This window comes from Bufo gargarizans, chromosome 3, assembly GCF_014858855.1.
Source record: "Bufo gargarizans isolate SCDJY-AF-19 chromosome 3, ASM1485885v1, whole genome shotgun sequence".
Taxonomy (NCBI): domain Eukaryota; kingdom Metazoa; phylum Chordata; class Amphibia; order Anura; family Bufonidae; genus Bufo; species Bufo gargarizans.
The window spans coordinates 117,780,725-117,852,813 of record NC_058082.1 but is presented as its reverse complement, the minus strand read 5'-3'; the positions used below and the strand labels follow the sequence as shown (position 1 = coordinate 117,852,813).

Sequence of the window (72,089 nt, the reverse complement as noted above, 5' to 3'; positions counted from 1 at the left end):
GCAGTCACATCATTAATAAATACAAGAGAACCAGTTCTATTGGCACCCATACATGCCCATGCCATGACACTACCACTACCATGCTTCACTGATGAGGTGGTATGCTTAGGATCATGAGCAGTTCCTTTCCTTCTCCATACTCTTCTCTTCCCATCACTCTGGTACAAGTTGATCTTGGTTTCATCTGTCCATAGGATGTTGTTCCAGAACTGTGAATGCTTTTTTAGATGTCGTTTGGCAAACTCTAATCTGGCCTTCCTGTTTTTGAGGCTCACCAATTGTTTACATCTTGTGGTGAACCCTCTGTATTCACTCTGGTGAAGTCTTCTCTTGATTGTTGATGTTGACACACATACACCTACCTCCTGGAGAGTGCTCTAGATCTGGCCAACTGTTGTGAAGGGTGTTTTCTTCACCAGGGAAATAATTATTCGGTCATTCACCACAATTGTTTTCCGTGGTCTTCTGGGTCTTTTGGTGTTGCCGAGCTCACGGGTGCGTTCCTTCTTTTTAAGAATGTTCCGAACTGTTGTTTTGGCCATGCCTTATGTTTTTGCTATCTCTCTATTCCTTAACGAATAGAATTTCCGAGTATATTGATTTTTTTCTTCAAAAACATGTTAAAGTAGCCCCCTCCTATCTTAAGGATTCAACAAGTGTGGTGGAATTAAAAAAAGAACATGGGATGTCTTAACCAACAAACATGGCTGGCGACTGTGGATGTTGCCTCTTTGTATACCTGCATTCCAAATGATTTAGGCATGAGAGGGGTGGAAGAAGCCCTTAATGGGGATTCAGAGTTAACAGAATATCAAATACAGTTCATTTTGAAATGTGTTGCTTTCTGCCTATCCCATAACTATTTCCTTTACAAAGATAGTTTCTATTTACAGCAGTCTGGCGTGGCAATGGGGGCGAAATTCGCCCCCAGCCTCGCAAATCTGTTCATGACTATGTGGGAAAGAAAGACAATTAATCCCATCTTGGAGAAAAAAACTGAAAGAGGAACCCTGACTGTATGGCGTCGTTACATCGATGACTGCCTGCTCATATGGGAGGGCAGCAAAGAGGGTTTGGAAGATTTCCTCAAAGATATCAACAAGAACAATTACAATTTAAAATTCACGAGTTGTGTGAATGCCACCTCGGTGGATTTTCTAGATCTCACCATTTATGTAGAAGCGGGTCAGATGAAAACTAAAACCTTCTTTAAACCCACCGATGTCAACACGTATATAGGGTTGGATAGTTGCCACCATGAGGTATGGTTAAAAAACGTCCCGAAAAGCCAGTTACAGCGAATATATAAAAACTGTATAGATCTGGAGAAATATAGGGAACAGAGTGAAGTCATTAAGGAGAGGTTTTTAGAAAAAGGTTATGATGGTAGGTTTTTGGAAGAGTGCAAAATAGAGATAGGCAATACGGATAAGAAGAAAAAAGAAAAAATGAACCAAAGAAAGATTTTAGATATACCTTTTTTTACACAATATAATACAAACTATGATCCAGAAAAATTGGAAAATCCTCAAACATGATCCTGTTATAGGAAAAGAAATACCAAATAAACCTATTGTTTTTAAAAAGGTACCAAAATTGTCTAACAGCCTTGTGCATAGTGGGAACTTTGCAACAAAAAAACAACAAAAAATGTTGCCAAATTCCAAATGCCAAATTCACGTGGTGCGTTTTTTGCGCACCTTGCAGGAACCGCAACCAAAAAGACAGGCAAAGAATGATGGAGACTATACAAATTAAAGGTAAAAAAGAAACCGTAAAAATAAAGGGGCAACTTACATGTAATAGTGTGGGGGTGATCTATATGCTGGAATGCCCTTGTGGCCTCCAATATATAGGAAGGACCACCCGCAGTCTGAAGACCCGTGTGCAGGAACATATCTATAATATTAAAAAAGGTCTAGTAACACATAGTGTTTCATTGCACTACAAACTATGTCACCAAAAAGAACCCAAAGGGTTAAAATGTATGGGAATTGAATTGGTAGATAAGTCGGCTGGAGGTGGAGATTATATAACTAAAATCAACAAATGAGAAGTAAATTGGATGTACTGTCTAAATACTATCCAACCAAGAGGCCTGAATGTAGAATGTGATGTTAATTCTTGTATAGTCTAGGATGAGAAATGACTATGTTTGCCTCAGGTCTGAACAAGGACTGAGATGCCGGTGCATTTTTTTGGGGGGATATGATTTTATAACCTTGTGAATTGAATGAACAGAAGAAAATGAAAGGCACTATAGACTTATGCGCAGGACGGATTTAGGAAATTATGGTTTTAGTTGGTTTTATATATAAACATGCTCATATTTTATTAGTTTTAAATGGGGAGTGAAGTTTTGTATGGGGGTGGGGCACGTTTTCTGATAAAGAACAGCAGTTTTCGGTTTTGCAATCAAGAACTCCTGAAGAAGCGTTGTAGCGAAACCCGGGTCGGGCGTCTGTGCAGGCTGATCTGAATGCTTGTTATGTTTTTAGCTTTGTGAGTATAATAAATTAATTTTTATAATCGCACACCTAAAGTGCTTCACTATCCTCCGCGTTTCTCTGGTTTATGAGGAAACAGGGATCCATGAGAAGATCAAGGAATACCAAAGAAGGTGTTTGCTGTAGCTTATGGAGATGTGGGGACACAAGTGGTGATAAATACGCACACTGTGAATGGAAACTTGTGAGTATATCTCTTCCTTGTGGTTCTAAAACACAGTGGCAGTACTTCACCATATGGAGTTTCTATTTGCACCCTGCAGGCACTTGTAGATCCGAGGAGAATTTTTTTACATCTTGTGAATCTGGTGAAAACCCAGTCTTTCCCTTTAAATCCGAGGAGAGAAGTTTACAGAAGAAAAGAGGAAGGGAAAAATAAAAATAAAAAATTATATTCTTTCGGCAGCGCAGTCTCTTTTTTTTTATATCTCTCTGATGGGTTTGTTGTGTTTTTTTCAGCCTAATGATGGCTTGCTTCACTGATAGTGACAGCTCTTTGGATCTCATCTTGAGAGTTGACAGCAACAGATTCCAAATGCAAATAGCAGACTTGAAATTAACTCTGGACCTTTTATCTGCTCATTGTAATTGGGATAATGAGGTAATAACACACACCTGGCCATGGAACAGCTGAGAAGCCAATTGTCCCATTACTTTTGGTTCCTTAACAAGTGGGAGGCACATATGCAAACTGTTGTAAATACCCTCAAATTAAAGCTGACAGTTTGCAGTTAAAGCACATCTTGTTAATTTCATTTCAAATCCATTGTGGTGGTTTATAGAGCCAAAAATGTTAGAATTGTGTCCATGTCCCAATATTTATGGACCTGACTATGTATGGCAGCCTCAGATCACTCAAGAGGACCATGGCTGCCACACAAACTACCTTGGTCCCCCGATCCCCGCTAGGGGGAGCCAGTGCATGCCCAGGAGCACTCGTTTCCTGGTTTTTGAGTTCCCACATGTTGTGATCACATTTGACCATGGCATCTGAGGGGTTAAATGTGTGAGAACGACGTTATTGTCGATTGCATACATTAGTCCCTGGTGTTTGTTTAAACTAGCAGGCACCAGACGGCTATGGCACCCTCTGTGCTCACAAGCAGGCCCCATCTTTAACCCCTTAAGGACACAGGGCGTACAGGTACGCCCTTGTGCCCTGGTACTTAAGGACACAGGGCGTACATGTACGCCCTGCGCATTTTCAATCACCGCCGCGCGGCCGGCGGCGATCGGAACCGCGTGCCTGCTCAAATCATTGAGCAGGCACTTGGGGCAAATGCGTCGGGGGGTCCGGTGACCCCCCCATGTATGCGATCGCAGAAAACCGCAGGTCAATTCAGACCTGCGGTTTTCTGCGTTTCCGGGTTATTCGGGTCTCTGAAGACCCGATAACCCGGAACAGGATGGTGATGGTGGTGTGATTTCACTCCACCAATCACCATCCAGCGATCCTGAGTGGTGATGGTGACATCACCACTCAGGATCGCTTTCTGATTGGTCTGTGGGCGGTCCGGCGGCAGATTCAAAAGAGGCAGGCGCCCCTCTCCTCCTCCTTTTGTGTTCCGGAGCCGGAGGAGAGAGGAGCTGCCTGCACGTGTCTGCTGCCACCGCTGCACCGCTGCCTGCACCCGATCTGTGCCCCCCAGGACCCGATCTCTGCCCCCAGCACCCCATCAGGTACATAGGGACAGCTAGGGAAAGTTTGGTTTAGGCAGGGAAAAAAAAAGGGAAAGGTAGTTTTTTTGAACTTTTATTGCATCACCCCAGTTAGGGTGTCTGGGGTCCACAGCACAGCTGTGTGACCCTAGACCCCCCAGGGGTGCTGCCACTTGCCCCCCCCCCCCTGCCACTTGCCCCCCCCCCCCCACCTTTTTTGGGGTGCTTTTTTTTTTTTTTTTTTTTTGAGTTCGCTGACTGTGGCCGGCACTTAGCGTCCGGCCACTGTTAGCGCATCGCACACCCCACCGCTGATCAACTTCGGACGGTTGATCAGCAGTTTTGAATTTTTTTCCCCCACATTTTTTGCCCTTTTTTTAGTTAGTTTATTTATTTTTTCTGTTAGTTTTAGGGTGAGTTCGTGAACACCCGTGCCCCCTCACACACGCACACCAAATAAAGAGTTACACACACGCACATATACACGCAGACACACACTCCCCTATGGCCCGCCGGACGTTCTCGGCCGAGGAGGCATACGCCCAGCTTGCCTCCGAGTCCGAGAGTCCCAGTGAGGATGAGGATGACCCCACATTCCTGTTGTCATCCGCATCCTCCTCATCATCTAGCGATGATGATGAGCCCCCAAGGCGGCGGAGACGCCGCCAGGCGGAGCAAGGGGACCGCCATGTTAGGGACCCTGTGGCCCACACTAGTACGAGCAGCTCTGGGGCTCGTACTGGTTTCCCGGCCCACCAGTTAAATCCACCGGAGCACCCTGCCGGTGAACTTGTCTGGTGTAGCCCAGAGCGATACGAGCCCGTGATTCCCGATTTCGTAGGCCAATCAGGAATCCAGATTTCCACAGTGGGCTACACTGAATATTACTTTTTTTGTCATTTTTTCAGTGACCCACTGGTAAATCTGATGGTGGAGCAGACGAATCTGTACGCCCAACAGTTCGTCGCTCAACACCCGGGCTCCTTTTTGGCCAGGCCCGGTGGCTGGACGCCGGTCAGTGCAGCCGAAATGAGGACATTTTGGGGCCTCGTGCTGCATATGGGCCTGGTCAAGAAACCCAGTGCCAGGCTGTACTTGAGTGGGGACGTCCTATATCAGACCCCACTTTACAGTACAGTTATGACACGCTCCCGGTTTGAGGCCATCCGGAAATGTCTGCATTATTCCGATAATGCAGCATGTCCACCCCGAGGTGATCCTGCCCATGACCGTCTGTACAAGATACGGCCGGTCATCGATCACTTTGGGGCCAAATTCATGGAGGCCTATGTACCTGGAAGGGAGGTCGTGGTTGATGAGTCTCTCATTGCGTTCAAGGGGAGACTCATTTTCCGCCAGTATGTGCCTTCCAAGCGGGCGAGGTATGGCGTGAAGCTATACAAAATTTGTGAGAGTACCTCAGGGTACACTTACAAATTTCGTGTATACGAGGGGCGAGATTCCCGGATTCAACCCCCAGAATGTCCCCCCACTCTGGGTGTTACCGGGAAACTTGTGTGGGACCTTATGCACCCACTGCTGGATAAGGGTTACCACTTGTACGTGGATAACTTTTATACCAGTATCCCCTTGTTCCAGTCCCTTGCCGCCAGATCCACGTCCGCTTGTGGGACCGTGCGGAAAAATCAACGCGGCCTCCCTGCCCACCCCCTCCAGGTACCTATCCCCAGGGGTGAGACCCGTGCCCTTACCACTGGAAACCTGTTGCTGGTCAGGTATAAGGACAAGAGGGATGTCCTTATGCTGTCCACAATTCATGGTAACGGCATCACCCCTGTCCCTGTGCGAGGTCCCGCGGCAACGGTCCTCAAGCCCGATTGTATCGTCGCCTACAATCGGTATATGAGAGGAGTTGATCTCTCGGATCAAGTCCTCAAGCCATATAACGCTATGCGCAAAACCCGGGCATGGTACAAAAAAGTTGCGGTCTACTTGGTGCAGGTTGCCATGTACAACTCTTTTGTACTATCCCGAAGCGCTGGCAGCACAGGGACATTCCTCCAGTTCTATGAGGCAGTCCTCAAGGCCCTGATCTTTTCGGACCGGGAAAGAGCAGGCCGGAGTACCTCGGGAACTGTAGGCGCCCGGATCGTCCCTGGCCAACACTTTCCAGGTGTGGTCCCCCATACTGGAAAGAAGGGACGAACCCAAAAAAAGTGCAGAGTGTGTCGCAGGAGGGGGATACGGAAGGACACGACTACTCAGTGCGACACATGCCCCGATCATCCGGGCCTCTGCATTGACGGTTGCTTCAGGGAGTATCACACTTCCATGGAGTACTAAATTTATATCCCAATTTAGCACTGACATCGGATAAAAAAAAATGGTTCTCAGACTTGAGACACCCAAAAAAACTAAAATAATTTATTAAAAGTAGACATAGGTATTGCCGCGTCGGTAATAATCTCCTCTATAAAAATGCCCCATGACCTAACCCCCCAGATTAACACGGTCCAGAAAAAAAAAAAAGGTGCAAAAAAAGTTTTTTTTTGTCACCTTACATAATAAAAAGTTTAATAGCAAGCGATCAAAAAGTCATATAGCCCCCAAATTAGTGCCAATAAAACCGTCATCTCATCCCGCAAAAAATGAGCCCCCACATAAGATAATCAGATAAAAAAAAATATAGAAAATGACTCTTAGACTTTAGAGATACAAAATTTTTTTTAGGGTATCAAAAAGGATAATATAGTCTAAAACCTAAATAATTGCAAAAAAAAAGTTGACTTATTAGGTATCGCCGCGTCCGTAAGAATCTCCTCTATAAAAATACCCCATGACCCAACCCCCCAGATTAACACAGTAAAAAAAAAAAAAAAATTGGTGCAAAATTTTTTTTTTTTGTCACCTTACATAACAAAAAGTTTAATAGCAAGCGATCAAAAAGTCATACAGCCCCCAAAATAGTGCCAATACCGTCCGCTCATCCCGCAAAAAATGAACCCCCACATAAGATAATTGGCTAAATGAAATAAAAAAAATGACACTTAGACTTTAGAGATACCCAAAAAAAAATGTATCAAAAAAGATAATATAGTCAAAAACCTAAATAATTGTAAAAAAAAGTAGACTTATTAGATATTGCCGCGTCCGTAAGAATCTCCTCTATAACAATATCCCATGACCTAACTACCCAGATTAACACGGTTAAAAAAAAAAAAAAAAACTGTGCCAAAACCGCTATTTTTGGCACTTTTCCATTTCAGTCAGTTTTTTCCGGTAACAAAACAAGGGTTAACAACCAAACAAAAGTTAAAATTTATTACCCTGATACTGCAGTTTACAGAAACGCCACATTTGTGGTCGTAAACTGCTGTATCCGTAAAAGGGAGGCCGCAAAAGGAAAGGACCGACATGGTTTCTGGAAGGCCGATTTTGATGGCCTTTTTTATTGACACCATATCCCTTTTGAAGCCCCCCTGATGCCCCCCTAGAGTAAAAACTCCCTAAAATTGACCCCATCTAAGAAACTACACCCCTCAAGGTATTCAAAAATGATTATACAAACTTTATTAACCCTTTAGGTGTTCCTCAACAGTTAATGGCAAATGGAGATGAAATATCAGAATTTCAATTTTTGGTAACCTTGCCTCACAAAAATGTAATATAGAGCAACCAAAAATTATATTTGCCCTAAAAATACTCCCCCAAAAAATGCCACCTTATCCCGTAGTTTCCAAAATGGGGTCACTTTTAGGGAGTTTCTACTCCAGGGGTGCATCAGGGGGGTTGAAACAGGACACGGTGTAAATAAACCGGTCCATAAAAATCAGCCCTCCAAAAACCAAACGGCGCACCTTTCACTATGCCCCGCTGTGTGGCCATACAGTAGTGTACGGCCACATATTGGGTGTTTCTGTAAACGGCAGAGTCAGGGTAATAAAGATACAGTCTTGTTTGGCTGTTAACCCTTGCTTTGTTAGTGGAAAACATGGGTTAAAATGGAAAATAAGGCAAAAAAAGAAATTTTCTAATTTCATCCCCATTTGCCAATAACTTGTGCAACACCTAAAGGGTTAACGACGTATGTAAAACCAGTTTTGAATACCTTGAGGGGTGTAGTTTCTTAGATGGGGTCACTTTTAGGGAGTTTCTACTCTAGGGGTGCATCAGGGGGCTTCAAATGGGACATGGTGTAAATAAACCAGTCCATAAAAATCAACCTTCCAAAAACCATACGGCGCACCTTTCACTCTACGCCCCGCTGTGTGGCCGTACAGTAGTTTACGGCCACATATTGGGTGTTTCTGTAAACTGCAGAGTCAGGGCAATAAAGATACAGTCTTGTTTGGCTGTTAACCCTTGCTTTGTTAGTGGAAAAAATGGGTAAAAATGAAATATTAGACAGAAAAATGAAATTCTCAAATTTCATCCCCATTTGCCAATAACTCTTGTGCAACACCTAAAGGGTTAACGACATATGTAAAATCCCTTTTGTATACCTTGAGGGGTGTAGTTTCTTAGATGGGGTCATTTTTGGGTGATTTCTATTATGTAAGCCTCGCAAAGCGACTTCAGACCTGAAATGGTCCCTAAAAATTTAGTTTTTGTAAATTTCAGAAAAATTTCAAGATTTGCTCCTAAACTTCTAAGCCTTATAACATCCCCAAAAAATAAAATATCATTCCCAAAATAATTCACACATCAAGTAGACATATGGGGAATGTAAAGTCATCACAATTTTTGGGGGTATTACTATGTATTACAGAAGTAGAGAAACTGAAACTTTGAAATTTGCTAATTTTTCAAAATTTTTGATAAATTTTGTATTTTTTGGTGCAAAAAAAAATATTTTTTTGACTTAATTTTACTAGTGTCATGAAGTACAATATGTGACGAAAAAACAAGTCCTGGTTGCCATAGTAGGAGCAGGGAGCGGTATACTTACAGTCCGTGCGGCTCCCGGGGCGCTCCAGAATGACGTCAGAGCGCCCCATGCGCATGGATCATGTGATCCATGCGATCACGTGATCCATGCGCTTGGGGCGCCCTGACGTCACTCTGGAGCGCCCCGGGAGCCGCACGGATGGTAAGTATGCTGCTCCCCGCTCCCCACTACACTTTACCATGGCTGCCAGGACTTTAGCGTCCTGGCAGCCATGGTAACCATTGAGAAAAAGCTAAACGTCGCATCCGGCAATGCGCCGAAACGACGTTTAGCTTAAGGCCGGATCCGGATGAATGCCTTTCAATGGGCATTCATTCCGGATCCGGCCTTGCGGCAAGTGTTCCGGATTTTTGGCCGGAGCAAAAAGCGCAGCATGCTGCGCTATTTGCTGCGGCCAAAAAACGTTCCGTACCGGAACGGAAGACATCCTGAAGGACGGACTGTCCATTCAGAATGCATTAGGATAATCCTGATCAGTATTCTTCCGGCATAGAGCCCCGACGACGGAACTCTATGCCGGAAGACAAGAACGCAAGTGTGAAAGAGCCCTAAGTATAAGTTTTTTTTCACTGCGCACAGTGACTTATTTGCCACTGTAACTGTTAACAGTAATTGTACATATATATATATATATATATTTTTTTTTTTAAAGACAGCAAAGGCTGTCCCAAATTTGTTCATATATCAGCTTAGGTATTACAGGTTAAAACCAATAAGTTATCTTTTTAGGGTTTAAGTATGATACATGGTAACTTGTAAATGTATTATACATAGTAAAACATTAAACCATATTCCATATATAACCATATTGTACTTCTCACTGGTTTATAATCGTCATCTAGAATCTCACTCATAGTCCATTCATTTCACCACGTTATGTGACCTCTGTCCCTGTGCCTCTCCCTGACCCTGTTGTGTTTCAGGGACATGCTGTGAGAACAAGCTTCCCATGTATTGTTTGGCTCTCTCTGACATACATAACATTTTGTGTCCAGCTCTGACACACTGCCAGAATCTGGCAGAGCAGTTATGTAGAGTATGTCGAATCCTCAGAATAGCTTAGGCAGGTTGGGGCCAGGGCAGATAGAAGTATAACATGGATGAAGAACTTTGACTCTACAAATATTGTAACAGAATGAAATACACTGAGAACGATACAGAACGCAGGTCACATAAAGCAGGCCATGCATCAAGTTCTCCATCTTCAAATAATGCACTGTATTTTTAGGTTCATGGCCTTGTTTGACAAAACGTCTGTTGGTACAAAATATGAGGTACGAACCTGACCTGAAACAGGATGTGTGGGTCAGGAAGAGTTGTGAATCTTATAAAACCAGCTATACACATTAGATAGCTGACAACTATCTCTCCTGAACCAGCCATAAACACAAATGTTCTGCCAAAGGCTTTTGGCAGTGATTTTTCTATTTATCGGAGATATCATCAAGCATTTTGAAAAGCAACATGCCCGATTCCTTCTCTTCTACATGGTTTGCCACTGGAAGACGTCAGAGTTCTGCTATTTGCACAAGCTGTGGCGTGCCTGAACCAGGTACTGCAAAAGCACGGCTCGGTATACTGTGTAAAGGCCTTGCCTGGCTACGGCCATGCTACAGTAAGCAGGCACAACTGATATGATAAACAGTGTTTGGAACTGTGCTGACCCCCCCATCCGCCAATCAGATATTAATGTCCTATCCAAATCTACAGTATAGAGAGAAGGGAGGGGGAGGAAGACAGCATGCTTTTACAGGGATTGCCAAAGAGCTCTGAACATGCAGGTCACAAGCAGCAAGATCAGATCTTTTATCTTGAAAATAAAAGAATACAGTAATTAGCCAACACAATGGGGCAACTTGAACATCTAAAGATAGCAGAGAGTTGCATCTACTATACAAGGGCCAAATAGTGGGAAAAACATGCTGCCTGCAGATTGCACTGCATTTTGTGGGGACAGGTCCTCTTCATTATTTCTGACATTGTTAAAGGTAACCTGTCATTACATCTATGCTACCCTCACTAAGGAAACAGCTGAAAAGCAGGGATGCTGGGACTTGGACCGCCCCACTGATGTGATAATGATGACCTATCCAGGATAACCAGGAAGAAAACTTTCAATCATAGGTGGATATTTGGGGGGGAGAGGGAGCTCAAAAGGGGTGACTCTTCTCCATTAGCCGTGACTCCAGGCCTGGGCTGTGATGATTATAAGGGCAGCATAAAGTTGATGACAGCTTCCTTTTAACCTTCCTGACATCTGCCATACACGTATGGAGGACGCAAGTTTTTAAGATGGCACCTGTTTAGAAGCTGAGCTGGCGTCATAGCTGGCAGATGCCAGCTGTTTTATACAACACACATCTGCCGGCAGCGTCTGTGATTGGAAATGGCTCCAATCATGGCATTTAACAACCTCTCAGATGCATTGGTCCATTGTGACCACTGCATCTGAGAGGTCATTTAGATTGGGAGGGATCTGTCTGATGACAGAACGCTCCCACCTCCCCCGCAATCAGATTGTGGGAGTCATTTTGTTACTATGGCAGCCAGGAGTCTTGTAAAGGATCACAAACCTGCCACAGTAATATCATATTAATCTCTGCCTAAGGCCTCATGCACATCTATTCTATGGTGCTGGCTGGTATGTAGCCTATACAGTCACTGTAAAGAATAAAGAAAATTACAATGCCTGAATTGCTGTTTTTGGTTGCTTTGTCTCCACAAAACACACCCCAAAGTGGTAAGAGGGAAAAAAATGGCCCTGCAAATGGAAAAAGGTAGGGGGATGCTCTCTGCTCCAGTTTTCTGGCGAAAAAAACAACTGTGTTTGTAACTTCTTAAACGGCAGTTACAACAAATTCCACTGCAACTGGCGTTTTTACGCCACCCTCTGCACTTTCTAAAAAGGGGGCGTGGCCAGCGGGCCTGACACATTTATCAGCAGTAAATTTCATTCTAGCACACAGACTGCCGGAGGAGGCGCCTAATTTATGATGAGACCTGCACTTTGTTATAAATTAAGCGCATCCTCCAGCACTGAAGGGGATATTAAAGACTGACATAAAACGCTACTCTTGGATGAATCTCCCCATATAATTTTGAGTGGAAGGGTGGAGGAGAAAAAAAAAAACATGAAAATTGGCTGCAGCAGGAAGCGGTTAAGCAGTTCTGTGGCATATGCTTAGTGTTACCATTCTGTGTTCATATTCAGGTCTTGAGTCCACATGGGGACAGAAAATCACAAACTACGTATGTTTCCGATTTTTTTTATTCTAAATTAAATTCACATGGTGTTATACAAAAAGAAAAAAAAAATCACAATCTAAAAATGTTTACAAAATATACAAAACTTTACAGTGATCAATACATGTTTATTATTAACAAGTTCATGTCTACAGTAACCATAAAAAAAAAACAAGTTAGAGGTAATCTAATTTCCCTACAAGGTCATTATTTTCACTGCATACAATAAGCTGGACACACAATAAATTTATGATCTTAGCGAATACTTGGTTAAAGGGGGAAAGGGACAACACAACTTATTAGGAATTGTGCAAATTAGTATCTACATGAGGTGTACTGCTAGTCATGTTTTAGGAGCATGTCATGGAACAATTACGACCTCTAGTGGCCATAACAGACATAACATTTGTGTCACATAACATTCATACCTAGCACTGCTAAAGTCTACCCCAGCTAAATGTCTTAGCCATTGGGATTTTCTTCACATTTGTCTAGTCCATTCCTGATGAGTCTGTAGAGCTTAGAATGTCATATGTAACTGCAAACATGTTTCATTGGCTTCTACACACTTTTATTATTATTTCTCAACATCAGGAGACACTCCCAGTGGGCATTTGGACCGGTATAAGGCACACACTCTTATGACATTTGTCCACGAATTAGCACTATTGCGAATCATCGATAAATTACATTACTGTACCTGAACTTCCAAGCCTTAAATGGGGTTGTCTGGGATAATTAAAATCTCGGACAAGCCCTTTAATTGCCTAGAGAAGTGATGGGCAAACTGCGGCTCTCCAGCTGTTGTAAAACTACAAATCCCATAATGTCTGTGAAGGTTCTCATTTATCCAGTTCATGGTATATCTGTAAAGAATAAATCAAGGCAACTGGACTTACTGTAGATTTCTTGAAAATGTTTCACTCGTTCTTCCAACGAGCTTTCTCAATTCTGAGTGACTGTACAAGAATTCTCTGGGAATAAATATGTAACTGAATCAACATCTAGTAATTATACCCAGCATGGGGTCAGAGGTCATTATACCCAGCACGGGGTCAAAGTTGTTGATTCCATTATCCTAATTGGAGTCAGTAGGTGATAATGACATCCCAGAAAAAGGTGTCAAGACAGCATTGTATGTGGCAGACAATAGATGTCTAACCCCCCCCCCCCCCCTCTATTCAAGCTAAAACATGGCTGTGCTATGGGATCGCCAGTCTCACCAATTGTAGCGAACCTGTATATGGAGGAAGTAGAAAGGAAAGCCCTGACCACTTTCATGGGAATTACACCGAGTCATTGGTTCAGATATGTGGATGACACTTGGGTTAAAATTCATAAACAAGAGTTACAGGCTTTCACCGACCAAATCAACTCAGTGGATCATAACATCAATTTCACGCGGGAAGATGTGCAGAACAAACTGGCGTTTCTGGACTGTCTTATAACAGTGGAAGAGGGAAGGAAGCTGGGAATAGAGGTCTATCGAAAACCAACACACACAGACCAGTACCTGCTATTTGATTCCCACCATCCTCTAGACCACAAACTGGGAGTCATCCAGACTCTACACCACCGGGCAGAGAAAATCCCCACTAGCACAGAGGCCAAGGCGAAGGAATTCAAACACCTCAGAGGGGCACTTAAAACTTGTGGGTATCCAGATTGGGCCTTTGTCAAAACAGAAGGAAGGAGAACAAAGAGCACCAAGACTACCAGTGAGGGCGAGAAGCATGACAGACGCAAGAATATGGTTATCCCATATGTAGCTGGGGTGTCTGAGAAACTCAAAAGGATTTTTAATAAACATCACATCCCTGTCTGCTTTAAACCAAGCAACACACTGAGGCAACAATTGGTTCACCCAAAAGACCCAACGCCTAAACACAAGATGGACAAAATTGTGTACGCAGTCCAGTGCAACGAGGAATGTTCAGAACTGTATATCGGCAAAACAACAACTACATCAGCGTATGGCTCAGCATAGAAGAGCCAAAACCTCTGGTCAAGATTCAGCCGTGTACTTACATCTAAAAGGAACAGGTCACACCTTTGAAGACAGTCAAGTACGTGTTTTGGATGAGGAGGCCGATTGGTACAAACGAGGTGTAAGGAGGCCATGTACGTAAAAATGGAGAAGCCAAGCTTGAATAGAGTGTGTGTGTGTGTGTGTGGGGGGGGGGGGGGGGTTTAGACATCTATTGTCTGCCACATACAATGCTGTCTTGACACCTTTTTCTGGGAGGTCATTATCACCTACTGACTCCAATTAGGATAATTGAATCAACAACTTTGACCCCATGCTGCATATAATGACCTCTGACCACATGCTGGGTATAATTACCCGAAGTTGATTCAGTTACATATTTATCCCCAGAGAATTCTTGTACAGTCACTCAGAATTGAGAAAGCTCGTTGGAAGAACGAGTGAAACGTTTTCAAGAAATCTACAGTAAGTCCAGTTGCCTTGATTTATTCTTTACAGATAAATCCCATAATGCCCTGCTGTAGGCTGATAGCTGTAGGCAGACTAGGCATACTGGGAGTTGTAGTTTTACAACAGCTGGAGAGCCGCAGTTTGCCCATCGGGTAATACTTCCCCCTTTCTCCAGCCCTTTTATCTGTGGTGCTGGTCCTCTCAACCTGCCGCTGTTTACAAACTGCAGCAAAGATGTGCCTGGATGCTGCATAAGACTGCTGAAGCCGATCACTGCTATTGGCTGCAGCAGTGACGTTCTGTACAACTGCAGATCACAGCGTCCGTTGCATGCACAGTGATATGCAGGTGTACGACATGTGACGCTGCAGCCAGTCATTGCTGGCGTTTGTGAAACCGAAAAAAAGTGTCGTTGAGAACGGTATTGGAAAAAGGGGGGACTATAACTTTAATTTTCATTTTAGGCTATTGCAGGGCTTTTCCAGGATTTTTTATTATTTCGTACAATCCCTTTAAGAGCATTCAATGACCATCATTGTTCACTCGTCAGCACAATAGAATAAAGAGCACCATAAGAAGGCATTGACAAAGTGACAGATCAGCTACACATTTTAGGGAGTTGATTCGTTTATAGGTTGAACTGACTGAAGGACTTGATTTTCCACCTACTTAAATAGCAATTTCATAAGGGTCATTAAAAAAGGGTTTTAACCAGGGAAGACAAAAGCAAGAACATTACAAACCGAGAAGAACATGTACGCTGAGGTAAATGTGCAAATAAAAAATTGACTTCTAAAAAGTGATATATGTACTGTAAATGTACTGGGGCTGCAAATCAATCAAACAGACTACTTTCACTCTAGCGTTTCGGGCGGAACAGTCATGGATCTGCAAAAACGCTTCTGTTACAATAATACAACCGCATGCATCCGCCATGAACGGATTCGGTTTTTATTATGTCTTATATAGCCATAGCGGATCAGTCTTGAACACCACTGGAAGTCAATGTGGGATGGATCCGGTTTCTATTGTGTCAGAGAAAACGGATCAGTCTTGCTCTGAACCACATTGTGGACAGAAAAACGCTGCTTGCATCGTTATTCTGCATCGTTATGCATTTTAGTGCATTCTGTTTTGTCCCCATTGACAACAAATGGGGACAAAACTGAAGCGTTTTCTTCTGCTATTGAGATCCTATGACGGATCTCAATAGCGTAATTGAAAACGCTAGTGTGAAAGTAGCCTAAATCTGCTTCAGTGTGGGTGTGACAAGGTAGAATATACCGTACATTCTACAACATTCAAACTGACCCTACCCTAGGCAAGTCTTTCTCCTGCCACCCCCAGTGATCAGCTGTTTCAAGAGGCTACTGCACTCAGGTGAGCAATTTGGCCTCTTCCTAGGCTAGAGACCTTACATTCTTTGGTCCTATGACCTAGGCACAGTCTAGTTCCATTCAAGTGAATGGGCCTGAACTGCAATACCAAAGCACAGTAGCTATACAATGTATGGCATTGAGGAGGCCACAACCAGCTGATCGACGGGGGTGTCGCAAGTCAGACCACCATCTATCAGATATTGAGTACCTATCCTCAGAGTCATGGACAACCCCTTTAATAAAGAACAGAACATTTGTGAATGTTGAAACTTATAGGACAGTCATGTACACTATAAAGATAAAGTGAGTATTGTTTTTCATTGGGTGAGGCACGGACATTAGGTTTCAGCCACACTAATCCTGCTTTTGGCTCCTGCTTGTAGCAAAAAGTGACACTAGGAAGGGAAATAATAGGATACGAATACATAAATGAAGCATAAAGGCAAGTAGACACCACAGTGTTGTCTCCTATTTCATTTTGCTTTCAATTTTAGAAAGGAAAATAAAGGCAGAATAACCAATAGGCTGGGCAATGTGGACAGAGCTCAGCATTTTGTAAAACAAAAAACAAAACAAAAACACTCTAAAAAGTTGAAAATATAAAAACTAAATATTTCGCAATTAAGTTTGTTTAGAAATTATATTGAACATAATATTAATCACAGCAGCCAATTTGCATTAACCCAAAAAATTATCTATGAAAAAGGTGTATGTGTATATATATTTTATAAAAAACCTTGTACTTGTATATGTCTAGTGTAGAAGTGCTCCCCCTGGCGGCCCTGACTGTAATAGCAGCCCATCATGACTTTCAGAACAGATCTAAAATGGCCATGGTCTTAGTTTTTTTGCAGGACACAACATGGTAGTATGGTGTCCTTCAAACAAAAACTGAACACATGACAAACAACAGAAAGCAGGTGGAACTTTAATGAGGGCTCATTTTGCCTCATTAAAAGTTAATGGATCCGCAGAGGGATAAATCTGAATACTGTTATCAGGCATTCAAATAACTGAACAGTCAGCGCAAACAAACTGTTAATCCAGCCTTAAATCTGAGGCACAGTGGTGAGGGGGCGAGGGCGTCTCCACCGGAAGGAGCTGCTCAAATTAACAGTTAAATTATGGCAAACCTCGTGCTATAAAGTTCTCATTTAACAAGAGGGTATGGCCTAGCAGGAACGTGCTCAGTAAGTCAACCAATGGGTGGTGTAAGGTCAGACAAAATCCTCCCAACAATTTATCATTCAGCATGAGCCACGTACAGGATTAGTACATCTGCTCCATTACCTAAATATCAACTGCACATCGGACTCCCTTCAGGGTGGTCTATCCTACCAACAAACAGCGAGAGAAAGCTGCCACTATGTACATGCTGATAGGAGGAAAGGTGGCGACGATTGTGGATGCGCTAGACCACCCCCCGGACTGAGTGGCACTGAGAAGATAGTCTGTCATTGAAGATTCACAAGTATTGGATATGCTTCAAAATTTGCAAAGAATGACTTGTGATCAGCGATTCACTTTGCCCTCAGACAGGACTGCTTTGAAGGGGGTATTGCACTTATAACAACTTATTCTCCATCTATAGGATAGGGGACAATTATTATATTAGTGGGGGGTTTCGACTGTGAGAATAAGGACCCCGAGCACTGTACTTAGCTATCCTTTGTTGTCCCAAACAGAATGAATGGAGCAGCACATGAATGCTTGACCGGCCAATCCATTCAGTTTGGGGAACAAGGACCCCATTCTTGTGAAGGTCCCTGCAGCCAGACCCTAACTGGTCAAATTATCCCTTGTCCTGTGGATAAGGGATAACTTATTTTAAGTGGAGTACCGCTTTAACCTTTATGGTTTATCAGACAAAGGGGCAGGCCTCTGGACTAGTCCACCCCACTTACTCTTCCAGAGTCAGAGGTCGGGACAGTCCTTATATAAAAGAGACGAGTAGCCTAACTCCTGTAATACAACTTCCAGCGTACCTTAAATGCACGAGCCACTCAATGTATCAAAAATATAAAAAGAAGGGGGTTTTACTTGATTAATAAGAGCTTTACTACTATGATTTAGAGGACGATCACTTCACTCTGGAAACAAAGTCCATTCCATTTTGTGTCTCATTAAGCAGATTTGTATCTGTGGGTCTGCCGATAACTACATAAAATGTAACCCACTATAATTAGCATCTAAGGTTCCCTTAAAAATAAGGCTTCATTTGAATCCTACTGAATAATAATAATAATAAAAAAATAAAAAAACATTCCCTCATATTCCTTTTTCTTTCAATGTGACATGAAGGTTGTTTCTGCTTCCACTGGGAGACACTTGTACTTTTGTTAGAGGAAAATGCCTTTCAATAGAACCCACAGACATTCTGCATCACCTTCTCTTAGAACTTTAAAAATTGTGGAATTCCCGTTATTCCCCCTGGAAATGTATAAATTGTTGTTACCATCTGTCGTGCCAATGGAGTGTGTCTACACAATCGAAAGTGTCCCGTCAGTGCCCAAAGTATCAGACTGTGTAGGGACACTCCGTATTGACTTGGGCAGGACTAACACCAAGCTGGCCGCTTACTCATATATTTCCATGAGGAAAGACAAAAGAATGGCACAGTGCAGAACTGTAAGAAAAGCAGGACAGCTCCACTTTAGATAAGTGATGGGACACAGTCCATAATTTCATGTGCATGAATGGAGATTTTATCTAATAATGGCCACTTAAACACAACTGAACAAACATGAGCCAGGTACCCAATGCACCAAAACATGTGTTGCTTACCACTTTAAAGGGGTCGTCTCACTTCAGCAAATCATGTAGAGAAAGTTAATACAAGGCACTAATATATTGTGATTGTCCATATTGCCTCCTTTGCTGGCTTGATGCATTTTTTCATCACATTATACACTGCTCATATCCAGGGGTTACGACGAGGGATGAGCGAATAGACTTTGCGTAAAACTTCGTTTGAATACTGTACGGAGTGAGCGCTCTGTACAGTATTAGAATGTATTGGCTCCTATGAGCTGAAGTTATTACTTTGCGAAGTCTCGCAAGACTTTGGGTAATAACTTCATAAATTGATTTCTACTGTAAAAAAAAAAAACATTTCCTGAACTCTGGTTCAGATCCAAATATATGGATCGATATATCTAACTCTGTCACATATATGTTTAGAATGCCCATATAAAGGGGTTACAGTTATACAAAGTATTCAATTATGTGATAACTGTTTGCAACAATGTCATGATATTGTAATATATCTTTAATCTGATCCAGTGCAGTAATGACAAGAATTCCTGCACATAATGATTTGTTGATAGTGGTTGTCATGGTAATGTGACCTCACCACGTTCCCTGCGTCAGGTACGGCGCACTATTTAAATTTCTAGTTTACATAGATGTATTAGGCTTGACAAAGGCTCATAGAGCCGAAACACGTGTCGCTTATCTGCTTATTTGTTCTCTGCTTTGACCGTTTGATGCTTGAATAAAGCAGTTTTCTTCAACCATACCCGAGTGCCGGTCCTCTCTGTGAATTCAGTGGGCTGTCTCTCCCTGACTCGAGCACCGGGACCTCTAGAAAGACGAGGAGTGCCGTCCGTACTTTACTACATTGGTTCAGATCCAAGGTACCACTTGGAACCGAACCTGAGTTCAGGAAATGTTTTTTACAGTAGAAATTAAGTGATTACCTGAAGTCTCTTGAGACTTCGCAAAGTAATAACTTCAGCTCATAGGAGCCAATACATTCTAATACTGTACAGAGCGCTCACTCCGCACAGTATTCAAACTAATTTTATGCAAATCAACTACGACTGTTTCATCCGAAGGCTATTCGCTCAACCCTAGTTACGACCATCCAGCAATACATCAGCGGGGTTGTTCTTCAACATTATAGGAAAAAGTGCCAGCCTCTCTGGTGGCCGGGACCGTAGGAGTGCACATAGGCACACATGCGCAGCATCTCTAGCCCCTCCTATCTGCGCTGCAATGGTGTTCATAACCCCTGTAAATGAGCAGTGTATAATGTGCTGGAAAAATGAATCCAGCCAGCAAAGGAGGCAATATGGACAATCACAATACATTAGGCCTCATGCACACGACCGTTGTGTGCATCCGCGTCCATTCCGTCTTTTTTCACAGTTTAGCGGAGGTCCCATTCATTTCTATGGAGCTGTGAAAAAAAAACTGATAGTCCTCAGTTTTTTCTCCACGTCCGTGATCCGCGATTCCAGTCCGTACAAAAAAATATAACCTGTCCTATTCTTGTCAGTGGAAAACGGAGGACGGACCCATTCAAGTCAATGGGTCTGTCAAAAAAAACTGATGCACAACTGGTATGTCATCCGTGTCCGCATCCGTTTTTTTCTACAAGACCTTGGTGCAATAAAATTACACTTTTCATTAACCTTCCTTTTTTTTCCCTGTCAGACAAAGAAAAAAAAAAAAAGGAAGACACAAGGAAACACAACTGAAGCAAAATCGGACACGGACCACTGAAGCCAAATCACTGACAGTGAAAAAACACTGTCGTGTGCATGAGGCCTTAGTAAGAGCCTTGTATTAACTTTCTCTACATGATAAATGCCATGTGCTGAAGTGACACAACCCGTTTAATTTCTGTTTGTTTCTTTTAAGGTCTATGATTGTTATTTCTAATTGACTCCTGGACTGGTTTAACTAGTACCTAATATCTGAGCTAGAGCTGGCACAAGACAAAACATGACAATGCATGGCTACAGAAAAGGGTCTGAGTCAAATAAGAGAATATATATAACTACAGAAAACATGGATCAAACACTGTACAAAGGTTCCTCAGTTTACATTTAGTAAGAAGGCTGCTAAAAACTCTTAGCGGAAACATTACTAATGTGGATATGAAAAAATACATAAAAATAGACATAGCAAGGCAACAAAATAAGCCACGCGTAATACAACTGCATGAGCGATCGTCTCTCCATCCATCTGCTGCATTGCATATGTCCTATATGTGCAAGGATCAGCAACCTCCGGCACTCCAGCTAAAACTACAACTCCCAGAATCCTTCTTTCACATCTATAGCAGTTACAAGAACAGACAAGTGTGCATGCTGGGAGTTGTAGTTTCACAACAGCTGGAGTGCCGAAGCTGCTGATCCCTGCTGTAGTGTGATAAACTGGATACATAATGCATGTTAGTGTAATGGCTGGGCATATGTTGCGGACCGCAAAACATGGGCACGGGCCATGTGCACTCCACACGGCTTGAATGAGTCCACGATCCGCAAGATGCAGCAAAAGATAGGACATGTGAAGGCGTGTTTCTGGGTCTGAGACGCAAAAGATAGGATATGTGCTATCTTTTGCCGCATCTTGCAAAGTCTGTGGGTCCACAATGCAATATGGAGTGCACACAAGCGGTGCCTGTGTCTTACGGATACACAGTCGTGTTATTGTGGCCTAAGGGTACGTTCACAAAGCCGATTTTGATGCTGTCAAAATCTTGTGTGTACTCAGTGGCAGAAGCTGCTGTGGTTCCTATCGGGGCTAATCATTCTGAATGCCGCTGAGTGCACATACGCCGCGACTTCAAGCAGTGTCCGCCCAGGCACCGCTCTACAAAAGGGTTATGTCCCTTCTTGGCAAGGTTGTGGCATTAAACCGCATTAAAAACATGGGAAGCAGACCCCACGCGGCTGCTACAGGAACTGTGGCCAAAATTCAGGCGGCATAAACCTCTGTGTGAACGTCCCCTTAGGGTAACCTGTAAAAATCTGACATTAAATAAGACATAAGAACATCAAACGTTAAATAATTAATAGCCAATAGGCAATTCACAGTTCTTGTTCGACACAGTACAATAAAAGCGTTATCCAATACCTAAAAAAAGCGGTCACGTGCCTTTCCTGACACAACACTTACAATTTTGAGACCATGCCCTGCCACTCGTACATTTTTAAGGGAGAGGAACCAGGCCGCCAAGGCACCTAAGCATTCTTAAAGGCCTGGCTTATCCATCAGCTTTGTAATCAGATATTTTTGTTACACTACTAAATGTGACTTTACAGACTGTACATTATGCGAGTCAGATCATCTGTATCAGTCTAATAACGGGCTGGGCAATTAGAATTGATCAGAACAAAAATCAGGTGGGCACACACACGAGGCGGCTTTGTATTCTACTGCACCAGAAACATGTGTGTTCAACTCTGCTGAGCGTGCATGGTTATTTCACAGAGGAGAGGAAAATAAAGCGATGGCGCTGGCTAATGGGTAGAAAAGATGAAGCATGATGAAATCCAACATGATCCCTCTTTCCCACAACACCTGTCATCCATGAAGGCCCCCACCCAAAAAATAATAATAATCATATGGCTGGGATAAGAGTTTACGACCTCAGCACAAAAATATGTCTCACAGTGTATCAGTAATTGAAACTGTCCTATAACTATAATATACACACAATGTAATAGCAGTAGGTGGAGGAGGATGCGGTGTGGCCTGTGTTAGGTAGCAATCGACAATAAGTGCTTGCCAAGTAGCCCTATCATTCTAATTACAGGGAACCTGTCACTGTGAAAATGCAGTGTAATCTGCAGGCAGCAGGTTATAGAGCAGGAGGAGCTGAGCAGACTGATATTTAGATTTATGGAAAAATGTTCAGTAGAACTTGTAATTTATACATTTAAACTCCTGCTCAGTCTGGGCTGTGAAGTCCAGGAGGCGGTCCTATCAGTGATTGACAGCTATCTCTGCATACACAGTCATAGAGGGAAGGCTGTCAATCACTGATAGGACCGCCTCCTGGACTTCACAGCCCAGAATGAGCAGGAGTTTAAATGTATAAATTACAAGTTCTACTGAACGTTTTTCCATAAATCTAAATATCAACCTGTTCAGCTCCTCCTGCTCTATAACATGATGCTTTCAGCTCAAATACCATGTTAAACGTGACAGTTTACCTTTAAGGTCACTTTCAGCAGTATTTATAAGCCAAGACCATAAGTGGGCCCAAAATAGAAGAGGCACACGTCTCTCCATTATACTTGTTCTCTGTAGGTTCCACTCCAGGTTTGGGCCTACAAATGCTGATGAAAAATACTGACCAAACACAGACCATGTGAAAATGGCAAAGTCATATTCAACAGGCAAAACACAAAGCTGAAGAATGAGTGGCAAATCAGTAGCATAATTATTAGCTGAAAATGCTGTAAATACAGTGCAGACATCTCCTATTCACCAATGTATTTTTACCTCTTTCCCACTGAAAATGCAGCCTCAAAAATGCTTGAAAGAAGTAATATGCCACATCTGAAGAGTTCTTAAAACAGCGGCATAAAAGTACACGCTCATGGCTTGTAGGGGGAGATTTCCTATTGAAATCAATGGGAAGTGGCTAAAATTTTGAACACGTTTTATGCGGCATAGGATGCACAACTTTTTTGGGCCGTGTGAACATAGCTTAACACTTCGCATCACACCAAATAAAAACTATGGAAATAGTGTGGTTTTTAGTTGTACCAAATAGGGAGGGCATTTAAAATAAAATAAAAAAACATGGAACAGAAAAAGCTCTCAAACATGAAGAAAAAGGCCTCATGAACACGACAGGGTCTACATTTTGGTCAACAAATCACAAAATATAGCTACCTTTCGCGGGCATTTCTGCATTTCTTTCACTCCCATCAATAGGAATGACTATTCTTGTCTTGGATGGCCACACGAATTAGCAAAAAACACGGATGTGTGTATAGCTCCGTAGAAATTAATGGTCAGTGTACTAGCTGCAGATAGGGCATGGATGAAAAAAACTGTCGTGTGCATTAAGCCCAAGTATACAAAAAAAATTATAGAAAAATAAAATGGAAAAACCCTTCAAGCTCCACTGCATACAAGGCTGCTGTATGTAGGCTAAAAAGGGGACATACCCATAATTTCACCCAGGCAGCCCCCCTGATGTTAGCATCAGAGCATTTCATGCTCAGATGCTCCCCTTGCCCTGCTCTGGGCAAGGGCTCTTTTATTTACAATAACGCACTGCTGGGCGGAGGCTTCTTCCCAGAGTGTGTTCAGCGACGTCACCGGCTCTGATGGGCGAGCTTTAGCGCTGCCCTAGCCGTTTAACAGGCTAGGGCAGCGCTAATGCCCTCCCATAAGTGCCGGTGACGTCACCGGCTCACTGATGGGTGGAAACCTCTGTCTGAAAGCCCTAAGGAGAGCCAAGTTTGTCACCGGAACTCCAGAAAATGCCTTTGCCCTGCGCGATTCAGCACAGGGCAAAGGAGAGCATCGGAGCATGAACTGCTCCGATGTTCTTGTCAGGGAGCTGCCTGGGTGAAAATGGGGATATGTCCGGATTCAGCTCTGAACCCGGACAACCCCTTTAACAATGGGAGATATTTACTAAGCTAAAGGCACCAGAATCTTGGCTTTATTTGAACAAAAAAGGTGACATGCTTTGCACCACATTGTGTTTTAGGGGCTTTTGCACCTCATCGAGGTGACCTAGTAGGAAAGGGGCGTGGTGTGAGAATCTAAAGATAGACAAGTATATCATCCTGCATGAGCCACAGCGACATTTCTGGTCCATATATCTCCCCCTACATTCATACTGTTTGCTCTGCTCATGTACACGGGATGGTTATGGTAATGAATACTATCCAGGCTTTTTCTATACTATAAAAGGTAAATGAAAAGATGGACTCTCATTGTATTGGGCTGCACTTTTTAAAAAAAATTTATTATTATTATCAAACCCACAACTGGATTCAAATGGACTGGGAAATATAAAGGATCCACGTTCGGCTTAGGCTAAAAAAACTGAACATGTACTTTGAGGTCTCTTTGACATGAGCGTATTTCTGATCCATATAAGGAGAGTATTTTGTGTACTGAAAACCACTGCTAATGTTAAAGAGAGTTATCCCGTAATTAATATCAATGACCTATTCTCAGGATCGATCCAGTCGGTACTCCGTTACTACTTTATGCTAAGGCATCCCAATTCCACTTGTATATTGAAAGACCTGCACTCGCTTCATGCAATTTAACACTGTATTGTGGTATCAGCATAAAGACTTGACGCGTTTCGGCTCAGACACGAGCCTTCTTCAGACATGCATCAAATTTATGTTTGAAGAAGGCTCGTGCCTGAGCTGAAACACATCACGTATTTAGGGCTCATGCACAAGACGGTATGTATTTTGCGGTCCACCAAAAAACGGATGACATCCATGTTGCATCAATTTTTTAGCGTTCCATTGTAACAAAGCCTGACCTAGTCTGCAAAACAGGCAAGAATAGGAGATGTTTGTCACGAGGGTGTCAAGAACCACGCCTGACTCCGTTATACCCGGGGTCAGGAAGTCGCAGCGGGTGGCTGCGCGCTCTATGTAGTAAGATAGGGCTGTTTCCTTATGGTAGCTTTCTGGGTTTGCTTTGCAACCCTTTTTGGCTCACTCAGGGATCCGTAGCTCCTTCTCCTCAGCTGTTCCTTGTCCAGCACTCCCAACCTCCTTATATTCCCCTCTCACACTTCTCTGGTTGCCAGATATAGAGCTTCCTGCCTGGACTTCTATACTGACCCACTGGAGCTGTGTTGCTGCGTTCACTGGTTGTTGTTCCAGAACGTTACCCTCCGGATCCCTGTTGGGCCTTTGTGGTCTGCTCGCCCACCTGGGATTATGTTTGTCTGTATTGTCTATCCTCTCCTTGGTGTTTTCCTTTAGTGTTAGTGGTGCGGACTAGTGTTCCCACCGCCCCGTTCACTACCTAGGGCTCATCTTAGGGAAAGCCAGGGTTTAGGCACGTGATCGGCATACGGGTGAGGAACCCGTCTAGGGACGTCAGGGCAGTCAGGTGCCAGCCGCAAGGTGAGTCAGGGGTCACCACCTTTCCCTCTCCCTTGGGCAGGGCCTTCCCTTTCCCCTCCCTTTGCGTGACGCCGGTCATTACAATGTTCTATATTTTCTTGGAACGAACATGCAGATATGGAATGCATACAGAGTTATTTCCGTTTTTTGCGGCCCCAGCTGCTAGAAGTTCAAATTGAAGTGAATGGGGCTGAGCTGCAATACCAAGCACAGCTGTTGTACAATGTAAGGCACTGTGCTTGGAGAACTACCGAGAGGAGGGGGCACTCACCAGAGCTCCGGGGAGGGCGGCAGCTCCCTAAAACAGCTGAGGATAGGTCATAATTATCCATTTCTCGATAACCCCTTTAATGAATAGGGCTATCCATACTGGCGTATAATTTCTGTCAGTATTTGAAATCCGCAACATGTCCTAGTTTTGTGCGTATCTTCCAAACATAGTGATTAAAAATGCAAGAAAGAAGGAATATGGATGTAAATCCTGAAAGAATACAGATGACAATCTGGAATACAGACTGGTTATATTCTATCCAGAGGCGGAATACGGACGGATTTCGGTATCATTGGTACGTCTGACTAGAGTCACATTTTAGGAGATTTCCACAGATTTCTACTACCTAAACTTCAATGCATAGCACTGGTAGCAGAAGGTCCTTCCTAACAAAACATGGTTTAGACCGTTGTACTTTACAGTAGATTTTATTTCACTACAAACCTTTACACACAACCCTACCAAAGTGTAAAAAATATATATCAGCCTAAAAAGATGTTAAACCAAAGAAACATCTAACATTCACAACTATGTAATTAACACTGGAAAGCAATGGGGATGGATCCAAACTGGGATGGTTGACATTGCGACAAAATCATATCCACCGTGGAAAATCTCTCCACAAATTTAAGACGCACACGGCTGTACATATTTGTGAATATTACATTTTGGAGCTTGGGTATTGTGCTTTTGAGGTCTACAAGGTCTGAGGTATTTGTTTTTAGAAGAAATGTACCTTACAAGTAGATCTGAGGACTTTACAATGCTTCCATGTATTTTGAACATTAAAAACACTAGTGCAGAACTATAGGCAAATCCTATTGCCCAGAAAGAAGAGCGACTTAAAGAAAAAGCCCAGTCATCAAGTTATTTCACACGAATAAGCCCCGTGTGGAACAGAAACAGCACACTTGTGATGGTGGGGCGTGGAAACATAGTTAAAATGTACAAATCCCATTTTTATTTTTGTCAGATCACACGGGGCATCAGTTCCAATTTCTTTTCTTCCTGGAGAGGAACTTGGATGTCACATGACTGTGTACCGACAGGACCCACTGTTGGGTGGGCTTATTAATATTTGCTTGCCATTTCTTGGGCCGTTCACACCAGATGCTTTATTTTTTCAGTATATACAAAGAAATTCTCCTGTGTATATGCTAAAGGTGTGCGTTTGGCAAGAGTGTCCCTTTACAACACATTTGGGCAATATCTGATTGCATATCTCTTTTGAAATAAGTTTATATTGCTTTTTTTATGGTAGACACGTGCCAAGGGAGATAAGTCAGACACGCACAGTAACATATAAAATATACAGCACGCAACTGTGGAAGGGTCCAGAACAGAAGAAAACACTGTGTGATAGCCAATTTCTCATTGCTGACTGGAGTTTTCCTTTAAGGGGGCATTGGCACGACCGTATGTATTTAGCAGTCTGCAAAACGCGGATATGCAAAATACAGAAGACGTCCGAGTTGCAATCTTTTACGGATCCGTTGACTTCAATGTGTCCGTGAACTGCATTTTACAGGCAAGTATAGGACACGTTCTATCCTTCACGGACATACGGATGAGGAAATTACATAAATGTCTTCTATGTCTGTTCCGCAAAAGACAGAACATGACCTATTGTTGACTGCAAATGCGGCTCACTGAAAAAAAAAAAAAGAAAAAAAAAAAAAAGTGCAACATGGACATCATCTGTATTTTGTGGATCTGCATTTAGTGGACTGGAAAATACATACGGTGGTGTGACTGCAACCTAAATAACATAGAAACCTATAACATAACATAAAAGAGAACTTTCCAAACTTTTTCCTTCATTGCCCAAAACAGCTTAATCAGAAAGTCCAGCTTACTCAACGTAGGTAAAACGCTAGCTGGACAGAAAAACATAACAGCAATTCTGAATGTTGTAGTACACGTAGCCGTCTTTAAAGGGGTTAGCCATTTTTGACACTGCTATCTTGGTCTATTATACGAGGTAATACATGAGCAGCACTGTAGATACATAATGCAAATTGCTAATTTCTAGTTTTCTACTACCCCACATTCCTCCGCTGCCAGCGCTTCTAGCTGTGCTGAATGTGTTGGGACTGCTGTGCACCGGAGTCCTCTCCATTATGTTAGTGAAGCACAGTCCAGACTGTGCTTTTCAGTGCAGCTTTGAGAGCTGGCTGTGGGGGAAGAAAGACCAGTGGGAAAACAAAAGAATGGCAATTTGAGCTTCGTATCTGCGGTACTACTCATATATTAGTCCAGACTCATGGTGACAGGTTCCTTTAAACATTAAAATGGGCAACTTACTAATAAATTATTTCCAGAAGTTTTGTTCTCTTTTCCCCATCTCATTACCCCACAACCAGAGCAGCACTCCCACCATATTATGGCGGCAGACGAAGCGACATATGATGTGAGACGACACTCCACAATCCACTACACATGTGCTTAGTTTCCTGACTGTTCATGATGTCTAATTAACCTACAAAAAAACCTCTCTGTCAGACTAGACAGCTATAATTTCCACCTGTACGGTATCCAAAATAGACTAAAACAAACAAGTGGAAATAATGTATCAAAATATCAATTTATTATAAAATATATAGTATGGGGAAAAGACAGGATGGTATACAGTGTACAGAAAAGCAAAGGGCCATACAACACCATAACATACACCTATCTGCCTATGTATCGATAAGACACAGGATGGTGTAGAAATTGAAAGGAGAGGGACTCAAGCTCAGGGACAACCAATACTGCATAGCATAAAGAATGATTACCACAATGGGGTTATATGCTATTAATGCAGAAAATTCATACCTTGGTGTCCATGGGCTATCCCTCACATCCCAAAATTCATATAAAGCACGACTAATAAATATAAAAGGAAAATCCTTAAATCTCATCGTGGTGGGTCCTGGATATCCCAGTGGTAAACCTGGGATATCCAGGACCCACTATGGATGTATGTAGAAGTGTCAAAGGGATGCCATGCTATGCTAAACACAGGACGTACCTGAAGACATGGTGACTGGAAGGATGTCAGACCCTAAGTGCGAGACCTCGACGCGCGTTTCACCTCAGCGGCTTCGTCTGAAATCCTTCCAGTCACCATGTCTTCAGGTACGTCCTGTGTTTAGCATAGCATGGCATCCCTTTGGCACTTCTACATACATCCATAGTGGGTCCTGGATAGCCTAGGTTTACCACTTACTTTTTTTCTGGATACCGATGAGATTTAAGGATTTTCCTTTTATATTTATTAGTCGTGCTTTATATGAATTTTGGGAGATGAGGGATAGCCCATGGACACCAAGGTATGAATTTTCTGCATTAATAGCATATAACCCCATTGTGGTAATCATTCTTTATGCTATGCAGTATTGGTTGTCCCTGAGCTTGAGTCCCTCTCCTTTCAATTTCTACACCATCCTGTGTCTTATCGATACATAGGCAGATAGGTGTATGTTATGGTGTTGTATGGCCCTTTGCTTTTCTGTACACTGTATACCATCCTGTCTTTTCCTCATACTATATATTTTATAATAAATTGATATTTTGATATTTCCACTTGTTTGTTTTAGTCTGTTCATGATGTCTGCAAGGCAAACTAGCGCAAGCAGAGTAGAGTTCATTTGAGGTTGCAGATGGACTTTAATGGTGACAAGTGTCTCCATCTGCGGCAACATTACTGACCAAGCAGTGCGCTTAGGAGAGGGGAGAGTTCTGAACTAGGTGGTGTGGTTAGATAGAAAAGTGCTGTCGAGAGGGTGGTGATAGGCGTGAACCAGTGGCTACACAGCAAAAATTTGTAAGGTACCTATTTTAATGTTTAACACACCATGGGAAATAGCATACCTAAATTAGCCATCCCCTTTAAGTCAATTTAAATGTCCCATCGTAACTGAATGGTATCCATATGTCATCACCTAAAGGAAAACTTATTTGCCCAAATTTGGGTACGTTACCCATATTAATAAATAGTTTACGCTGGGCTAAACACAGAATAAATGACAATATACACACTGCTCTCCACACAAACCCTTTAGTGTGGCTGTATAAATCTCGTTCCATTCAGCCTGCACAATTTCATTGACTTCATCTATTTGTCTATTGAGACCAAGTATGAAATTCTAAGTCCAAAATGAAACTGAACAATTTACTGTTGGAGCTCTGTGGTGGAAAGGATAAATAAAAAAATAAAAAAAAAATGCACAGAAAAACAGTTTTTAGTAGCAAACAGTTTAACAAAGACAGCGTAACAATGAGGTGGAACCGGGTTAAAATGCGCTGGCAGCCCTATGCCATGCTCCTCATCAGAGCACATCAGCTTTCGGCGCTCTTGTCTGTTTCTTTGGAGTGAATAGTATACATAAATGTTTGGTCAATGGTAAAGTCTGAAGGCAGGTTGCCACGATGCACTGCAATGTGCTCACCCATGAGGTTCAAGGTGGAGCTGTAGTGTCCACACACAGTACAACGGTACATTAGAGCCCCTGCATGTGTCTTCAAGTGGCACTTGATGGTAGAACGGCCTCGGAAGAACTTGTGACACACTTTGCACTGATACGGCTTTTCCCCGGTATGAATGCGCCGGTGGTAATTAAATTCACTGGTATGAGAGAAGCACTTGCCACAAACCTTACATGTATATTTGCTATGGGCTGGTTGTCCAGAAACTGAATGGTCTTCTGCTGAAAAATCCTCTGGAACTTTTCTCTTTGAAACTGAAGCTTGCAGTTGAGAAAATTCTGCAAACCCAGGGCGATCTGCTGAAATACTACCACAACGATGCTGATTCAAGTGCTGTCGGTAAGTTATTTCAGACTTAAAACCTTGAGAACATAGATGACAGCGAAATAATGCTTCATCCAAACTCTGGTGGACTGTCATATGCTTCTCCAGTAAGTGTCGATCAAGGAAGCTACTGGCACATACAGAACAAGAGAAAACAGATACAGACATGTGAGATAAGACATGCCACATAAGACCACAGAGTGTTAGGTGTCGCTGCTCACACAGTCCACAGGACAGGTTCTTGGTGTTAAGGTGCTCCAAAGCATGAGAACGTACAGAATGGAAATCACGTAACATGGTCCTATGACATGCACCGCATGGCAGCTCAGTACCCATCGCCCCCACAAATGTATTTACCTCCCCTGGGAGAGGTTGACCTGGATGAACTATTATATTATGTTCTGACGTAACCCCTTCTTGTCCTCTGTGAAGGGTGAGTTGCCACTGGCTGAAAAATTTGTCTTCACACATATCACAAGAGAAAAGAAATATGCCGATGTGTGATAAAACATGAGTGATCATAGCACCCCGGTCATGGAAGCGGGCCTGGCAGACCTTGCAACTACCATTGCGTAGCTCTATATGTTCCCGAGCATGTTGGCGGATATGCTGAAGGTTAGGTTCTAGCACCTTCTTGCACACTTGGCATGGCATGGCTTTGCCACTTCGACTTTCCCCCTGGCCAAATAATAGCAGCTCATCTTCACTACCGTCGCTCAGCTCAATTATTTCTCCAGATGGCCCGGAGTCTTCATCACCTGCTTCATCAAACTGTAACTCTTCCTCTTCTAGTTCATCAAGGTGAAGGTCTCCCATTGCGTCAAATCCACCAGCAGGTTCCTTAGAATTTCCACTAACAGATGAATCTCCCGGAAAATAACTAGCTTTGTTAAAATCACCGTTGTGTTGCGTTTTGTAAGAAGGGCAAGTACTTGTTGGAACAAATCCTGTGTTCACTGAGCAGTGAGAGGACTGGAACCTTGCAGAGGTGCTTTGTTCTTCAGTTTTTGCAGGCAGTGGAAAATGTGCTGCTTGATTCAGACTAGCCTCTTGGTCTTCTCCTTTAAACGTAGAATTTCCATCTCCTGGTGTGCTAAAATTTTTGTCTATAGGAGGGTGGTTGTTATCCAGTCCATTGCCTCTAGATTCTACTGGATTGGGTTCAGCTGATGTGCTGGAGCGTCCCTCGCTAGAGGAAACAGAGCACTGATATTTCTGACCCGAGGAACCCTCAAGATCAGGAAATGTTGCATGACAGGCATTTATTAAGTCCTCCATGCCAAGCTTCTCAGCGACTTCATAGATAACGCCCACATTAATAAGGTCAGTAAATAGCTCAGACGTGTAGATAAAGTTTAGCACTTTCTCAAAATTGGCTGGTGTGATAAAGTCCACCACATAAGTTCGAGCAATATCTAACTCGGTGCTGGAGAACAATTTTTGGAAATACACTGCTGCAGAGCCAATCACAGCTTTATGAGCCGCAAAAGACCGGTTTCCGACAACAATAGTAACATCACAAAGTGTCCCCGACAACCGAGATTTATTCAGCTCACGTAGCAGGTTGCTGGGGTGGTCGCTGCTGTTTAATTTGATTCGCATACCCATCTTTATATGGTAGAGTCAAGATGTATGCCGTGTGCAAAGTATTCACACCGGGCCCTTCAAGCTGATAACGTCGTCCACATACGGAGAGGCACCTCATCCCCCTTGTAGTAAGCAGTGAGAACGTACCTAGAAAACACAAATGAAGTGTCAGAACTTACACATAATACTAAAGTGACCTTTTTTAGCTTTTTGTCCAAATGGATTGCAGCACGTCACATGTTTACATCTGTTTACAGACTAAGTTAACTGGTACCTTAAACTGGTATGCAAATAGATGTATACAGCATTGCTGGGACCCTGCTAGGAAGGCTGGTCATCGTCGTGGCCTGCTATTGGCGGCACCAACCCCCAACCCATCGGGATGTTTTGATCTGAGCGAGAAACGCGGGTGCCGTGGAGCAGGAAAGTATAATGTACAGGTCCTTCTAAAAAAATTAGCATATAGTGATAAAGTTCATTATTTTCTGTAATGTACTGATAAACATTAGACTTTCATATATTTTAGATTCATTACACACAACTGAAGTAGTTCAAGCCTTTTATTGTTTTAATATTGATGATTTTGGCATACAGCTCATGAAAACCCAAAATTCCTATCTCAAAAAATTAGCATATCATGAAAAGGTTCTCTAAACGAGCTATTAACCTAATCATCTGAATCAACTAATTAACTCTAAACACCTGCAAAAGATTCCTGAGGCTTTTAAAAACTCCCAGCCTGGTTCATTACTCAAAACCGCAATCATGGGTAAGACTGCCGACCTGACTGCTGTCCATAAGGCCATCATTGACACCCTCAAGCAAGAGGGTAAGACACACAAAGAAATTTCTAATGTTTATCAGTACATTACAGAAAATAATGAACTTTATCACAATATGCTAATTTTTTTAGAAGGACCTGTATACGAGTGGCTTGGGAAGGGGGGGGAATCTGTTAGACTTCGGATAACACCTTCGTGACCTCCACTATATACGGACGACGTCTTTAAACATGGAGTCCATTCGCACGTGCAGCGGGCGCCATAGCTGCCAGGTTTCTGCTGTATCGGCTCCTGCTACTGTAACAGTATCCCCCCAGCTGAGATCTGGGAACCTGTTACGCTATACTAATAACCCAAAGTTTTAAGCAGGCTTCGACAGCTATTAGTGAGATACAAGGGGATGCTGAGAAGTTCCTGGCTTTGCCCCCTTCCAGTAGGAATTGAAAAATTAATTTTGTACCATATGAAAGCTTGATATCTTGTTATGTAACTGTGCAAATATCAGATGTTTACAATTGTTATAACTATTTTTTATTTCAGGTAGAACCCGAGATGGCAGAAGCACAAGGAAGTGTCAGTCACGCCTGTGGAGTTACAGGCTGTCATGAAGTTTTTGTTTCTCCAGGGAAAGTCTGCAAAGGACATTCACACTGAGATGTCACAAACACTAGGGGTTTCTCATTTCAAGACTGGGCATTTCACCATTGAAGATGAATCCCGCAGTGGACGCCCCTGAACCTTAACAGACTCGGCAACAAGCGATGCTGTCCTTAACTTAATTCTGAGGACCGGCGAATATCCACCAAAAAGATAGCCCAGATACTGCACATCTCCCGTAAGCGTGTTGGATTCATTACTACTAATATCCTAGACATGGGCAAGCTTTTAGCAAAGTGGGTGCCGAAACATTTAAACAGTGAACAGAAGGAGGTACGAGTTGAGGAATCCAGAGCTGGGTCTTTTGAGGTTGTGTTTTTCAATTCCTACTGGAAGGGGGCAAAGCAAGGAACTTCTCAACATCCCCTCGTATTCCAATACAGACCACTAGGTGACAGTACTGTATTGTTATATTCAAAATTAAGTGTTCAATGATGGATATATAGCCATCAATGCACACAATGGGCAATTTAATGGATGCCAGTTATAGTCACACTGGGTGATTTAAATCAATTAAAAAAATATAAAATACACAAATATAAAAGTTTAAAAGGGCTTCTGTCACTCCACTAAACTCTTTTTTTTTTGGTCTCCCTACAACCCTTATGCTGCGATTTCTCAATATATATGGCTATTACACTGTTTGGTTCAGTAGTTCTATATAAAAACCTGACTTTTATATTATGCAAATTACCGTATTTTTCGCCGTATAAGACGCACTTCCCCCCCCCCAAAAGTGGGGGGGGGGAATAGCAGTGCGTCTTATACGGCGAATGCTGCTGATTTTGCGAGTTTTCAATGATACACCCGCCGCGATGCCGCGCGGCGGGTGTATCAGCTGTGAGGGAGGAGGGGCTAGGGGCCGGCGTCTGCTTTTATAATGACAGCGGGGCCCGTGCAGTGACTATTCTACTACACGGGCCCCGCTCACTGTATAATCGTATCTCTAATAGTAAATTGTTATGCATATAATCGGATAATGAGCGCTGTGTATTACTTACAACTACAAGCGCTCACCGCTTGGTAGGTAGCAGAGAGGAGGCAGGCCGGGAGGACGGGCGGTGGCAGTGTGAGTCATACGTCACGCGCCTGCGCCGCCCACTTTATGAATGAAGCAAGCGGCGTGGGCGCATGACATATGACTCACGCTGCCAGCGCCTGTCCTCCCGGCCTGCCTCCTCCCTCCTCTCTGCTACCTACCGAGCGGCGAGCGCTTGTAGTTGTAAGTAATACACAGCGCTCATTATGCGATTATGTACATAACAATTAACTATTAGAGATACAATTATACAGTGAGCGGGGCCCGTGTAGTAGAATACAGTCACTGCACGGGCCCCGCTGTCATTATAAAACCAGATGCCGGCCCCCAGCACTGTATTGAGGGTCATTCAATACAGGGACACTTATGGAGGGGATCTGTGGATGACACATAGCATAAGATGCTATATATGTGTCATCCACAGATCCCCCCCCCCCATAACTGTCATACACAGATCCTCATAACAGTGCCATCCAGAGAGCCCAATAAGAGCCACCCACAGATTCCCCATAACTGTCACCCACAGATTCCCCATAACTGTCACCCACAGATTCCCCATAACTGTCACCCACAGATTCCCCATAACTGTCACCCACAGATTCCCCATAACTGTCACCCACAGATTCCCCATAACTGTCACCCACAGATTCCCCATAACAGTGCCATCCACAGATCCCCCATAACAGTGCCATTCACAGACCACAATTAGTTAAAAACCCACCAAAAGCACACCTTTTGGTTCAAAATATTTTTTATTTATTTTCCTCCTCAAAAACCTAGGTGCGTCTTATGGGCCGGTGCATCTTATACGGCTACCTCTCTAGCAGCAGGTAGGGCGGCTACCTGCTGCTAGCAGCCGCATCCTCCATTAATAATGACGCCCCCTCCTCATGTTGATTGACAGGGCCAGCGAACGCGCTCGTCCTCTGGCTGGCCCTGTCTGCGTTTTAAATCTCGCGCCGGTCTTCAGTTGGTGCAGGCGCCCTCAGGGGAGGACGCTCGCTCGGTCGCTCCACCCTCAGTGCGCCTGCGCCGATGAAGTCACATGTACACCCGGCGCAGGCGCACTGAGGATGGAGCGGCCGAGCGAGCGTCCTCCTCTGAGTGCGCCTGCGCCAACTGAAGACCGGCGCGAGATTTAAAACACAGACAGGGCCAGTCAGAGGACGAGCGCGTCCGCTGGCCCCGTCAATCAACATGAGGAGGGGGCGTCATTATGAATGGAGGATGCGGCTGCTAGCAGCAGGTAGCCGCCCTACCTGCTGCTAGAGAGGTAATTTGCATAATATAAAAGTCAGTTTTTTTATAGAACTACTGAACCAAACAGTGTAAGCTATATATATTGAGAAATCGCAGCATAAGGATTGTAGGGAGACCAAAAAATAAATAAATATGAGTTTAGTGGAGTGACAGAAGCCCTTTAAATCACCCTTCAACAAAATATTAATAAAAAAAAATAACCAATACAATACACATCATGGGTATTGCCGTGTGCGAAAACACCCGTACTATTAAAATATAACAATATTAATCCCATATGGTGAATGTCGTAACGGGAAAAAAGTTAAAACGGCCAATTCATCATTTTTTTTTTGTCACTTCAACAACCCAAACGGTTTTATAAAAAAAGTGACACTTTTCAAAATGGAATCACAAAAAATACAGAGCGCCTCACTAAAAAGCCCTCACACAGCTCTGTACGCATAACTACAAAAACGTTATAGGGGGTCAGAATACTGTGATTAAAAAAACATTTTTTCAAGGTTTTTATTTTTTTAAGTAATAAATGTATTATAATTGTGGTATCTTTGGAATCATACTGATCTGGAGAATGAAGGCAATAGGTCAGTTTTACTGCATAGTGAACAGAAAAAAAAAAAAAAAAAAAATGGCAGAATTGCATTTTTTTTTCCAATTCAACCCCATTTTGAATTTTGTCCTGCTTCCCACTACCCTGGAAATGGTGCCATTAGAAATTACAACTTGTCCTGCAAAAAAACAAGCCCTCATACAGCTATGTGAATGGAAAAAAAGGTCATCAATATTAAAATCCCAGAAAATCCCTTTAACCCCTTTAGGACACAGCCATATTTCACCTTAAGGACTAGGCAATTTTTTGCAAATCTGACCAGTGTCACTTAATGTGGTGATAACTTTAAAACGCTTTGACTTATCCAGGCCATTCTGTGACACTTTTTTTTTCACATATTGTACTTCATGACACTGGTAAAATGGAGTAAAAAAAATAATTTTTATTTATAAAAAAAAATACCAAATTTGCCAAAAATTTGGAAAAATTAGCAAATTTTCAAGTTTCAATTTCTCTACTTCTATAATACATAGTAATATCTACAAAAATAGTTATTACTTTACATTCACCATATGTCTACTTCATGTTTGGATCATTTTGGAAATTACATTTTATTTTTTGGGGATGTTACAAGGCTTAGAAGTTTAGAAGCAAATCTTGAAATTTTTCTGATATTTTCAAAAAACAACTTTTCAAGGACCAGTTTAGATATGAAGTCACTTTTTGAGGCTCAAGGTATTCAAAACTGATTTTTACAAAATGTGTTAACCCTTTAGGTGTTCCACAAGAATTAATGGAAAAAAGAGATATAATTTCAAAATTTCACTTTTTGGGCAGATTTTCCATTTTAATAATTTGTTTTCCAGTTACAGCGCAAGGGTTAACAGCCAAACCAAATTCAATATTTATGGCTCTGATTCTGTAGTTTACAGAAACACCCCATATGTGGTCATAAACCGCTGTACGGGCACACGGCAGGGCGCAGAAGAAAAGGAATGCCATACAGTTTTTGGAAGGCAGATTTTGCTGGACTGGTTTTTTGACACAATGTCCTATTTGAAGCCCCCCTGATACACCCCTAGAGTAGAAACTCCCAAAGAGTGACCCCATTTTAGAAACTACAGGATAGGGTGGCAGTTTTGTTGGTACAATTTTAGGGTACATATGATTTTTGGTTGCTCTATATTACACTTTTTATGAGGCAAGGTAACATGAAATAGCTGTTTTGGCACAGTTTTTATTTTTTGTTATTTACAACATTCATCTGACAGGTTAGATCATGTGGTAATTTTTATAGACCAGGTTGTCACGGACGCGGTGATACCCAATATGTATATATATTTTTAACTTTTTTAATGTAAGTTTTAAACAATGATTTAATTTTTGAAACAAAAAAAAATATCATGTTTTAGTGTTTCCATAGTCTGAGAGCCATAGTTTTTTCAGTTTTTGGGTAGGGTATGATTTTTGTGGGGTGAGATGACGGTTTGATTGGCACTATTTTGGGGTACGTATGACTTTTTGATCGCTTGCTATTACACTTTCTGTGGTGTAAGGTGACAAAAAGTTGTTTATTTAGCACAGTTTTTATTTTTTACGGTGTTAATCTGAGGGGTTAGGTCATGGGATATTTTTATAGAGGTGGTCGATACAGACGCGGTGATACCTAATATGTATACATTTTTTTTTATTTATGCAAGTTTTACACAATAACTGCTTTTTTAAAACAAAAAAAAAAATGATGTTTTAGTGTCTCCATTTTCTGAGCCATAGTATTTTTATTTTTTGGGCGATTGTCTCAGGTAGAGGCTCCTTTTTTGGTGGGCATACGCCTTTTTGATCTCTTGCTGTTGTACTTTTTGTGATGTAAAGTGACAAAAAAATGGTTTATTTAGCACAGTTTTTATTTTTTACGGTGTTCATCTGAGGGGTTAGGTCATGTGATATGTTTATAGAGCCAGTTGATACGGATGCGGCGATATCTAATATGTCTCTTTTCCCCCCTATTTTTTACCAATTTTTTTTTTTTTACTTTATTTGGGGAAAATTACGTTTTTGGGTCCACAACCTATCCGCAAAAAAACAAAACGGAACGGACACGGGAACAAAACAACGTTCATGTGCACGTAGCCATATACAGTAAAATATGCCGATGAGCAGCATTCTTCACACAGAGGCCTCCATGTTGCTGGATGCATCTGAATGAGATAGTACAGTTGCCTCTGTCGGTATAATAGGAGTCTATGTACATACGGTATACGTACACTGCAGACACAGAGTGGAAGGGGCCTAATGGAAACCTTCACACGGGTGTAAAAACATCTATGGCCTCTTTAAGACGAGCGATATGGAGTCTGCTCAGTGAAAACTGGAAGCTGAATCAGTTTTGTCTGCACATGGACCAGTCCTGCATAAAGCCTCATTCACACGTGAGTGTTTCACGGATGTGTGCTGTACCTGTTCTCCACAGACAGCACACGTCCCCATTCATTTTAATGCGTGTATTCACACATCAGTGTTTTAGCACGGTCCGTGGGTCAGTGTTTTTAGCACAGATGTAGAGTTGTTGCGATACCAAATTTTTGATTCGGTTTCGATACCATGAAAAAGTATACTCGATACCATTCGGAAAAAAAAATAAACCAAAAAAGCCACGTGCATTCCGCATTTTTAAAAATGGCGAATCGCGCAGTTTTTATTTATTTTTTTCTGTTCCGGCGTTCACCACCTAGATTTTTTTTAATATTTTAATAGTTTGGACTTTTCTGACATGGCGATATGTAATATTTATATATTTTATATATGTGAAATTGGGAAAAGGGGGTGATTTATACTTCATATTTTGGTGTTTTTTTTTTTTTTTTTTTTTACACTTTTTATTTAATAACTATTTCCCCCCTTAGGCTACTTTCACACTAGCGTTCGGGTGTCCGCTTGTGAGCTCCGTTTGAAGGGGCTCACAAGCGGCCCTGAACGCATCCGTCCAGCCCTAATGCATTCTGAGTGGATGCGGATCCGCTCAGAATGCATCAGTCTGGCAGCGTTCAGCCTCCGCTCAGCAGGCGGACACCTGAACGCTGCTTGCAGCAAGCGGATCCGTCCAGACTTACAATGGAAGTCAATAGGGACGGATCCGTTTGACGATGACACAATATGGCTCAATCTTCAAACGGATCCGTCCCCCATTGACTTTCAATGTAAAAGTCTGGACGGATCCGTTCAGGCTACTTTCACAGTTAGAATTTTTTTTACAATATAATGCAGACGGATCCGTTCTGAACGGATCCACCGTCTGCATTATATGAGCGGATCCGTCTCAGACGGATCCGCTCTGAACACAAGTGTGAAAGTAGCCTTAGGGGCTAGAACCTGGGATCTTTCATCCCTTGTCCTATTCAGCTCTATCAGGGTGAATAGGACTTCACACTGTCCCTGCTTCTCTGTGCCTTGTGCACACAGCATCAGGGATGTTACCATGGCAACCAGGGCTTCTGTAGCGTCCTGGCTGCCATGGTAACTGATCGGAGCCCCAGGCTTACACAGCTGGGGCTCCGATCAGAAGCTGCCACTGCACCACCAATGAGGGGGAGGGGAGAGGTCCCTGTGGCCACTGCCACCAATGATTTTAATACTGGGGGGGTTGAGAGGGGCTGGCGCACTGTGCCACCAATGATTTTAATGGGATGGGGGGTTAAGGGGGGGGCACACTGCACCACCAATGATAAATTACCCCTTTATACAGGAGGCTGGTACTGGCAGATCAGCAGTTAACCCCTCAGGTGCGGCACCTAAGGGGTTAACTGCCTCTGATCGCAGCTCCCTGTCAGGGGCAGGGTGCTGGCAATGCGATTCTGCTGCCGGCACCCGCCTCCTGTATTGTGTTAAAGACTGACTTTCACTATCAGGCCACACAGAGCGGCGCCCAGCGATGTCTCAGCACTCACCATTAGTCCTGGGCGCCGCTCCGTTCGCCTGCAGTGCTCCATTACTGTCTCCTCTCCTGCTCCACATGCTGCTGATTACTATCGGAGCGATGGGAGGAGACATCAGCTTCACTAGTGGGCGTTCCTTCTCCCTGCGCTGCGATTGGACAGCGCTACAGCCAGGAAGAAGGAACGCCCACTAGTGAAGCTGATGTCTCCTCCCATCGCTCCGATAGTAATCAGCAGCATGTGGAGCAGGAGAGGAGACAGTAATGGGGCACTGCGGGCGAACGGAGCGGCGCCCAGGACTAATGGTGAGTGCTGAGACATCGCTGGGCGCCGCTCTGTGTGGGAAATGGGAATAGTCCTATCATTGGTGGCTCAGTGCGCCCGCCCCTCCTCCGCATTGGTGGCGCAGTGCGCCCACCCCTCCACCCCCCCCCCCTCTCCTCATTGGTGGCAGCAGCACTGGGGGAGGGAGGACAGCTTCCTTCTCCCTGTGCTGCTGAGAGAACATGAGCGCGCCAATAGCAGTGCGCTCATGTTCAGAGATACAAGACTGCGCAGAAGCGCAGCCCAGTATCGAAAAAACAGAAATCCCGGTATCGGATCGATACCGGGACAAAAGTATCGATTGGGTATCGAAGTTTCGATACCCGCAACAACCCTACACAGATGCATGCTCTATTTTTCCATCACATCCATTATAGTCTATAGGTCTGTGAAAACCACGGATGCCATCCGTGTTTCACGGATCATTAAGAAGAGATGCTTTGAAAATTATTTTTCAGCTGTTCAGTGTCAGTGAAACACGGATGCAATACGGACCTGACACGGATCCTTCAAGGATGTATCACTGACCACCTGCTCACGGATTTGAGCACGGACACGCACGTGTGAATGAGGCTTACAGATGACGATAGAAGATGCTCCTGATGGTCAGTGGAATACAATGTTCATGTGCATTGAAATGAATGCGTCAGGGTAAGTCCACATCTGCTGCAGGCATTCAGGATTCCATTCATTATAATGGGGTCCATTGGGTTTCTGGCATGAATGCTGGCATTCTGCTGGACAAAAAAATGGCCCCATTCATGTGAGATTGCAGTAAAACTGCATGGAAATGTGGCTAGATCTCTGCTGGACATCATTATACTTAAAGGGAACCTGTCATCAACTGTATGCTGACCTCACTGAGGGCAGCATAAATTAGTGACAAATGCTGATGTCAGCGGTGTCACTGATGAGCTAAAAGTATATGGTTGCCGAGAACCAGCATCATAATCATTGCAGCCCAGGCCTGGAAAAGAGTCAAATCTGAGAAGAGTCATGTTTATTCATAATCTCCTGCTCTCTCACCAGGGTGGATTTGATTTAAATCAAGATTTAAAAACCACGATTCAAATCACTAGTCAGTAAGGCTTAATTTAAAGAGGACCTTTCATTACAATAAAAAATCTAAACTAAGTATACAGACATGGAGATCGGCGCCCAGGGATCTCCCTGCACTTACTATTATCCCTGGGCTCCGCTTCGTTCTCCCGGTATAGGCTCCGGTATCTTCAGATTTTCGGCTCAACTGGGAGGAGCCTGCCGGCGTCTCCTTCTCCCAGGCTGTAGCGCTGGCCAATCGCAGCACTCAGCTCATAGCCTGAGAGAGAGAAGGAGACGCCGGCAGGCTCCTCCCAGTTGAGCTGAAGATACTGGAGCCTGCCGGCGTCTCCTTCTCTCTCTCAGGCTATGAGCTGAGTGCTGCGATTGGCCAGCGCTACAGCCTGGGAGAAGGAGACGCCGGCAGGCTCCTCCCAGTTGAGCCGAAAATCTGAAGATACCGGAGCCTATACCGGGAGAACGAAGCGGAGCCCAGGGATAATCGTAAGTGCAGGGAGAACCCTGGGCACCGCTCTCCATGTCTATATGCTTAGTTTAGATTTTTTATTGTAATGAAAGATCCTCTTTAAATCATAGTTTTCTACATAAAGACTAATTCTTGCTGGCATAACTTATAATATGCAAGTAGATGAAGATTTTTTGAACAACAACTTTTCATATTATTTTGATTACGTTGATTCTGCATTCATAGGTTTGTAGAAGTTGGGATTAAGGTCTTTTTCTCAACTCTGGTCAACATTATAACAAGAGGCATGTGATCTCTGCCGAGTCAAATTCAGCTTTGAGAACTGCAAAAGTAAACCAAGCATCTGTGATAATATCTTGTAGGCAGAGAAACTGCCCAATAATCTTACAAAAACCTCTGGAAGAGCATGACATTGTGAATAGATTAATGGAATTTATTTACCAAAAAAATTACACATATAGAAACCTAGAATGTGTCGGCAGATAAGAACCATTTGGCCCATCTAGTCTGCCCAATATATCTGAATCCTATGAATAGCCCCTGGCCCTATCTTATATGAAGGATAGCCTTATGCCTATCCCATGCATGCTTAAACTCCTTCACTGTATTTGCAGCTACCACTTCTGCAGGAAGGCTATTCCATGCATCCACTACTCTCTCAGTAAAGTAATACTTCCTGATATTACTTTTAAACCTTTGCCCCTCTAATTTAAAACTATGTCCTCTTGTAGCAGTTTTTCTTCTTTTAAATATTCTCTCCTCTTTTACCTTGTTGATTCCCTTTATGTATTTAACAGTTTCTATCATATCCCCTCTGTCTCGTCTTTCTTCCAAGCTATACATGTTCAGGTACTTTAATCTTTCCCGGTAAGTTTTATCCTGCAATCCATGTACTAGTTTAGTAGCTCTTCTCTGAACTCTCTCCAAAGTATCAATATCCTTCTGGAGATATGGCAGCGCTCCAGATGGCGACTAAAATGGTCGCCAATGCGCCTTAAAATTTGCAGATGGCGACAAGACTCTTTAGCCTTGTCGCCATTTGCGACCGGGCTGCCGCGCTGTAGCTGGATATTGCGGCATGGCATGGGCATAGGTGACGCGCTGTCATCTCAGACTCCTAGAGAAACAGACAGGAATGGAGCTGAGGTGAGTCTCCACAGCGCTATAACAGGAAGAGGCAGAGCCCACGTGTCACGACAATTTAGCGGTGGCCTCGCTTTTTGGCAGTGTCGGGAGCAGCTTTCAGACGGGGTGTGTGAGGTGGACGATCTTAGCGGGAAACTCTGTTGTTCTGGCGGCTGCTGTGTGAGCGGCGCTGGTGTTCGGGAAGCAGGGCAGAGTCAAGATGAGCGCAGCCGGCGGGGAGGAGCTAAGAAGATGGAGTGGATGGTGCAGAATAAAAACAGGATCAGTGGTGCCTCCTGTGCCCGGCGGGTGAGGGGGCGCTGCCTGCTGCGGGCTCACTGAGGACGACTTACCCGCGGCCAGCGGGAGTCACCTGAGGACAGAGCAGGCTGACTGCAGGAGCTCTGCTCTGGGCCCTCAGGTCCTTCTTCTCGGGTGGTATCAGAAGTGCCCCCTGATGCAGCAGAATACAGGCTGCTGTGTATGGAGGGCTGTTTCTGAGGCATCAGGGTGACCAGCCTCACATAGGGCACTTTCACACTAGCGTTTCTCTTTTCCGGCATAGAGTTCCGTCCTAGGGGCTCTATACCAGAAAAGAACTGATCAGTTTTATCCTACTGCATTCTGAATGGAGAGAAATCCGTTTAGGATGCATCAGGATGTCTTCAGTTCAGTCTTTTTGACTGATCAGGCAAAAGATAAAACAGCAGCATGCTACGGTTTTATCGCCGGCCCAAAAAACTGAAGACATGCCTGAATGCCGGATCCAGCATTTTTTCCCATAAGAATGTATTAGTGTCGGATCCGGCATTAAAAATACCGCAATGCCGGAGCAGACCTGTAAAAAAAGATACAAGACGGATCCGTCTGTCCGCATGACAAGCGGAGAGACGGATCCGTCCATGCAATGCATTTGTGAGACTGATCCGTATCCGGATGCGTCTCACAAATGCTTTCAGTCAGCGGCAGATTGGCGGATCCGGCGGGCAGTTCCGACGACGGAACTGCCCGCCGGATCACACTGCCGCAAGTGTGAAAGTAGCCTAATACTCTAATTATTTCCTTTCTGATCAGGTTCTGACAGTAGGGATCTGTTCACACTGGCGTGTTCATCGGTTTGTCAGGATCTCCAGTATCTGTTATACCGTAATTATATGTATTTTAAATTTGGCGACTACATTTTTCAGGTTAGGAGCCAATGGCTCCTTGATATTTTTTTAGTCTGGAGCCCTGTATGGTCTCCAGTACTGAGCACAATACTCCAAATGAGGTCTCACTAGTGCTCTGTAGAGCGGCATGAGCACCTTCCTCTTTCTACTGGTAATTCCTCTCCCTATACGCCCAAGCATTCTGCTAGCATTTCCTGCTGCTCTATGACATTGTCTGCCTACCTTTAAGTCTTCTGAAATAATGACCCCTAAATCCCTTTCCTCAGATACTGAGGTTAGGACTGTATCACTGATTTTATATTCTGCTCTTGGGTTTTTACGCCCCAAGTGCATTATCTTGCACTTATCAACATTACATTTTAGTTGCCAGATTTTTGACCATTCCTCTAGTTTTCCTAAATCTATATATTTTCCTCAAAAAGCATTTTATATAAGAAAAAAATCTGTTTAAAAAAAAAAAAATCTTTGATTTGTATCCACCCTGACTTTCACCCATCTGCTGATGATTGGCAGTTCTCTCCTAGACAGAAACGGAGAAAACTAGGTAGAAGACTGTCAGCCATCAGCAGGTGGGCAGGAGAGCAGAAATTCATGAATAACCATGACTCTTCTCAGGTGGATGTGACTCTTTTCCAGGCCCAGTCTGCAATGATTGTGATGTTGGTTCTCGGCAACCACTTACTTTTAACTTATAAATGACAGACCGCTGAAATCAACTCACCTGTCTCTACATTATTCTGTCATTAGTATGGGCAGCATAAAGTTGATGACAGGTTCCCTTTAATGGGGCCGGCAGCATTGTGTTTGCATCAGGCAAGGCCGGATCGGGAGAATTCTGGTAGGGCGTTCTCTGCCGAGACAACCTGCCAGAATCTGCCACAGAAGTGAAAGCAGCCTTAGGGCTCACGCACATGACTGGCTGTACAGATACTGGCCATGTGCAGTCCGCATTTTGCAGAACAGAATGGTCGGCCCATAACAGAACTGTCCATGAAACAGACAAGAATAGGACATGTTCTATATTTTTGTGGGGCAGTGGAACGGAGCAACGCATCTTTTGAGGTCCCATTGAAGTGAATGGGTCCATAACCAATCCGCAAAATATGTGAAGCCCTTACACTGCTGTTTTCCCACATGAAAATCAGCGCGTAAACTGCAATGTGTGCAGGAAGCCCTAGGTTATGTGTACACATTGTGTATTTGTACATTTTAAAAAATGCACATAAATACACACAAGCCTGAGGAGATCCAACAACCTGTTCCAGCATAAATTACGGCTGTCAGACAGGCAAAAAACGTCACATGCAGCAGTATTTGTCTGGCTGAAATCCGGCAGTTAGAAAGTGGCCAGATATCTGCCAGATCCCATTATAGTCAATGGGGATCTGGCGGTTCCCAGCATTATCTGGCTATCCACTGGTGTCAACGTAGCCTTAACAACCCCATTAAATTCTAGGGGGAAGACCAACCACTCTGAATAAGGCCTCTTTCACACAGGCATTCCGGATTTGCTCGGGATTAGGGCTGCAGCTAACGATTATTTGAATAATCGATTAGTTGTCGGAAATTTCATCGATTAATCGGGAAAAAACACCCCCAAAAAAGGGGTTTATACGATTTTACTTGAAAAATTATGTTCAAGGGCCATATTAAAACAAATTTAGGAGTTACATCATTATTAAAATTTAGCATTACAATGTAAAAAAGACAAGTTATGGAGGATCTGTACATGACACACTTGGGGGGCATCTGTGGATGGCACCGTTAGGGGGGGGGGGGGGCAGGGCTCCAGATGGCGACCAAAATGGTCGCCAATGCGACTTGGAATTTACAAATGGCGACAAGACTTTTTAGTCTTGTCGCCATTTGCGACTAGACCCTCCGCGGTAGCTCTGCAGTAGAACAGCGACGGGCACAGGAGCTGATAGTTCTCTGCCCCGCCGCCGATGTTCTTCTCAGTCTCAGTCAGTGAGTCACAGCACACAATAGCAGAGCCGCTGGCAGCAGGGAGGGGCTCAGGAGGAGTGTAATCTGATCCTAGAGTGGAAGCTGCTTCTGCCAGCCCCTCCCCTCCCCTCCCACCAACCAATCAGAGCTGAGGCAAGGCGAGCACTAGCAGCTCTGAGTCACTGACAAGTACAGGGAGAAAGAATCGAATGAGTCACAGGTGAAAAGAACTAAAGATCCGACTTAGTTAGTGACTCATTCGATTCTTTCTTGGACTCCCTGTACAGTGTGCCCCCCCCCCCCCCCCCAACACCCCAGTATAAGAAACATTGGTGGCACAGTGTGCCCCCCCCCCCCAATATAAGAAACATTGGTGGCACAGTGTGCCCCCCCCAACACCCCAGTATAAGAAACATTGGTGGCACAGTGTGCCCCCCCCCAACACCCCAGTATAAGAAACATTGGTGGCACAGTGTGCCCCCCCCCCAACACCCCAGTATAAGAAACATTGGTGGCACAGTGTGCCCCCCCCCCCCCAACACCCCAGTATAACAAACATTGGTGGCACAGTGTGCCCCCCCAAAACCCCAGTATAAGAAACATTGGTGGCACAGTGTGCCCCCCCCCACAGTATAAGAAACATTGGTGGCGCAGTGGGAAGTGCCAATGAGGGTTAAAAAATAATTTAAAAAAATTAACTCACCTCCTCCAGTTGATCGTGTAGCTGCCGATCTCCTGTTCTTTCTTCAGGACCTGTGGTGATGTCACTGAGCTCATCACATGGTCCATTACCATGGTGATGAATCATGTGATGTATCATGTGATGAGCACAGTGATGTCACCACAGGTCCTTTGACAGGTCCTGAAGAAAGAACAGGAGACGATCAATTGGAGGAGGTGAGTTAATATATATATTTTTTTAACCCTCATTGGCACTGCCCACTGCGCCACCAATGTTCATTATATTGAGGGGGGGGGCGCACTGCGCCACCAATGTTTATTATATTGAGGGGTAGGGTTGTTGCGGGTATCGAAATTTCGATACCCAATCGATACTTTTGTCCCGGTATCGATACGATACCGGGATTTCCGTTTTTTCGATACTGGGCTGCGCTTCTGCGCAGTCTAGTATCTCTGAACATGAGCGCGCTGCTATCGGCGCGCTCATGTTCTCTCTCAGCAGCACGGGGAGAAGGAAGCTGTCCTCCCTCCCCCCTGTTCTGCTGCCGCTGCCACCAATGAGCAGAGAGGGGCGGAGGAGGGGCGGCAATGAGAAGAGAGGGGCGGAGGAGGGGCGGCAATGAGAAGAGAGGGGCGGAGGAGGGGCAGGCGCACTGCGCCACCAATGATAGGATTATTTCCACACAGAGCGGCGCCCAGCGATGTCCCAGCACTCACCATTAGTCCTGGGCGCCGCTCCGTTCGCCTGCAGTGCCCCATTACTGTCTCCTCTCCTGCTCCACATGCTGCTGATTACTATCGGAGCGATGGGAGGAGACATCAGCTTCACTAGTGGGCGTTCCTTCTCCCTGTGCTGCGATTGGACAGCGCTACAGCCAGGAAGAAGGAACGCCCACTAGTGAATCTGATGTCTCCTCCCATCGCTCCGATAGTAATCAGCAGCATGTGGAGCAGGAGAGGAGACAGTAATGGGGCACTGCGGGCAAACGGAGCGGCGCCCAGGACTAATGGTGAGCGCCGAGACATCGCTGGGCGCCGCTCTGTGTGGCCTGATAGTGAAAGTCTGGACTCATATACAGTAGTCAGTCTTTAATACATACAGGAGGCGGGTGCCGGCAGCAGAATCGCATTGCCGGCACCCTGCCCCTGACAGGGAGCTGCGATCAGCGGCAGTTAACTGCCGCTGATCTGCCAGTACCCGCCTCCTGTATAATGGGGTAATTATCATTGGTGGTGCAGTGTGCCCCCCCCTCAAGCCCCCCCATCCCATTAAAATCCATTGGTGGCACAGTGCGCCGGCCCCTCTCAACCCCCCAGTATTAAAATCATTGGTGGCAGTGGCCACAGGGACCTCTCCCCTCCCCCTCATTGGTGGTGCAGTGGCAGCTTCTGATCGGAGCCCCAGCTGTGTAAGCCTGGGGCTCCGATCGGTTACCATGGCAGCCAGGACGCTACAGAAGCCCTGGTTGCCATGGTAACATCGGTAACATCCCTGATGCTGTGTGCACAAAGCACAGAGCAGCAGGGACAGTGTGGAGTCCTATTCACCCTGATAGAGATCTATCAGGCTGAATAGGAAAAGGGATGAAAGATCCCAGGTTCTAGCCCCTAAGGGGGGAAATAGTTATTAAATAAAAAGTGTAAAAAAAAAAAAACTAAAAAAAAAAAAACACTAAAATATGAAGTATAAATCACCCCCTTTTCCCAATTTCACATATAAAATATATAAATAATAAACATATTACATTGCCACGTCAGAAAAGTCCAAACTATTAAAATATATTAAAAAAATCTAGGTGGTGAATGCCGGAACAGAAAAAAATAAAATAAAAACTGCGCGATTCGCCATTTTTAAAAATGAGGAATGCACGTGGCTTTTTTTGTTTATTTTTTTCGCGTGGTATCGAATGGTATCGAGTATCGCAATACTTTTTCATGGTATCAAAACCGAATCAAAAATTTGGTATCGCAACAACTCTATTGAGGGGGGCACACTGCACCACCAATGTTTATTATACTGGGGTGTTGGGGGGGGGGGTGCACACTGCGCCACCAATGTTTATTATATTGAGGGGGGGCACACTGCGCCCCCCAATGTTTATTATACTGGGGTGTTGGGGGGGTGCGCACTGCGCCACCAATGTTTATTATATTGAGGGGGGCACACTGCGCCACCAATGTTTATTATACTGGGGTGTTGGGGGGGGGGTGCGCACTGCGCCACCAATGTTTCTTATATTGGGGGGGGCGCACTGCGCCACCAATGTTTATCAAACTGGGGTGTTGGGGGGGCGCACTACGCCACCAATGTTTATTATATTGACCTTCTACTATGCATTCTGTATTAAAGAATGCTATTATTTTCCCTTAGAACCATGTTATAAGGGAAAATAATACAGTGAATAGACTTTCATCCTAGCAACCATGCGTGAAAATCGCACCGCATCCGCACTTGCTTGTGATTTTCACGCAGCCCCATTACCTTCTATGGGGCCTGCGTTGCGTGAAAAACGCACAACATAGAGCATGCTGCGATTTTCACGAAACGCACAAGTGATGTGTGAAAATCACCGCTCATGTGCACAGCCCCATAGAAGTGAATGGATCCGGATTTAGTGCGGGTGCATTCCGGTATTTTGAATGCCAGCACTAATACATTCCTATGGGAAAAAATGCTAGATCCGGCATTCAGACAAATCTTCAGGTTTTTTTCGCCGGAGATATAACCGTAGCATGCTGCAGTTTTCTCTTTTACCTGATCAGTCAAAATGACTGAACTGAAGACATCCTGATGCAAACTGAACGGATTACTCTCCATTCAGAATGCATGGGGATATGCCTGATCAGTTCTTTTCCGATATTGAGCCCCTAGGACGGAACTCTATGCCGGAAAAGAAAAACACTAGTGTGAAAGTACCCTAAAATATTAAGTTTAAATCCCCCCTTTCCCAATTTTTTTTGCGCGGTATTGAGTATCGCAATACTTTATGGTGACGAAAGCGAATCAAAATTTTGGTATCAAAACAACCCTATGCCGATCTGATCGGATACCAAAATTTTGATTCGGTTTCGATTTGGCGACTAAAAATTTGATTTGGCTCCTAAATTTTTCAGTTCAGGAGCCAATGGCTACCAGGTATTTTTTTTTGTCTGGAGCACTGGGGGGGAATCTGTGGATGGCACCGTTAGGGGGAGGGGGGGGGGGGGATCTGTGGATGGCACTATATAGCATCGTATGCCATGTGTGCCATCCACAGATCCCCCTCCCCATAACGGTGCCATCCACAGATCCCTCTCCCCATAACGGTGCCATCCACAGATCCCCCTCCCCATAACAGTGCCATCCACAGATCCCCCTCCCCATAACAGTGCCATCCACAGATCCCCTCCATAAGAATATTATCGATAACTTTGATTAATCGTTGCAACCCTACTTGGGATGCGTCATGTGTGCATTGCAGGAAAACAGCGCGAGTAGGCACGCAATTGCTGTCAGTTTTGGCTGAGATTGCGTTCCGATAATCAGTTTTTTCCGCGCGAGTGCAAATCATTTTGCACACGCGTGAAGAAAAAATAAATACCGAATGTGGTACCCAGACTTCTTCACTGAAGTTTGGGTTTGGTGTTCTATTCATTTCATTATGTTCCCTTATAACATGGTTATAAGGGAAAATAATAGCATTCTTAATACAGAATGCTTACTAAAATGTGCCTTGAGGGGTTAAAAAAGAAAAAAAAAAAGTTAACTCACCTCATCCTCTTGTTCGCGCAGCCAGCATAGTCTTCTTTCAGGACCTGCAAAAGGACCTTTGATGATGTAATCGCGCTCACCACGTTATCAAAAGGTCCTTTGGCAGGCCCTGAAAGAAGAAGAAAGAAGATGATGCCGGCTGCGCGAACAGGATGAGGCGAGTTAATTATATATATATTTTTTTAACTCTTAAGGACAAAGGGCATACAGGTACGCCCTGAAGTCCTGGTACCTGTGTATTTCCAATCACCGCCGCGCGGTGATCGGAACAAGGTGCCTGTCAAAACATTGAGCAGGCACCTTAGTACAATGCCCAGGGGGGGTTCTGTGACCCCTCCCCCCCTGTCGGCAATCAGAAAATCGCAGGTCAATTCAGACCTGGGGTTTGCTGTGTTTCCGGGTTATTCGGGTCTCTGGTGACCCGATAACCCGGAATAGGACAGTGATCGGTGGTGTGATAATACACCACCAATCACCATCCTGCGATTCTGATTGGCCGGCTGGGCAGGTGGCCGGGTAAAGCGGCAATTTTGAATTGCTGGAGCTCATCTACCTGCTCCGCTGCACTGTAAGTTTTTATGTGCCATCAGGCACAAATCAGTGTATTTGGGAGAGGTAGGGATAGTAAGGAAAAAAAAATATAAAAGTTTTTTTATTGCGGTCTAGCACCCGGGATCAGGTGTCTGGGGTCCACAGCACACAGCTGTGTGACATTAGACCCCCCCAGGGGTGCTGCAGCTTGCCCCTCCACAACATACATTTTTTTGGGGGGCGCAAGCATTTTTTTGCATGCACCGACTGTGGCCTGCACTCTTAGCGTCCGGACAATGTTAGCGCACCGCCCACCCCACCACTGATCAGCTCCGTACAGCCGATCAGTGCGTGCTATTTATTTATTTTTTACACTTTTTGGGATTTTCAAATATACAGTACAGACCAAAAGTTTGGACACACCTTCTCATTAAAAGAGTTTTCTTTATTTTCATGACTATGAAAATTGTAGATTCACACTGAAGGAATCAAAACTATGAATTAACACATGTGGAATTGTATACATAACAAAAAAGTGTGAAAAAACTGAAAATATGTCATATTCTAGGTTCTTCAAAGTAGCCACCTTTTGCTTTGATTACTGCTTTGCACACTCTTGGCATTCTCTTGATGAGCTTTAAGAGGTAGTCACCTGAAATGGTGTTTACTTCAGAGGTGTGCCCTGTCAGGTTTAATAAGTGGGATTTCTTGCCTTATAAATGGGTTTGGGACCATCAGTTGCGTTGTGGAGAAGTCAGGTGGATACACAGCTGATATTCCTACTGAATAGACTGTTAGAATTTGTAATATGGCATGAAAAAAGCAGTTAAGTAAGGAAAAACGAGTGGCCATCATTACTTTAAGAAATGAAGGTCAGTCAGTCCGAAAAATTGGGAAAATTTTGAAAGTGTCCCCAAGTGCAGTCACAAAAACCATCAAGCGCTACAAAGAAACTGGCTCACATGCGGACCGCCCCAGGAAAGGAAGACCAAGAGTCACCTCTGCTGTGGAGGATAAGTTCATCCGAGTCACCAGTCTCAGAAATCGCAGGTTAACAGCAGCTCAGATTAGAGACCAGGTCAATGCCACACAGAGTTCTAGCAGCAGACACATCTCTAGAACAACTGTAAAGAGGAGACTGTGTGAATCAGGCCTTCATGGTAGAATATCTGCTAGGAAACCACTGCTAAGGACAGGCAACAAGCAGAAGAGACTTGTTTGGGCTAAAGAACACAAGGGAATGGACATTAGACACAGTGGAAATCTGTGCTTTGGTCTGACGAGTCCAAATTTGACATCTTTGGTTCCAACCACCGTGTCTTTGTGCGACGCAGAAAAGGTGAACGGATGGACTCTACATGCCTGGTTCCCACCGTGAAGCATGGGAGGAGGAGGATTGATGGTCTGGGGGTGCTTTGCTAGTGACACTGTTGGGGATTTATTCAAAATGGAAGGCATACTGAACCAGCATGGCTACCACAGCATCTTGCAGCGGCATGCTATTCCATCCGGTTTGCGTTTAGTTGGACCATCATTTATTTTTCAACAGGACAATTACCCCAAACACCTCCAGGCTGTGTAAGGGCTATTTGACCATGAAGGAGAGTGATGGGGTGCTGCACCAGATGACCTGGCCTCCACAGTCACCGGACCTGAACCCAATCGAGATGGTTGGGGGTGAGCTGGACTGCAGAGTGAAGGCAAAAGGGCCAACAAGTGCTAAGCATCTCTGGGAACTCCTTCAAGACTGTTGGAAGACCATTTCTGGTGACTACCTCTTGAAGCTCATCAAGAGAATGCCAAGAGTGTGCAAAGCAGTAATCAAAGCAAAAAGGTGGCTACTTTGAAGAACCTAGAATATGACATTTTCAGTTGTTTCACACTTGTTATGTATATAATTCCACATGTGTTAATTCATAGTTTTGATGCCTTCAGTGTGAATCTACAATTTCCATAGTCATGAAAATAAAGAAAACTCTTTGAATGAGAAGGTGTGTCCAAACTTTTGGTCTGTACTGTATATATATATATATTTTTTCTGTTAGGCGTAGGGCAAAGTGCGCGAACACCCGTCCCCCACACACACTGAATAAAGTTTTCCACGCGCACACACTCCCCTATGGCCCGCCGGACGTTCTCGGCCGAGGAGGCATACGCCCTGCTTGCCTCCGAATCCGAGAGTCCCAGTGAGGACGAGGATGACCCCACTTTCCTATCGACATCCGCGTCCTCTTCATCATCTAGCGATGATAATGAGCCCCCAAGGAGGCGGAGACGCCGCCAGGTGGAGCAAGGGGGCCCGCCATGCCAGGGACCCTATGGCCCACACTAGTACGAGCAGCTCTGGGGCTCGTACTAGTTTTCCAGCCCAAAAGATAAGTCCACCTGAGCCCCCTACCAGTGAACTTGTTTGGTGTACCCCAGAGCATTTTGAGCCCGCGATTCCTGATTTTGTTGGCCAACCAGGAATCCAGATTCCCAAAGTGGGCTTTACTGAATATGACTATTTTAGTTTTTTTTTCAGTGACCACTTTGTGAATCTGATGGTGGAGCAAACAAACCTGTACGCCCAACAGTTCATTGCTCAACAACCGGGCTCCTTTTTGGCTACGGGCCGGTGGCTGGACTGGGGTCAGTGCAGCCGAGATGAGGCCGTTTTGGGGCCTCGTGCTGCACATGGGCCTAGTAAAAAAAAAAAAACGGTGTCAGGCATTACTGGAGTGGGGACGTCCTCTACCAGACCCCACTTTATAGTACGGCCATGACACGTACCCGTTTTGAGGCCATCTGGAAATGCCTGCATTATGCAGGTAATGCAGCATGTCCCCCCCCCACTTCCCGAGGTGATCCTGCCTATGACCGCCTGTACAAAATCAGGCCGGATATCGATCACTTCGGGGCCAAATTTCTGGAGGACTATGTACCTGGAAGGGAGGTCGCGGTTGATAAGTCTCTTATTGCTTTCAAGGGGAGACTCATTTTCCGCCAGTATGTTCCCTCTAAGCGGGCGAGGTATGGCGTGAAGCTGTACAAACTTTGTGAGAGTACCCCAGGGTACACTTACAAGTTTCGTGTGTACGAGGGGCAAGATTCCTGTATTGAACCCCCAGAATGTCCCCCCACTCTGGGTGTTAGCGGGAAACTTGTGTGGGATCTTATGCACCCACTGCTAGATAAAGGTTACCACCTGTACGTGGATAACTTTTATACTAGTATCCCCTTGTTCCAGTCCCTCGCCGCCAGATCCATGTCCGCTTGTGGGACCGTGCAGAAAAATCAACGCGGCCTCCCTGCACACCCCCTCCAAGTACCTATCCCCAGGGGTGAGACCCGTGCCCTTACCACTGGAAATCTGTTGCTGGTCAGATATAAGGACAAGAGCGATGTCCTTGTACTGTCCACAATTTACGGTATCGGCATCACCCCTGTCCCTGTGCGAGGTACCGCGGCAACGGTCCTCAAGCCCGATTGTATCGTCGACTACAATCGGTATATGGGAGTGGATGATCTCAAAACCCCAGAGCGCTGGCAACACAGGGAAATTCCTTCAGTTCTATGAGGCAGTCCTCAAGGCACTGATCTTTTCAAATGGGACATGGTGTAAATAAACCAGTCCAGCAAAATCTGCCTTCCAAAAACCACACGGCGCACCTTTCCCTCTACGCCCTACCGTGTGCCCGTACAGTAGTTTACGGCCACATATGGGCTGTTTCTGCAAACTACAGAATCAGGGCAATAAATATTGAGGTTTTTTTGGGCTGTTAACCCTTGCTTTGTTACTGGAAAAAAATAGATTAAAATGTAAAATTTGCCCAAAAAAACATAAAAAAAATAATTTGAAATTCTGAAATTTTATCTCCTTTTGCCATTAACTCTTGTGGAACACCTAAGGGGTTAACGACATATGCAAAATCAGTTTTGAATACCTTGAGGGGTGTAGTTTCTAGAATGGGGTCATTTTGGGGTGGTTTCTATTATGTAAGCCTCACAAAGTAACTTCAGACCTGAACTGGTCCTTGAAAAGTAGGTCTTTGAAAATTTCAAGATTTGCTTCTAAACTTTTAAGCCTTGTTACGTCCCCAAAAAATAAAATGTCATTCCCAAAATGATCCAAACATGAATTAGACATATGGGGAATGTAAAGTAATAACTATTTTTGTAGGTATTGCTAATTTTTCTAATTTTTGGGTAAATTATGTATTTTTTTTTATAAATAAAAATGCATTTTTTTTACTCCATTTTACCAGTGTAATAAAGTACAATATGTGACGAAAAAACAATCTCAGAATGGCCTGGATAAGTCAAAGTGTTTTAAAGTTATCACCACATAAAGTGACACTGGTCAGATTTGCAAAAAATGGCCCAGTCCTTAAGGAGTTAACCCCTCCAGGCCTATTTTACTATGCATTCTGTATTAAGAATGCTATTATTATCCTTTTTAACCATGTCATAAGGGAAAATAATACAGTGAATTGACTTTTATCGATTTACTAACATCATCTTCAAGCAACCAATGCGTGAAAATCGCACTGCACCCGCACTTGCTTGCGATTTTCACGCAGACCCATTCACTTCTATGGGGCCTGCGTCGTGAAAAATGCAGAATATAGAACATAAGTGATGCGTGAAAATCACCGCTCATGTACACAGCCCCACTGAAGTGAATGGGTCCGGATTCAGTGCGGGTGCAATGCGTTCACCTCACGCATTGCCCCGCGCGGAATTCTCACCCGTGTGAAAGGGGCCTAACAGGCTGAACAGTTCACATGCTGCGGATTTAAAAATCCGCACAGCAGGCAATTTCCGTGCATAACAAGTAAAGAGAGTGTACATGAGAACTGACAGTCGCAGACACTTTGCTGGTACTGTAGTACACCGCTGTATTTGTTCTGCCCAGAAAAACCGCATGGAATCCGCAACGTGTGCAGGCGGCCTTAAAGGCGTCGTCTCACTTCAGCAAATGGCATTTATCATGTAGAGAAAGTTAATACAAGGCACTTACTAATGTATCGTGATTGTCCATAATGGCGCCTTTTTTTCATGGTTACGACCACCCTGCAGTCCATCAGAGGTGGTCGTGCTTGCACTCTATAGGAAAGAGCGGCATCCTCTCTGGTAGCTGGGACTGTGGGATTGCACATAGGCCGGCGCTTTTTCCTGTAGTGTGCAAGCACGACCGCCGCAGCTGCTGGATTGCAGGGTGGTCGTAACCATGGAAACGAGCCGTGTATAATGTGATGGAAAAACGAATCCGGCCAGCAAAGGAGGCAAAACTTTCTCTACGTGATCAATGCCATTTGCTGAGGTCAGACAACAGCTTTACTTCACGGCTATTGTAAATTGCTGAGGATTGTCTGGAAGGCCGGCAGCGCTTGCGCTCGGCGCGGCCGTACCCCTTTGGCTTTGTTCAGACAGCAGTCGTTTTTATTAGGTTATATTTTTGACAGCTTTCAGGGACTGGACCCGGCAGTCACGTCTCACAGCAACAAATCCCAGCAAATAAACTTTTTAAGTGGCTTACAAAAAAAAAGTCACCATTAAGTTCTGGGCAGAGCAGCCGAAAGTGGGCACCCCTACCCTTCAGTCAGGAACACCTACACAGTCCACCTGAGAGGAGGGGAGGTAAGTGGCCTTGTATTAGATACCACTCACTGTCCCCACACAAGTTACCATCCCCTATCAGTAGAACTACAAGCCCCAGCAGTCCCCCTACAGATGCTGGGGGTCGTAGTTCACACCTCAGGCCCATACAGCTCTGGGGCTGCTCTATTCTCAGATGTAAACAGAAGCCCGGGCAGGGTGCCCTTCTCTCTGTGGCAGCAGCGGTCCCTGGCACACTACAGGGTCACGTGTTTCCCATGGAGCGGGCACAAGCTGTACACGAATAACCGGGGAATCTTACCGAAGACTCCTCGGTGCCTCACCGGCCGGATAACACAAAGGCGGCTCGGTAGATCCGGCCTCCGTAGACGCAGACGAGAGCACCGTGGTTCACAACAAGAGCGACATCAGCCCGATGTCTATGGGGCGTGTGTCAGCCCAGCGCCATCTTGTGTTTGGAGGCTGTAGTACAGGTCTCGGAGTGTTCGGCTAGCCTGTAAATGGTGTCCATAGTGAGAGCTGTTACACGAGGCTTTATGCACTAACTGTATAGAAACTAGACATCAGACCAGTTTTGCTGGGGTACAGGCGGCGCAGCCGTGTACCTACCTGCACTACTTCTCCTCATGTTGGCTTGTTGCAGCACATCCGCACCTTTTTTTACAGCAATGCTGGGTCTCTGAAAGGTGGTAATCATGCTGGAAACCATTATAGTCAGTGTGTATGCTGTGTTCTAACAAAAATCCTTACTTCGTGAAAATACCTTACCCCTTGTGACTTCCGGGGGTGTGCGCCTCAGCGCAAGCGCACTACCACGGCACAGGTAAGGTAAAATTACAGGGAGCGCTGACTCATGGACACCGCGCCCTCAGGGGTAAGGAGACCAGAGGTTCTTTTCTCCTTATCCTCACACTGCGCACGTGCGAATTGTGAGACCTCCTTACCCTCACAATGAGCCAGCCAGCAATGCATCTGAAGCGTGCTTTGTGCGCATTGTGAGAGTAAGGCCTCACGCACACGACCATTGTTGTGTTCCGTTCCGCACAATGGGGTTCCGTGATCCGTTTCTGTTTTTGTTTCCGTGTGTCTTTCTTTATTTTTGGAGGACCACCAGACATAAAGGAAGGTAAAAAAAAGTCTAAGACAGGTTTGCCATGCAAGTCATAGGAATTAAAGGGCTTCTGTCAGCCCACTAAACCGTTTTTTTTTTTGGGGTTAATAATAATCCCTACACTGCAAGCTCCCTGTACATATGCTAAATATTCATTTTTGTTCAGTAGATTTTGTTAAAAATCAAGTTTTATAATATGTAAATTACTTTGCTACCAGCAAGTAGGGCGGCTACTTGCTGGTAGCAGCCGCATCCTCCTCTCATCATGACGCCCCCTCCGCCGTTTGATTGACAGGGCCAGGGAACGGGATCGTTCTCTGCTGGCCCTGTTTGAATTCAAAATATCGCGCCTGCGCCGTACCTGTCTTTAATCGGCGCAGGCGCACTGAGAGGCGGCCGCTCCATCCTCAATGCGCCTGCTCCAGGTGTAGATGTGACGTCATCGGCGCAGGCGCATTGAGGATGGAACGGCCGACAGAGCGGCCGCCTCTCAGTGCGCCTGCGCTGATGACGTCACATCTACACCCGGCGCAGGCGCATTGAGGATGGAGCGGCCGCCTCTCAGTGCGCCTGCACCGATTAAAGACAGCTACGGCGCAGGCGCGATATTTTGAATTCAAACAGGGCCAGCAGAGAACGAACCCGTTCCCTGGCCCTGTCAATCAAATGGCGGAGGGGGCGTCATGATGAGAGGAGGATGCGGCTGCTACCAGCAAGTAGCCGCCCTACTTGCTGGTAGCAAGGTAATTTACATATTATAAAACTTGATTTTTAACAAAATCTACTGAACAAAAATGAATATTTAGCATATGTACAGGGAGCTTGCAGTGTAGGGATTATTATTAACCCAAAAAAAAAAAAAAAAGTTTAGTGGGCTGACAGAAGCCCTTTAAAAAAATTAATATTAAAAGTATTATTGCAGGAACCTCATCTAACATTGAATAAGCAAATACAGACTAAGGCCTCATGCACACAAACCATGGAAGCCGCCCACGTGCCTTCCGCAATTTGCGGAACAGAACAGGCAGCCCATTGTAGAAATGCCTATTCTTGTCCTCCTCCTACTCCATCATCCGTCTCCTCCTCGGCTGATTCCTCCTTTTCCACTGCTACCGCGACTTCCACTGCACCTCCCAAGCTCCCCAGAACCTATTCGACGTGCCAGGTGAGACGTTGTCATGCTGTGCTGCGGCTGTTGTGCCTGGAAGCCATGAGCCACACCGGTCCTGCACTGCTTTCAGCTCTGTGGTCACAGGCAGATCAGTGGCTAACCTCGCTCAATTTGACAGTTGGTAAAGTGGTGTGCGACAACGGTGCCAATCTGCTGAGCGCGCTGAAACAGGGCAAAATGACACACGTGCCGTGCATGGCACACACCCTGAACTTAGTCATGCAGCTATTCGTTGCCAAATACCGTGGGGTCCAGGACGTCTTGCGGCAGGCTAGGAAAATCTCTGGCCCTTTTAGAAGATCTTACACTCTCATGGCTCGCCTTGCTGACGTTCAGTGGCTACACCACCTGCCTGTCAGACGTCTGGAACTCCACCTTGTATATGCTTGATAGGCTGCTCCATCAGCAACATGCCGTTAACTACTACCTGTACGAACTCTGCAGCAGGACAGGTTCTGTGGAGCTTGGTTTCTTTTCACCGCGTCAGTGGCTGCTCATGCGCGACACATGCAGACTTCTGCGGCCATTTGATGAGATCACCAAACTGGTCAGTCGCAGCCAGGGTGCCATCAGTGACATTGTACCTTACCCCTTCTTTATGGAGCGTGCATTGCATTGTGTCATTGATCAAGCCTTCGAGGAGCAGGAGCTGGAAGATGAGGAAGTCGCAATGCTGAATGAATTCCCAGGGGGGTCTACTCTATCTGAGACAAGTCAGCAGGAGTCAGAAGAGGATGGTGGCTGGGGGAGGAGGAGGAGGAGCAAGAAGAGCAGGCTTTAAACTTTTCAAGGATCCCTGGTGTTGTCCGTGGCTGGGGGGAGGAGACCGAGAACAACATTCTCCTGGGCGATGAGCGGGAGCCAGGGTGCTCCACCGCTTCCAATTTAGTGCAAATGGAGGCCTTCATGCTCCAGTATTTGAAGAGGGACCCCCGTATAAAAAACTTAAAGGGCAAGGACCAGTACTGGGTGGCAACGTACTTAGACCCCCGGTACAAACACAAAATGGCAGACATGTTACCAGCATCACTGAGGGCTGTCAGAATGCAGCATTTTCATGCCTTGCTGCGAAAGATGCTGCATTCTGCTGTTGCAGGCGCTGGCAGAGAAATTTCCACCTACAGCGAAACAGGTGCGGGTGGTTTGAAGATGTGTTGGTCACTTCGGATATGAGATCATTCTTGCAAACAACCCATCGAGAGTCGCCCCCCGGATCCGGCCTCAGGGAACGCCTAGACCAACAGGTGTCTGACTACATCGGGTTAACGGCCGATGTGGACGCTCTGAGACATGAGGAACCCCTGGACTACTGGGTGTGCAGGCTTGTCCTGTGGCCAGAGCTGGCACAATTTGCTGTTGAACTCTTGACTTGCCCCTCATATCCAGTCTGCTGTCCGAAAGGACGTTCAGCGCAACAAGGGGATATCGTGACCGATAAGCGCACTCGCCTAGCTCACAACAGTGTGGACTACCTCAAATTTCTAAAAATGAATGAGGCATGGATGTCGGAGGAATTCAACACCTATGATGACCACGTTTAATTACATTTCCTCATGACAGCGCACACATATCCGCCACAACCCAGAACAAAGAATGGTCACTGTCTTATGTAAATACAGTGGCATAAACGGCCTTTTCTGTCTGGTGAATGCCTATTGTTTGGGGCCTGTAGTCCACTGGCCTGCAGTAAAATTGTTATTCAATGACCGTCTAATATACCTCCAGCCACATAATCACTTGATCCTTTCTGTACAGTGAATGCCTAATTGTTTGGGCCTCGGAGGAATTCAACACCTGTGACGAATACGTGTTATTGAATTTCACCTATTATCATTTGGGGTTTATTCAAGAGAGGGGATTTCGTTAGCCATGTTTTTAGTCCAATTTTATATTTTTAGTTCTTTTAAACATATGTATTTGACATGTATTTGTACTGGACTACAGTAAAATCGTTATCCAATGACTGTCTAATGTACCTCGAGCCACATAATCACTTGATTTTTTCTGTCCGGTGAATGCCTAATGTTCGGGGCCTGTACTCCACTGGCCTGCAGTAAAATTGATATCCAATGACCATCTAATATACCTCCAGCCACATAATCACTTGATCTTTTCTGTACGGTAAATGTCTAATGTTTGGGGCCTGTACTCCACTGGCCTGCTGTAAAATTGTTATCCCCTGACCATCTGATATACCCACAGCCACATAATCACTTGATCTTTTCTGTATGGTGAATGCATCATTTTTGGGGCCTGTAATCTAAATGGCCAACAGTAAAATTGTTATACGTGACCGCCTAATGTACCCCCAACCACATAATCACTTGTTCTTTTCTGTACGGTGAATGCCTAATGTTTGGGGCCTGTAGTCCACTGGCCTGCAGTAAAATTGATATCCAATGACTGTCTAATATACCTCCAGCCACATAATCACTTGATCTTTTCTGTGCAGTGAATGCATAATGTTTGGGGTCTGTACTCCACTGGCCTGCAGTAAAATTGATATCCAATGACCATCTAATATACCTCCAGCCCCATAATCACTTGATCTTTTCTGTATGGTAAATGCCTAATGTTTGGGGCCTGTACTCCACTGTCCTGCATAAAATTGTTATCCAATGACCGTCTAATATACCTACAGCCACATATTCAATTTATATTTTCTGTCCGGTGAATGCCTAATGTTTGGGGCCTGTACTCCACTGGCCTGCAGTAAAATTGATATCCAATGACCATCTAATATTCCTCCAGCCACATAATCACTTGATCTTTTCTGTACGGTGAATGCATAATTTTTCGGCCTTTAATCTAACTGGCCAACAGTAAAATTGTTGTACGGTGACCGCCTAATGTGCCTCCAGCCACATAATCACTTGTTCTTTTCTGTATGGTGAATGCCTAATGTTTGGGGTCTGTACTCCAGTGGCCTACAGTAAAATTTTTATCCATTGACCGCATAATGTACCTCGAGCCACATAATCACTTGTCAGGTGAATGCCTCATTTTTGGGACCCATACCGTCCCGTGGCCTAAAACAATGCATAACAATGGTCGCTGATTATAATGCATATTTTTTTGTGGGAATTTTTGTCATTGATCCCCCTCTAGTATGTCACTGTCCATGTTGTGGTACTATTTGTGCACTTCTAGTAAGTATTTGGGGGCTGCAAATATGACCTGAAGGTTTTTTAGGTTCGCGAACATTTGATCACGTTCGTGCGATTGCGTTCGCGAACCGTCCCGGCCGATGTTCGTCCATCACTATTCAGTAGCAGCAGACTTTAAGTGTAAAACTTCTCTGGCACCAGTAAGGATTATGGAGGCAGGTTGAAAGTCTGCTACTTAGTACTTAGGTCATAGTGGCCTAGTTATGTTCCTGGTTGATAGGTGTAATTGCCGTAGTTTCTCGTCTTTCAGCAGTGTCTTTAATGCTGGTTGTAGCATATTCCTCTGCTGTCTAGTGTGTCAAGACTTCACTTCAGTCTTGAAGTAAGTTGATCTCACCGGAGAATCATATCTAGGAGCAGGAGCTCTGCAGTAAGCTTCCTCTCTCCACTGTGTCAAGACAGGAACTCCCCCTCCTGGCAGAAAGCAGGACCAGCCCACTTCTACCAAGAGGGGAGAAACAGAGTTGTTAACCCTGTTCTTGCCAACCAAATTCTTGCTGGAACAAATGGTCGTTAGCATATAATAAAATACATAACAATATAATACAAAACCAAGGGGGGTACTACATACCCCCTTGGTCAAAGTCAGGCCAGCCTCAGGCTGTACTTGTGGTCCCTCCCGGCAGTCTGACACCAAAGCCGCTGATCACGCTGACCCCAACCCATTGTGTGGAGAGACGAGGTTAAAGAGGACCTTTCACCTAAAAAAAAAATTTAAACTAAGACCATAGCGTTACTTACATGCCCCCATGATTTCTTGATTGTTAATTATTTTTTCATTCTGTGCCCCCGTTTGTCCGCTATGCCCCCCGGTATACTTCCCGCCGTTTATGCTAATGAGCCAGCCTCAAATGGGCTGGCTTTAAAAGTTCTCCCGGGCGTGCCTTCCATCTTCTCCCTGGCACGGAGCACATCCAATCAGCACGCTCCGCTCTTAGCCAGGGAGAAGACGCTCCAGTTCTCGCGAGACTTTCGTCTATCCGGAGCCGGCGCCATCTTGCATTCCTCGCTGAGCATCGGAGACGGCAGCAGCAGCACCCGGATCCCGTAGGTAAGTGTGTAAAACACCCCTAGACAACAAGCAAAGTTGTTCCAATGTACCCCCCTAGACAAACGAGCATGATGGGGGTTATCCCCCCTCCCCTATGACAACGAGCATGATGGGGGTGATCCCCCCTATGGCAATAATAATGATGGGGGTGATCCCCCCTCCCCTATGACAATGAGCATGATGGGGGTGATTCACCCCCCCACCCTATGGCAATAATAATGATGGGGGTGATCCCCCCACCCCTATGACAACGAGCATGATGGGGGTGATCCCCCCTATGGCAATAATAATGATGGGGGTGATCCCCCCTCCCCTATGACAATGAGCATGATGGGGGTGATTCACCCCCCCACCCTATGGCAATAATAATGATGGGGGTGATCCCCCCACCCCTATGACAACGAGCATGAAGGGGGTGATCCCCCCCTATGGCAATAATAATGATGGGGTGATCCCCCCCTCCCCTATGACAACGAGCATGATGGGGGTGATTCACCCCCCCCACCCTATGGCAATAATAATGATGGGGGTGATCCCCCCTCCCTTATGACAACGAGCATGATGGGGGTGATTCACCCCCCCACCCTATGGCAATAATAATAATGGGGGTGATCCCTCCACCCCTATGACAACAAGCATGATGGGGGTGATCCCCCCTATGGCAATAATAATGATGGGGGTGATGCCCCCCTCCTCTATGACAACGAGCATGATGGGGGTGATTCACCCCCCCCCCCCACCCTATGGCAATAATAATGATGGGGGTGATCCCCCACCCCTATGACAACTTTTCCCATTTTTTTATACAAAGTTGGCATTTGACCAAGATATTTATCTCACCCAGCATGGGTATATGTAAAATGACACCCCAAAACACATTGCCCAACTTCTCCTGAGTACGGCGATACCAGATCTGTGACACTTTTTTGCAGCCTAGGTGGGCAAAGGGGCCCACATTCCAAAGAGCACCTTTAGGATTTCACTGGCCATTTTTTACAGATTTTGATTTCAAACTACTTCGCACACATTAGGGCCCCTAAATTGACAGGGCAGTATAACTACCCGACAAGTGACCCCATTTTGGAAAGAAGACACCCCAAGGTATTCCGTGAGGGGCATGGCGAGTTCCTAGAATTTTTTATTTTTTGTCACAAGTTAGTGGAATATGAGACTTTGTTAGAAAAAATAAATAAATAAAAAATCATCATTTTCCGCTAACTTGTGACAAAAAATAAAAATTTTTTTTTTTTTGGCACAAGGTTTGTACACAAACATAGAAAAGGATTCTTTACGGTAAGAGCAGTGAGAATATGGAACTCTCTGCCTGAGGAGGTGGTGATGGTGAGTACAATAAAGGAATTCAAGAGGGCCCTGGACGTATTTCTGGAGCTTAATAATATTACAGGCTATAGCTACTAGAGAGGGGTCTTCCTCTGGATCAACTTGCGGGATAACAGGCCGAACTGGATGGACAAATGTCTTTTTTCGGCCTTATGTACTATGTTACTATGTTACAAGGAAATCACGGCTCTCGCGAGATGACGCGTATATGCGTCACTCTGCGCAGAGCTGCCGCCTCCGGACCGCGGATCTGCGTTAGGCGGTTAGGAGGCGGTTAAAAGCAAACATATAGATACATGGCTATGTGATAAATACAGGTACAGAGGGTGCTTCCTTCTCAGTAGATGTACATTAGGTCTTTCTTGTATTTAATTTCAAGATTCAAAAAGCTTCTCTTTGAAGAGTTAATTTTTGCAGATCTTCTTCCCTTGATGGAAGAAAAATACGTTCAAATGCATATGCAGAAAAAGTATGCAGACTTCTGTTGTGCAAAGTAATAAAATGTTTTGCAGCGTTCAAAATATTCACATATGCTGTTCCTGATATAATGTAAGTGTTCCAATAATCTCGATTTTGAATTTTCGAATTGTACAACCCACATACAGAAGTCTGCATTCAACACATTCGATCACATAGACCACTCCGGTAGAGTTACAATTGATGTACGATTTAATGGGAAAGCTGTTGTTATCTGAAGAGTCTCGAAAAGTCTTGCAAGGGAGAACATAACTGCATGCTCTACAAGGATGACTACCGCATCGTGTGAACCCGGTGTATTTTAACCAAGTCTGTTTAGATTTGGGTAAAGAAGTGAAGAGAGAGGGAGACAGTGAGGTCGCAAGAGACAGAGGTCGTCTTGAGACCACCCTGTGTCCATTTCTCAACAATTGATATAACACTGGATCTTCGAACAGCAAAGAGATGCTCTTTGAGATGGATTCTTGAATTTGATGGAACTGATTGCTGTATGTAAGTACTAGGGTCGGTAATTGTTTGGTATTTTTGACGGTATTGCTGGATTGCATGTTTCAGAACAACAGGTCCCTGCGCTTTTTTCTCTGTGCTATTGCTTGCGCCCGTTGTATCATCGACGAGGGATAATTTCTGGATGAAAGACGTGCAGTGATGACTTTGCTCTCATGATAAAAGGATATGTCATTGCTGCAATTTCGTCTTGCGCGAATAAATTCACCCACAGCAATGGACTTGATTGTGTGTATGGGGTGGTGCCTATCTGCCCTAAGAATGGTGTTACCTGTTGTGGGCTTACGATAAGTTTTAGTTTGGACTATCTCTCCTTTAATACCATCGCTAAATCCAAAAAATGAATCGAAACCGCATTGTGTGAACACACAAAGTGAAGGCCATAAGGGTTGCTGTTGAGATAACTTTCGAATAGGGGTGTGGCAGATACATTGCCGGCCCAAATCAAGAGCAGGTCGTCGATGTATCTGCCATACCACTGAATGTCCTCCAAATAGGGATTATCTGTACTGAATATTTAGCGTTACTCCCAGTATGACATTGTAATGTTGTCTAGGGAGGGGGAAAATTCTGCCCCCATAGAAACTCCTCGTGTTTGCAAGTAATACAACTCATTGAAGCAAAAATAATTATGCACCAACAATAATTGTGCGACTTCTAGAATATAATATATAAGCTCACTACATCAGCAGTGAGCCAGATGTGATTGGAACACCATCTGTGATCAAAAAACCTCCTTAAAACATCACTGGTGTCCTTAATATATCCCAGAGTGCGTTTGGCTAATGGTTGTAAAATAGATTCTAACCACTGACCCAATCTTTCCGTCAGTGAGCCGATTCCTGAGACAATTCAGATTCATGCCTTTATGGATCTTTGGTAAGGCATGTATAATAGGTGTGATGGGAGCCTCCACATGCAAATCAGAGTATTCCTTATGTGAGAAATACCGTGAATCCCTACCTTTACAAAAAATATATTCGAATATTCTTTTGTGTATAATTCGATGGATTCGATTTTAACTTTTTGTATGTGGAAGAGTCCAAAATAATGTCCATCATCTTACTTTCGTATACATTTCTATCGAGAACCACCACCGCTCCACCTTTGTCGGCCATTTTAATCACTATACTGTGGGTATCTTTCAATTCTTAGAGAGCTATTCTATGTTGTTTGGTTAGATTATTACATTTATATTTACTATTCTTGTCCTGATTGATAGAGGACAATTACTTCTCCATTACATCTTGAAAGATATCCATACCCACAGTGTGTGACTGTTTAGGATAAAATTGTGGATTAGAAATACAACATTTTTGTGGCGCACAATCGAGAGTTCTATTCTCAGGGAGTGTCTGCAAATCATTTAAAGTTATGAGAGATATTTGTTCTTTAAACGAGAAAACCTGAATACATATTATTGCAATTGCTTGCTGACAAAGGAGGATCTTCTGAATCCGGGTTACTCTCCACCTCCGAAAAATGTTTTTTTACTGTTAAATTTCTAACAAATTTGTTAATATCAATGAGAGTGGAGAATTAATCGAAGTCAGTAGATGGAACAAGATTCAAACCCAAGGACAAAACTTCATGTTGATACTTGGTTAGTACAGTTTCCGACAAATTGACAACATCAATAGTATCATTGATTTTGTCAATATAATATCGGCATATTTAGCTGTCTCTTTAGAGTTTTATTAGTGACACCTTTAATAAACTGCTCTCTCAGGGTTTGATCCTGACTCTCAGCCTCTTGGGGGACAAGGCAACATCTCTTACAGATTCCCTTGACTGTTGTCGCTTCCCAAAGAAACATTTCTTGAATTCTGAAGCAGTTCAAGTTTCAAAGGTGGTAATTAATCTGTCTAAATCTGCTCTGCTGTCTCCTGCTCTGGCAGCCCCTTCTAACTTGCCAATTAAGATCTCCTGAGCTGCCAGGTACAGGCTAAAGGTAGCCAAAATGTTATCACAGAAGTCTCTTAGTGTATGGAGCTCTCCAACATAGTCTGTAGTATGGCATGGTTAGAGACATGATGCACGCAGGTGATACATCCCAGCTGGGTGTTATCTTCACTGTCAGACATGGTTTTAGAAGAGATCTCCCAATTTATTAGGTCACCCGTAGGCAAGATCTGAGAGCATGTTGCTATGGGCAATGGCAGCAACAGCCTGATATAGGGAAGTATGGTGCTTCGTTATGCTTATTAACTTCCAGCAAGGTTAACTTCCCCAGTAGTACTGACTCAGACCTTTTGGCCTTGAATCTCTGGGTATGGGGAACCTGGAACTGTATTGGGGCTCCGCACTGGCTTTTCCAAGATAGCTGCGGCCTTTACTTCTGGCGTGGTATGGTTAGTTTTGTTAGTTTCCACTGAATTTCCTCCAGCAAGGCAATAAAGTCTCTTTTAGGTTCTTTAGGTTTGTGACGCCAAGTTCATGCAGTGAGTCCCTAAGGAGCTGGTGTTGAGGATGGGAGTGGCCCTGATGAAGTGTTGTGTCACTGTGTTCTCCCTTAGGCCGTTGCTCTTTGAGGATTGATGCAGTGGAAATGTAATACTCAAGAATGAGGTCAGAATTAAACATAACAAAGTATTTTTACTGTGAAATGTAGAACTTCAAATTCAGTAGCAGTAGACTTTAAGTGCAATCTACTCGCTTTCACCAGTAAGGATATGAAGGCAGGTTGGATGCTACAGTTTAACACTTAGGTTATACTGGCCTAATATTAGTCTGGTGATGAGTATCTTGGCTGTAATCCTTCTTCTTGCAGCAGTATCTTTAATGCTGGTTGTAGCAGTTCACCCTGCTGTCAAACATCTCAAGACTTTACTTGAGGAAGGTTTGAGTAGTTCTCCCTCAATCTGTAACAGTAGCAGGAGCTATGCAATGTGCTTCCTCTCCCACTCCTACCAACAGGGGAGGAACTGGGTGGTTAAGCCTGTTGCTGCCACCCTTTGCCATCCACTTCTTTCATGTAACTTATGGCCTGAAGCAGACAATACAACAGACAAAATAATAATGATAATAATAACAACAATAATAATTGCAGAGCTATAGCTGCACAGGAAAGGGCAGAACCCTAGCTGGGACTTGTGGTGCACCCCCACTGCTATTTAACCCTTTACTGCAGAAAAAAAGAAGAAAATAAATCGCTACACTGTTTTTGTTAGTTTTTTTTTTTTTGCACCTGTTCCAGATCCCTAAACCACCCTCAGTCCCTGTCCCTTCACGCCCCCCCCCCGTCCTATATTTACGGACGCGATTAGGTCCGTGCACTTTTTTCTTTTTCTTTTCTTTTTTTTTTACCATTTTCCAGCTCTTCACCACTTTTTCTGTGTGCGAGCTGTGACTGCCAAGTGCTGTTCAGTGCATACCTGCCTGATCAGCCCCTGGGGATTATTCTTTGCGCTGTGTTGATTTTTTTGCCAATTTTTATTTTTTGTTCAAAAAGAAGAAATTGTAGTTAGGGCGTTATATAAATATATATATATAGAGTTCTATATACAGTCCTGATGAAATGTTTAAGACCACTTGAAAAATGGCAAAAAAATCATATTTAGCATGGCTGGATCTTAAACAAGGTTCCAAGTAGAGCTTCAACATGCAACAAGAAGAAATGGGAGTGAGACAAAACATTTTTTGAGCATTCAATTTAATGAAGACAACAAATAAACTGAAACAGTTGATCAAAAGTTTAGGACCACACCTCCCAAAAAAAACTAAACCCCCCCAAAACAGAAATCCAACTTACAAACATGAACTCAGTAATGAGTAACTCCGCCGTTATTGTTTATGACTTCCAAAATTTGTTTCGGCATGCTTGATGCAAGTGTTTCCATGAGGTGAATGGGAACATTTCTCCAAGTGGTGAAGACGGCCGCACGAAGGTCATCTACTGTCCTGAACTGTTGTCCATTTTTGTAAACTTCCCTTGTCATCCATCCCCAAAGGTTCTCAATTGGATTTAGATCAGGGGAACACGCAGGATGGGCCAGAAGAGTAATGTTATTCTCCTGGAAGAAGTCCCTTGTCCTGCGGGCATTGTGTACTGTAACATTGTCCTGTTGAAAAACCCAGTCGTTACCACAAAGATGAGCCCTCAGTCATGAGGAATGCTCCCTGCAACATCCGGACACAGCCAGCGGCCGTTTGACACCCCTGCACTTCCTGAAGCTCCATTGTTCCACTGAAGGAAAAAGCACCCCAGACCATTATGGCGCCCCCTCCACTGTGGCGCATTGAAAACATCTCAGGTGGGATCTGCTTGTCATGCCAGTAACGTTGGAAGCCATCAGGACCATCAAGGTTACATTTTTTCTCATCAGAGAATAAAACTTTCTTCCACCTTTGAATGTCCCATGTTTGGTGCTCTCTTGCAAACGAGCAGTTCTGTGGCGTTCAAGGAGACGAGGTCTTTGAAGACGTTTTTTGTTTTTGAAGCCCTTCAGTCTCAGGTGCTGTCTGATGGTTATGGGGCTGCAGTCAGCACCAGTAAGGGCCTTAATTTGGGTTGAGGATTTTCCAGTGTCTTGACAGACAGCCAATTGGATCCTCCGGCTCAGTGCTGATGAAATTTTTTGGGGTCTTCCACTTGACTTTTTTGTTCCATAACCCTCAGGATCATTTAAGAAATTCCAAATGTCTTACTGCGTCCCACCTCAGCAGCGATGGTGCGCTGTGAGAGACCCTGCTTATGCAGTTCAACAACCCGACCATGTTCAAAAAGGGAGAGTTTTTTTGCCTTTGCTATCACAACGTGTGACTACCTGACAGAAAATGACAATAAATCCACATCTTTGCACAGATTTGGCCTTTTAAAGGCATGTGGTCCTAAAATTTTGATCAGCTGAAAAACAGCCTGTTTCAGTTTATATGTTGTTTTCATTAAATTGAATGCTTAAAAAATGTTTTGTCTCACTTCCATTTCTTCTTGTTGCATGTTGAAGCTCTACTTGGAACCTTGTTAATATCCAGCCATGCTAAATATGATTTTTTTGCCATTTTTCAAGTGGTCTTAAACTTTTGATCAGGACTGTATCTATATATATATATATATATATATATATATATGTAGTTAAGGCTGCCGGGCAGCCTGTATTTGTGGGAGGGGCTGAGGCCACGCCACCTTGGCCTTTATAACCTAGGCGGGACTTACAGGCGGGATGTGCAGCCAGGTACTTCCGGGTTACGTTCGCATGCCTGGTTCCCTGCACGTCCCGCACCTCCGCGACCGGCTTAGGTAAGTATTATTTCCAGCCAGGCGTCTCTGCGATCATGGTGGGCACAGGTAAGTTGTGGGTTCCGGTGTCGTGGCCGGTTCGCGGCTGCTCGCCCTGGGCGTCAGGGTTCTTACCGTTGTTGGGCGCAGGGGGAGCTGATGACGGGTCCGGGGCATTGCGGGATCCTGTGGCAGGCCGGACGGCTCAGCCCCGCCCCTGTCGGTCACGTGCTCCGAGTGTTCAGCGTTCGGCCGCTGTGTTGCCGGTTGCTAGGCACACACGGCGGCTCCGCCCCCCTGCCACAATCGCTCCTGCCATGGGGAGCCTTGCGCTTCCAGAGGCGTCCTGTCCGGTGGGTATTCCTTACCCTCGGTAATCTGTAGCATTTAAATCTTATCTACTGCAGTAGCCCGTTTACAGCCAGTGGTATTCTCTAAATACTTGATGCAATAGTACTATGATGCGGTATGTTAGTTGTGTTACATAAACACTAACAGATCTGGGTTCATTTAACTTAGCCATTGGCGT

The 72,089-nt window shown here is 44.4% G+C and overlaps 1 protein-coding gene across 1 annotated transcript; it reads right to left on the bottom strand.

Moving 5' to 3' along the window:
- Positions 1–29,832: 29,832 nt before the first annotated feature.
- Positions 29,833–57,906, bottom strand: ZBTB39 (zinc finger and BTB domain containing 39). Its single transcript, XM_044286480.1, has 2 exons — positions 57,819–57,906; positions 29,833–32,790 (listed from the first exon to the last, which is right to left on the bottom strand). The coding sequence occupies exon 2, from the start codon at positions 32,662–32,664 to the stop codon at positions 30,586–30,588; it is 2,079 nt and encodes a 692-aa protein (XP_044142415.1). The 5' UTR covers positions 32,665–32,790; positions 57,819–57,906; the 3' UTR covers positions 29,833–30,585.
- Between the last annotated feature and the right edge of the window lie 14,183 nt (positions 57,907–72,089).

Excerpts from the sequence above, each read along its gene's own strand:
- ZBTB39 (XM_044286480.1), bottom strand. The coding sequence starts at position 32,664 with ATGGGTATGCGAATCAAATTAAACAGCAGCGACCACCCCAGCAACCTG.